This window comes from Phyllostomus hastatus, unplaced genomic scaffold, assembly GCF_019186645.2.
Source record: "Phyllostomus hastatus isolate PE091 unplaced genomic scaffold, TTU_PhHast_1.1 phas_contig_277, whole genome shotgun sequence".
In the NCBI taxonomy this organism is placed as follows: Eukaryota; Metazoa; Chordata; class Mammalia; order Chiroptera; family Phyllostomidae; genus Phyllostomus; species Phyllostomus hastatus.
This window is the reverse complement of record NW_025333832.1, coordinates 572993-642180: the sequence shown is the minus strand read 5'-3', so window position 1 is coordinate 642180 and position 69188 is coordinate 572993. Positions and strand designations below refer to the sequence as shown.

The window sequence follows — 69188 nt, the reverse complement described above, 5'->3', positions numbered from 1 at the left end:
CACATGCTGTTCAACACCTTCTGCTGAAAAGATGCAGTATCTCCATTCAGTGGTCTTGGCTCCTTTGCTGAAACCATTTGATCGTGTCTTTTGATGGAGAGAATTTGCATGCCTGTGCCACTCTATACTCTGAGCTCTGCAGTAACTTTTGAAATCAGGAAATTTGAGACCTCCAATGTTATTCTTTATCTTTAAGATCATTGCAGCCTTTTGGGATCCCTTGAAAGTCCTCATGAATTCTGGGGTGGATTTTTCTATTTCTGCAAAAAAGTCATTGGGATTTTGACAGGGGTTGTATCAAATATGTAGATAATTGGTGATTCCAATCCATGAGTTTGGATGTCTTTCCTTTTTTTTCTTTCTTCTTAACTTTCCTCAGGAAGCGTTTGCTAGTTTCCAGTGTACATGTCTTCTACTTTCTTGGTTAAGTTTATTTCATAGTATTTTAGTCTCTGTGATGCCATTGTAAATGGAACTGTTTTCCTAATTTCACTTTGGGTTTGTTTATTTTGCTGTAAAAAAATGGAAGTGATGCTGAGTGTTGGTTTTGTTTCCTGCAACTTCACTGACATCACTGGTCCTAACAGGTATTTTCCGTGTGGTGACAAGGGCAAAATCTTTGGTTTGCACATGTAAGATTATGTCATCTGTTCAAAGTCAACATTCTCCTCTCCAATTTGGATGCCTTTTATTTTATCTTCTTGTTCCAGCCAGAACTTCCAGTGTGATCATGAATAATTAGCAAACACAGCATCTGTGTCTTGTTCACAATCTTAGTAACATCCTTGTTACTTCTCCTCAAAGTACTGTGTTCGCTGTGGAATTTCCTGTATGGCCTTTGCCATATCAAAGAGTTTCCTTCTTATGCCTACAGTCCCGGTCCTTGGTAAAACAGAACCCCTTCTCGCTACAGCTGTCCTTCACAGTGATATTCAGTCCGCAGACCAGGAAACAATGTCCTGTTTGGACTGAGAAATCCAGTACATGGAACCCGAGCTCTGTCCCCACTCCAGGGGGACTCTGGTATGACAAAGGAAATGCAGGGAGGACCCACACGTGAGTGGTAACACTGAGACGAGAGGCTCTGGACACAGAGCAATCTCCCTGCATTGTCCTGCTCAGAGTGGGACAAGAAGGGACCTGAGAGCCCAGGTCTCAGGCCAAGACCCTCAGACAGGGTGCAGCCTGAGCGAAGGGGCTGTCTCCAAGCAGGTTCTACCCCATCTAGAGACCTCACTCCAGCACCACCCATCTGGCTGGTACCTCCTGCAGGTAACTGTGTGAACCAGGGACACGAACCTTCTGTAGGGACAGGGACCCCCTTGGCTGAGACTCAGTGACAGAGGGCCCCATGCAGGACAAGATCTCTCTCCACAGCAGACTCACCATTGATACGGGATACAGAGAGATGCTCCCAGACACCCGTCCAGGCAGACTCCTGCTAAGAGTGAACCCCATGTCCGGGGACACTGCACACCCTTCCTGCTGGCATCTGCCGCTCCGAGGTCTCAGACAAAGGAAGAGGCTGTGTATTCTACTGTGGGGAGGTAAGGGGTGACCCAATTCTCCAAGACCATGGACTCACTGTCACCTCCCCCAATGCCCACACACAGAGTGGGGCATCAGGGCCCTGAGTGTCCAGTCTACTCTCTCCATCCCTTCCCCCAGTGACTTGGGTCCTGGAGTTGCTTCTGGGTTCCACCCTGAACAAATCTAAACAGTATTTGAGGGTGGGGTTTGTGGCAGTAAAAACACTTGCATTTATTTTTTTCAGGGGATGGAAATGGTGCAGGATCTCAGCGCCCTCTAGTGAATGGCTCCTCCTAGAAGAGGAGTAAATGGGAGGGATTGTTGAGAGGTTAGGGCTGACGGACAAAGGGCACAGTCAGGGTCTGAAGGACTGGAATGAAGGTGCAAGAAGATAGGGACTGGACGGGGGCAGGATTGAGAGAGATGAGAACCACAGGGCCAAGGCGCCCTCATGGGAACGCTGGGGGCAGGACACTCAGCAGGGCTCTCTGTCTCCTCAACAGGGACCTTTGGGGCTGGTGCTTCTGGTTGGGGGCTGGGCTGGGTGCTGTGGGAAGATGAGCACCATCCCAAGGCCTCTGCCCACTACATGCCAGTGGAACTCTCCACCCCCCACCCCGAGTGTGAAGGGCATTTCCTCTGACATCACCGTGTGTCCTGGGGAAAGGGGAGAAAAGGTGGGACCATCACTCCTGGGTGAGAACCACTGACCTGCACTCACCTCCAACATCAACTGACCAAACGACACCCTGCACCTCCCTGTGAGTGAAGAAGGGAGACACAGACTTCTTCACAATGTAAGAAAAATTAACTTTGATCCACCAGAAGTCCATCTGTCAGTTGCAGGCATATTTAGAGGTGATAATTGACATCTGCCTGTGGCTCAGCAGCTGCAGGACTGGGGTGATCCCAGGTGTGACCTCAGGTGAGAGCGACAGCACTGGGCTGTGCTGCAGGCAGATGAGGGGGATTCTGCAGACACGGGGGAGAGGAGACACAGGGCAGATGCACACGCAGCGTCATCACACCATCTACTCTGATGTCCTTACCGTCTTAGCAGGAGTGAACGCAGTGAATGCAGGGCCCTACTGTCATTGGGAAGAAACATGTTATTAAAAAGAATATTTATCACCCTGGCTGGTGTGGCCCAGTGGGTTGAGCAGCAGCCTGTGAACCGAGGGGTCACTGGTTCGATTCCCCGTCAGGACACAGGCCTGGGTTACAGGCCAGGTCCCCAGGTGGGGGCGTGTGAGGGGCAGCCGATCAGTGATTTTCTCACACATTGATATTTTGCTCCCTCTCTTCTTCCCTAGTTTCCCCTCTATCTAAAAAATATATTAAATATTTTTTAAAAAAGGACTACTGCATCACAGAAGTTTCTCCATATTCTCACAATCATACACTGTGGCATCACACCTTACACAGGAACACCCCAAATGGGCTCAGTTGGTGACCAGACAGTGTCAGGTTCCGTTCCCACACCTGTGGGCTGACAGCACCCCTCCTCCACCCCCAGGTCCCTCTGAACCACAGGACCTTTGATGCCCCCTCATGGAGGGGACTGGGGGTGTCAGTGTCATGTCCTCACCAGTCATCTGTCCATTCTCGACTCTGGGCAGACCCTGTTGTCCACTCTTGGCTGTGACATTTAAGTTACCGACCTCCATTTCTGTCCTTCATCCATCCCACCATGTGACAGGTCCAGGAGGTGCCCTCTGCACGTGATTTTGAGGGGAAAGTTCTCAAAAACAGTTGCCTTCACCCACCTGGAACAGACCTGCACCTCGAGAGCCATCGTCATTACCAGCAGTGTTTGGACACCTGCCTTTTTCCACAGTAGTCAGTGCTTCCCAGCTCTGGGGGACACGTGACTCTGAGCACAGGGACAAGTGACAGAAACACACAGAGAGAAATCACATCAGTGTTCACAGAAGATGGTCTGTGTGAACCTAATAAAGATTAAATCATAAGAAAGTCCACGTAAAATCAACATCACTCTTCTGAGCACAGAGGGCCCCTCAGTATTGCTGGAGCAGGTGCCCAGGTCTGCAGGTCCCACCATCAGAGCAGCACCCACACCTCAGTGCCAGGGAAACCACGCTGAGCCCTCAGGCAATGAGATAGGAGCCCAAGGTTTGAGGAGGACCCCTCTGCTTCCAGAGTCCCAGAGTGAGAGCAGCAGGTGGGGTAGGGTGGAGGCCATTCATGTGAAGCCCCAAATAAGAAATGGGGCGTCCCTTCCTTGAGCCCAGGTGGCCTCTGAGCAGAAGCCTTGACTCCTGTGTGGGAGGAAGAGACACAACCTGACACCTGCCATCCTCGTCTCTGACACCTGCTGCCCAGATGTACATGCCCAGGGCCCAGACCCTCAGCTGGCTGAGGACTCCACTCCAGGGCCCACGCCTGACCTGAGTCTACAGCAGGGGACATGGGGGTCGGGGGCATTTTCCACCAAAGACATCCACCTGCTGGGTCCCCTCCAGGAACCTTTGGACACTCAGCTCCCAGCTGCTTTCACCCTGCTGGGCCCTCATCTCACTGCCCTGGGTCACAGGCCACCACAGGCCACCTTCACCAGCTCCCACTGACAGGGCTGCCAGGCTCCCAGACCCCAGTCCTTCCCTGTGGAGCCCACCAAGCAAAAGAGTTTGTTTGGAAGTATGACATCTCAGCTCCCCAGCATCTGGCTCTGCACTTCCTGCGGACACTCTGCCCCTCCCACATGGAATCCACTTGGGGCCCCTGAAAGAAGATTGGGGGCCTTTGTCATCCCATCCAGTCACAGCTGCAGCACCCCCAGCCCTGCCCTCCCACCCCTCTCAACACCTCAGTCCCCACCTTTGCCCACCCCAAGGGCACCACACCCAGAAGTGGCCTGTGTCCCTGTCACCCCCACCCCAGCTCAGACCTCAGCTGCCTCGGCCTTTCTCAGTCCTGGGACGTGAGCACTCCCAGGCTCCTGCCCCAGCCACCAGTGAGGTGGTGGTCGCCATGGGGGCTCCTGGCCCGTCTGCCTGGAAGCTGGATCCCTTTGCACATGAACTACCCTCCTGTGCACTCTGGGGAGATGTTGCTCCTATCACACCCTTGCCCTCCCCCTGCCTGCCCACTCCTCCCTGCCTTCTCCCTGGGGTGCAGACCTGCCAGGAAGGCTACCTTCCCCACCTGTCCCATTTGCCCAGGTTGAATATACAGATTTGTTCTCATCAACTGTTAAGAGGCTCCTGCTTTATTATCACAGAGATTGTCACATTGTTTCTTGTGTAAACTCACAGAGGAAGACTTTGGTCTGAAGAAGGATTTCCAGCTTTTGACCACATCCCTGGCCTCTGTCCAGGAGGCACCAACAGGTCACCCACAGTCCTGACAACCAAACACACCTGCGGACACTGCCCGACATCGTTGGTGGGGAGAATCCATACAGGTGAGAACCACTGAACTACATCCACATACTCTGTAAGTGTAAGGATAAATTGTGAAGAGGATGAACTAAAAAATTAGAGACAGACCTTATTTGCAGCAGAATGTCATTTAAATAAGGACAAAATAATAACTACAGATCAGAAACCAGGTGAGAGGTCCTGGAACACTCTCCTGTGCGGCCCTTTCCACCTGGAAACACTGTCCGAGCATCAGGCTCGTGGCTGCTCCTGGTGACGGAGACAGAGACCTCACCTGTGCACACAGCAGCCCCTGCTCTCATGGAGCCCCTTTCTGACAGGTGTGGGAGGAGAAGACAAGCAAGTAAACAAATACGTCCTTTGTCAGTTGAGGATATGAGACATAAAGAAAAATAATTGATTCACTTCTTCTGAGGAGCTGACATTGGCATTTAGTGGAAAATTTCTTGTTATGTCAACAGTCCTGAGCCTTCCCCACGTTCACTACCTCTCACCCTTCACCACGTTCTGGAAGGCCCACCAAGTCCCTGATGGAGCCAAAACACTCCCCAAGCACAGAGACATTTCCTAAAGGTCTCTGAGGGGAGGGGGTGAGAGCAGTGCCTTCCCCTATTGAGGAGACTTATAAATGTTAACATTTATGTCCAGATCTCGTGGCCTTCCCCTGAGGGAAGAGGGACTTCCAAGGAGAGTGGACACTCTGTGACCCTCCCATGGTCACCAGACAAGGATCTGCATAACGAGGACCCTTCCCTCATTGGCTCTTTTCCTGCTCATGGGAATTTGCTCTTTGCAGAAATTCACCTGAAACTCCAGGCCTGATCTTCCCCCGGGGCACACAGGGGAAGTCTTCGGTCTGAGTCAGCCTGACCCCCATCCCTGCTTCCTGGGGGAGAGGAGCTGTGGTGGGGACCCTACTGACAGGGAAGGATGAGAGTCCCAGGAGCCCCTGTCCAGCCAAGAAGGCGCTGGGCTGTCCTCACTCTGCCCCTGGAACTCAGGGACCTCGGACAGCTCCCAGCTTTTCTCCCTTTGCAAGTGCAGGCAGGGGCCCAGGAAACACAATGTGGGGCAGCTGCTGACCCCACAAGTATGAGCAAGGAAGGAGCAACCAAGGCGCTGGGCACCTGACAGGGTAATTTCTCAGCCCCTCCCCAGGGTGCTGAGCCCCCTGCCCCCTGCAGCCCAGGCTCTGGGGGAAAGACCCACAGAACAGGTCAGCTCTTCAGAAAAGCCACCATCTGGGTCACCTCACTGCCCCTCTGACCTCCTGCTCCTTAGCTCCTTGTCACCCCCAAGTCCATACACCCTGCACCCTCACACCTATTGGTCCATCACTACCTGCTCTTGGCACGGGTTTGCTCAGCTGGTTGGGCGTCACCCCACAAAGGGTAAAGTCGCCAGTTCGGTTCTCAGTTGGGGCTCACACCCAGGGTGCAGGGTCAGTCTCCGGTTGGGGTGTGTGCAAGAGACAACCGAGTAATGCTTCTCTCTCGTATCCATTTTTTGTTTCCTTGCTTTCTCCCCCCACTTTCCCTCTCTCTAAAAATAAATTAATTAAATTAAAATTTTTAAAGACTTGCTCTTGCCCCCCTGTGTAGGCACGCACAGTCCCCAACTCAAATGCCCTCTCCCCTTTCTCCATGAACCTGCTTTTCCTTCTACTTTGCAGCCCCCTCATTGGTCGTCCTGCCACAGGGTCCCCCAGCCCCCACAGGGGACACAGTGGGCCCCCTCTGAACTCCCACCTCTGACCCCTCCCCTTTGTGCTGTGACCCGTCCAGGAACACTTTCCTGTGCTCGTGTCATGCACCCTGTGGATCCCTGAGTCCCCGAGAGACAGGCAGGATGAGACTGCTGTGCTTCTGTGTGGCCCCATCGCTGCTCCACAGGCCCTGGCCCAGGAAAGCGTTGTGCATGTCAGAGAGTGACACGGGGAGGAGAGGGGGTAAATGGGGGACACGCTTCTGCTCCAGCAACTACTATGCATGGGCCAAGGGCGTGGAGAAATGCACATTTACATAAACTCCCACTGCATACTAGTACAAATTTTTACAAGGTAATGTGTGGGTTTCTCTCCTAAATGTTTGATTGTTTTAAAGTAAAATTCACATAACCTGAAATTCATTGTTTTTTTTTAGCCATTTTATGTCTGGGGCCAGAGGAATGTGGTCCATCTGGTTACCAGAGTTCCGGGCTGCGAGATAGACCCAGGGTGACAGGGTCCTGCACTGAGGGTCACTGCAGGTGAAAGGTCCCAGCCCACCCCTGCCCAGGGTTCCTTTCCACAGCACTAATCCCAACCCTGGTGAGGTGCCTGGTCCCAGGGCTACCTGAGGGTACAGGTCCCCTTGTGTCCACCAGAGGGCGATATGGGGGGAACACATGGTGTATGTGTCCCCTGTCCCCCCCCCCACACACACACACACATGACACTGCTAGACTCACTGGCCCACAAATGTCCTCCAATGACCTGATCGTGAAGTGACTTTAGGAGGAGACTGACCACCATCCTTGGACAAAACAATAGATGTGTCTTTGCCGGAACAGTGATCCTGCCCCAGGAGAAGTGACGTCTGTCTCCGTGTGCACCTCCTGGGAGAGCTGAGCTGAGGGACACGTGTCCTGTCTGCATGGGGTCGGGGGCAGTCTGCTCTACGTGCAGACACGGCAGAGCTCCTGCTCCTTGCTCTCTCCCCACAGGTGAACAGGCCCAGGGAGCCTCAGCACTTCCTCCCGGCTGGGCCCACCATGGGCACCGGGACTCAGGTCCAGGCTGGGCTCACTCTGACATGGACCCTTGGGTATTTCTGTTCCCAGAGCCTGTGGGCCCCTTTTCCTACCAGGATCCCCTCCGTCTGCCTCCTCCTTAGCTTGGGGGTACACAAGGGGGCTCTCCTCCTCTGCTAAGGGGTCTCCCTTCTTGTCCTCATCCCTCATCCCCAGGTCCATGATGCTCTCCCGCTCACATGTAAAGAGGGTGACTTTCCACTGGGCCCTGGACTGAGGCAACCCCAGCTGCCAGCACATCCCCAAACCTAGTTCAGCAAGCAGCTGACAGTGAGGGCCCCAAGGACACCCATGTCTTCCAGCCCCAGCCTCCATGCACTGTGACCCCTGTCACCTGGGTCTAGCTCCCTTCAGGTCCAGAGCTTCTGCACAAAGGCCCCACACTTCCTGAAAGGCACAGGACATTCCCAAGGGAAACAGACACACCCAGAAAGCGACCCTCCAGGCCGACCTTGCCAGGCTGACCAGAGAGCCATGTCCATGGGCAGCTCCTCACCTGGCCCACTCTCCTCAGACACCCCAGGAGCACCTAGGACTCTGGGATCTGTGGGCTGGGGTGCCTCAAGGACTTCTCAGAGAAAGGTACCTCCAAGTCCTCCCCCACACAGCTCACCAGGGCACTACTAAGCCTTCCGTCTGCACCTGTTTCTCTGACAGAACCAGGAGGCCTGTGCAGCAGAGAATAAACCACTGATTCAGGGAGGGAGGAAGGGATTCAGGGGCTCAGGAAGGTTGGCTTGATGGTGTGGGTTTATCATTTTAGACCTTCCCACCTGCCTGGGAGAGTCCGGAGGGCAGATCCTTCACCATGACCGGGAGGTGTGAGTGTGTGCGGGAGCCCAGCATCTGGAAGAGCTGAGTGACGGCTGTTCTCCGTCAGGTCAGAAACTACACTGGGAACTGTGGCCACTGACCGGGGAAACCTAAATTTGAGGGGACACCTGGGTCCTGAGGTAGCAGGACCGTGGTCACCATGAGAGACAGCAGGTCGGAGCAGTAACCAGAATGGTCTGACTCCCAGACACCAGGGCCTTTGGCTCGTTGAGCCTGGTGTTCCTGGAATGAGAGAGATCAGAAGTCTACTAAATTCTCTCTCAATCTGTATAAGCAGAAGAGTCCTAGGTCAGTGCACAGAAGTCTAACGTGAATGGTAGGAACAGAGTGTGGGGACCCCTCAATCAGTTCCCAGACGTGGGCTCGTTTTCAGACCCAGAGCCCTTGAATGAAGGGAAGACTGGCCCTGGCTTCTGTGGCTCAGAGATTGAGCGCCAGCCTGAGAACCAAAAGGTCCCCAGTTCAATTCCCAGTCAGGGCACATGCCTGGGTTGGGGGCCAGGTGGGGTTGGGGGAATGTGAGAGACAGCCAATCGATGTCTCTCTCACACATCAGTGTTTCCCTCCCTCTCTCTTCCCCCCTCTTTCTGCAAATAAATACATAAACCCTTTTTGAGAAAAGGAAGACTGGGTGGGTCCCCTGGAGGAAAGACCTCAGTACACTACCTGAAATTTATATTGTTATTCTTTCTTCCAGTCTTTCCCAAAGAGACTTTACCAGGGTGTCAGTGCACTGGGGAAAAGAAGCAATCTGGCCTTTAGGAACCACTGGACATTGGCTCTGAACTGACACTGACTGAAGGACACCTAAGGTGACACAGTGGCCCCCAGTCGGACTAGGAGCTCATGGAAGTCAGGCAAGCAATGGGATTTCAGCTCAGGCTCATCTCCCAGGAGGCCAAGCAGGTCCCCACAACCACCCTGTGGTGACTTCCCCAGGTCTGGAGTGGGTACCTGGAAAATGTGTCCCCCACAGCTGGCAGAATCCCTGCATTGGTCCCTGACCTGTGGGGTGAGGGCTGTTATGGTGGCAAAGGCCAGTGGAGACCACTAGAATGGCCTCTGCCAGGAAAAATATAAACCAAGTGCAACCCCCCATTCCTGGTGAGAGTGCCCAGAACGGGAGCTTTTTGCTCTTATTGGAAGAGACACCTACTCTAGGCAGAGACTTGCCTTCCCTGCACACGTGCTGCTGCAGAAGCTGCCGTCCACTGACCACAGGGCCTGTCCTGCACCTCAGTTCCCCCCAGGCACTGCTCTGACCAGGGCCTCACCTCACAGCACATGGAATGCAGCAGTGGGCTCCTGCCCATGGAGGCCACTGGCCTCACCGTCCTCAAACAGCTGGCTTCACAGGAAAGTGAAATGGCCTTTTGGAAACACAGTGATAGCACCAGCTAGGTGACTGTACCTTGCAGGGCTGGGGGAAGGTACTCCAGGAAGACACATATGCTCTGAATAGGTGATGCTGCTTCTCCCAGAACCAGGAATCCTAGGTCCAGGGATCAGGGGGAGGAATAGGAGAGACACCACTCATTCTTAACTCTAACAATCCACTAGCACATGCCCTGCCCCCTGTGCCTGAGACACCATGCTCTGCTGGCCCAGAGGGATCAGTTCTGGTAAATGAGAGAGGCTTCCACCAGAGACACAGCACTGACTCCATGGACACATCAGGGCCCCTCGCTCTTCAGCTCTCCAAACAGTGCAGCACCTCGGAGAGTGCCAGTCCCAGCTCCATCCTCCCTCCCTCACTGGGGCCAGGGCTCAGAGCAAATGACAGGCTGCTGAGCACAGAGATGGTGAGGGGGCAGCAACCACAAGGACAGCTGCCTGGAATGGGAACCGGGGAGGCACTGGCTGAGGCTGCCCACAGAGCCCAGGGAGAAGGAGTGCAGGACAGAACCCCCAGGAAGGGGGAGAGGAAGGGGAGGCACACAAGCATCAGGGGTTCTGCCTGGGCCCCGGGTGGGACTGTGTGTGGGAGGCAGGCTCAGCACCAGGACTTCACCCTCACAGCCCATGTGACAGAGAGCTCCAACCACAGCCCCGGATCAATGTGGACCTGACTCCTGACAGCTCAGCCATGGGCACAGGACGTGTGTGAGGCCCAGGTCACAGTTAACTGCACAGGAAGCAGCTCAGATCACCCAATCAGGACCACAGAGAAGTGTGTGGTGCTGTGTGTCCCCAGAACCAGGGTCCCTGTCCTGGGCCCCAGGCCCTGGAAGTGAGAAGGGACCATGACTCATCCATCCTGTCCCCCCTGCCCCCCTGACACAGTCCTCCCCCTCCTGACACCCCTGGTTCCTGCTCCTCCTTCTCCCCAAAGACCCACCACCCAGCACTCCAGCCACACACCACTGCACCCAGGGGCACCCTCAGTGTAGCCTGCTGGAGACAAACACAAATGGATACACATTCCTGGAACTGTGAGCCTGGTAACATCTCTCTGAGGGAAGAGGCAGGGCCAACGTACTTACAGGAACAGAGACTCGGACTCAGGGACCTGGAACATTAACATGATATATTTGACCCCTGTGAAATGTCTGAAATCATATCAAATAAACCTGGTGACTGCTACACTCCCAGCTCTGTCCACCAGAGGGCAGCAGAGATACTCCACAGCGGGGAGCCACCCCAGGTGGCTGCTGATGCCCTAGGCACCCCCAATCAGCAGCACCCACAGTCCTCCTCACTCTCCATTCTCCCCACACAGGACTCCATCAGCTCCTCTACCCTGTCAGGTGTCTGCCTAGCAAAGGCTGGCCCTCTGCAGGCAGCTGCTCTCAACACACCCTCCATGTCCTTACAGGGGTGAATACTCACCGATGCGTCAGTCACAGCCAAAAGGCCACTTTCTCACTGTGTTGGGCTCTCTGTGACCCCCAGACCACCTGAGACTCACGTGGGAGCTTCAGACGTACCAGACACTTCCCCTTCACAGTCTCTCAATAATTGACTCCTTCTTTCCATGATTTCAGTGAGTGACAGTCTCTCTGTTACAAAGTAACCTCCATGAGCACAGGGCCCCTATGTCCTCTTCTCTGTGCAGTTCCCAGGGCCCAACACAGAGCCTGATATGTCCCAGAAGCTCAGTAAATGCTCGTTAAATGGATGAGGAAACCACACAGCAGACACCTGTCACCCGTGTGACACCTGGGGTCAGAGCATGTTTCTTAGACACCAAGGCACTCGTGTCAGCATGAAAAGAAGCCACCAACTGCCCACGGCTGTCACAGGGACAGGCCTGCCCTCCTTGTAGAGTCATCACGAAGGACGGGGACCTCCTGACAGAGAGGGGCTGGAACCCCCTCATTCCCAGAAAACCACAGCCCTCCCCACCTCCACCCTGTGAGTGACATCTCCTGGGGAGGGGGCGGGGCAACAGCCTGAGTCCTTCTCTCCTCACAGACCTGACAGGGCCCAAACTCTGGGCTCTCCACCCTGGTGAGTCACCACCAGGGAAGGGGGGAGTCCATCCTGACCACAGAAGAACCAGGGGTGACTCCCCATCCACAGGGTCCCTGGTCCAGGGGAACACCCACCTGTGGTCCCCAGCAGACATCTCACCAGCCAGCCCATGGTGTCCTGGGGAACAAGGGGCACTCCCCATGCCTGATGGGACAGGAGGACCAGGATCTGGGGTGGCTCCATCTCAGAGGGGCTGAGGGTCCCACAGGGCCTCCCCACCCCCTGTCCGAGTCTCCACGTGGAGCTGCTACAGCTTCTGGGCCTGTAGGGATCCCAGAGCAGATGACAGACAGGGATACTGATGACTTGTGGTGGGGACACACAGGGCCATCCCACAGGCCTCAGCCCTCTCCTGAAACACTCAAGAGACCCCTCACCTGGCCCTTCCTTTGAAACCTGGGGGACAAAGAGCTCCTCCTGAGACAACACATCCCCCTGGGGGACAGTTCTCCTGACACAGGATCAAGACCCCTCTGAACAATGCCTGTCCTCTCTCTGGGCTCAGTCAGCCCTGGGATGGACTCAGAAGGCCTGGGGGTCACAGTGACAAGGACTTGGAGTGACTGGCCACTCAGCCTAGTGGTGAGAGTCCACCTCTGCCCAGGGCTCAGTGTCAGCTCCCACCCTCTGGAGCCTGGTCAGCAATCCTGGTACAGCTCTGACATGGGCAGCATCTCCATGTCCTCCAGGGGGCGACACTGAGACACACAGAAAACACACAGGAACCTCACACAAGAACCTTGTTTTGGCTAAGGAAGTAAACAAAGAGCTTGATTTCCATACCACAGACCTGTCTGGGCCCCTCCCACACACCTGCTCTGTCCCACCCCCTCCTTCTGGGGGTCTGGGAGCACCTGCTCTGCCAGGGGTCCCTGTGCTGCCACCCACTCCCTGCCTGGCACCACCCATGGGCAAGGTTGGATGACCACAGGGAAGTCCCCAGGCAGAAGACACAGGCTGTCCCCATGGTCAGGGAGCACATGGACAGGCTCAGTCAAGAGACACAGAGAGAGACAGGTCTCCCTGAAATTGTCCCTGAGGACCAGGGAGCCCTCAGCCACCAGACCGCCCACCACCATCTTTATTGCCAGGACACGCAGGACACCTCTCCCTTCACACCTGGGAACTGCAGGTCCTTCTGAGACACCCAGTCCTGGGTCTCTGTCCTTAGAAGTAGAAGCCATGCTGGGGACACCTGAAGACAGAGGGTGGGTCCCCTCACCAGTCATCACTCTGCTTGTCCCTTTCTCACCCCAGAGACACCTCCGTGACCTTCCTGCTGGGAGGACACCCACCTCCCCAGAGTATCTGAGAACCTGGGGAGACCCGGTGCCCAGCTGGGCTTAGTGTCACAGACAGAAACAATCCCCAGGTTTGGGAGCACAGGGGCTCTCTGAGTGGTGCTGACAGACCCCAAACCAGGACACAGCAGAGACCAGCACTGGAGAGAGAGGGTTGTCCTCGGGGAAAGGTTAGGGTGAGCTATTGGAGTGTGCTCCCTCGCTCCTGTGATATTTTTAATGAACAAGTTTAGGTGTTTACAAGAAATGTCAAATGAAACCTTCCGATGGATTTATTAACAAGCACTGGATTCTCACTTCTGTGTTTTGTTCACTATGTCCAGTTTCTTAAAAGGGCTCAAGAGAGCAGAATAAGTTCATTAAATATTTGGTAAATGAAAGAAGGAAAGTGAGCTCCACAGGCCAGCAAGATCAGCCTCCCCTGAGAGCTTGTCAGATGCAGAGTCTCTGGCCCACGGCACCCCTGCAGAGCCAGAGTCTGCATTTGTAAAGGGACCTGCGGACCCTCCCAGCACACAGGAGAGGAGGAGGGGCTGCCAGACCCCCACATCCTGGGGTCTCAGTCAGGCTGGGCTTCCATGTTAGGAGGGAAGCTGGAAAGCAGGGAGACAGCATTTCTATGGAGCCACCTGGCAACACAATCTTTACCAAGCTCCACAGATAAATCTATGAACAGCGGGGTGACATTCTGTGACGAGAGTTCCTGATGTGGCCCCAGGGCTCCTGCTCTAAAAGAAAAAAAAAAGTTAGGAATAAGAAGCCTAAGGTGACGCTACTGTGCACCCAACGTGCAGCCATGGAAGCGTCCCTCCCCGCTGTCCCAGGCTTGTGCAGGTCCACACAGTTCTCGCCTGTGCGCGGACGAAGGTTGCGGGTGGAGGGGTGGAGAAACACTCAGAAAAAGGCAGGAGGCTTCAGCAGGTCCCAGTGTCTAAAATCTAGACGGGGCAAGAAGGGAAGAAAGAGAACAGGGGAGGCGAGAATGGGCGGAGGGGCGAGGGGGAGGGAGGTCCCGGGCAGAGACTCCACCCCAACCACGTGACTGGAGAGCACCGCGGAACCCGAGCGTGCTCGTCACTGCTGGAGACACAGGGCAGATCGCACACTTCAGGACAGCGGAGCCCGTGAGATTTTGCACTTCTGGAATCCAAGCTGCTGTCACAGAGGGAGAAACAGAGCAGACAGAAGTTGCCATGGAGTCTCCGTCAGCCCCTGCCCGAAGAGGGCGTGTCCCCCAGCAGGGGCTCCTGCTGGCCAGTAAGGAAGGGCAGTCCCTGGGGTAGACGGGAGGATGGGGACAGAGACTGGCTGGGTCCCCTGGGGAGAACAGGGGCCTGAGAGGGGGCAGAGGGATTCTGCCTGGACCTGGGGGGAGAGGAGAGGGGAGCAGAGTAGGATGGGGGAGGGGCTCAGCAACAGGGAAATCTCATGATCTGAAGATGGTGAGAGGCAGGAAAACTTCAAATACATTTTAAAAGTTATTCATCACTGAGAAGTAATTTCTGAAAACTTCTGATAATAATGACAATTTATGTCAGGGTGACACAAGAACAACTCAACCAAGGCACAACAGTTCTTTTAACCATAAGCCTCATAAATGGGTAAATACACCCCAAGAGGGGCAGGACCCTGGGACCACTCCCTCATTGCCCCACAGGTACCTGCAGCCTGTCCCAGGCACTGGGGGTGCAACAGGGTCAGACAAGCCCCTGCCCCCGTGGAGCTCACACTCTATGGGGAGGAGACAGACAAGGAAAGATCTAGGTGTGAGGTCAGGTACCCCTAAGTGCCACAAAAGGAAAAGAATCAGGGCAGGTCAGAAAGTGAAGACAGAGGGTCATTAAAGGAGGTGGTCAGTGAAGGTGTCCCCTTGGATGCCCCTGAGTGTCAGCAGGGGTCTGAGGGCAGTGAGGGGGTGAGCTGGGCAGTATCTGGAGAAAAGCATTTGAAACAGAGGAAACAACAAGTTCAGAGGTGCTGAAGTAATGGCGGCCATGCTGCTGACCTTGACCGTGGGAGACACACACACACACACTAAAGCTGAGATGAAGACATCTGCCCAGGACCCTGGGCCTCGTCTTTCCCTCCCAACACATAGACCCAAATGCTGATGGATTTCTCTCTTCCCTCCTAGTCTCACTGTTAACCTTCAGGAGCCCACCCAGCACTGCCCAACTCACTGTTGCGTCGACCAGTGCTACTGAAGGGAAGGATGTGCTTCTCCTTGTCCTCAACCTGCCTGAGAATACTGCAGGCTATTCCTGGTTCAGAGGGGCAAGTACGGACAGCAAACATGGAATTGGAGCATTTTCAATAGAGACTCAAAAACTTCACCCCAGGCCTGCACACAGCAGAGAGACAATATACCCCAATGGATCCCTGCTGTTCCAGAAGGTCACCCTGAATGACACAGGATACTACACCATAGTTGTCACAAAAAAGGATTTTCTGACTGAAAAAGCAACTGGCCAGCTCACTATATATCGTAAGTGATTCCTCTCTGCCCTCTAGGTGTCAGGTGGGGTGAATTCTCCTCACACACAGGACTGACAGCCCTGGACTCTGCCTCCATCCCCCTCTGCTTCACGTCCTGGGGGATGGTTGGACATTTAGTACAGGACACACACAGTGGAAATAACTTCCTAAGATCAGAGTCCCCTCCCAGATTCCAGCCTTGCACACATTCACCACAGACTGAGTACCAGTCTGATGGGAGTAACTCATCAGAAAAAGACCAGTCTCAGTCCAGTTTCCTGGACCTCTCCCCATGACCATGACCCTGAGAAAGACCCTGCAGAGCTCAGACAGGGCCTGACCTGAGGGAGCATTCTGGGAATCTCACAGTCCCTCCACAGACCCTATCCTAGGGACCCTGGGGAGCCTGGGTCAGGCTGGGTTTGGTCTGTGGGCAGGGCTGACTGGGAGCCACAATTTTCCAGAGGCCTCAGTCACAAGGACCTTAACCTGGCCACCAGCCAGGGCTCAGATTCCACAGCAACCTCTGGTTACAAGTGGAGCCTGGTCCTTCTCCTGAGATTATGAATGGAGAGCACATGTGGACAAGGTCCCCAGGCCATTAGCTACCTGCCCTGGGGGACATAGGAGACTCCAGAAGAAGGTCAGGGTCCCCAGGGAGAAACAGAGAAGATGCTGCTCGCAGCCCCTTGTCCACCAGGGGTCAGAACAGGGCGTCTTCTGTCAGGGACACAAACAGTAACAGAGGCTGTTAGCTGGGGCACCTCCTCTGTTCCAAGTGTTAGGTCAGGAAATTGGGAAACAACAAAGGTTCATCCACAGACAACCTGGCAAGCCTGAGACCACTCACCATCTACCCTGTTTTATTCAGGGGAACTGAGTTACAGGGGAGCATTCACACAGAGTCACACACACCACGACTGTCCAGTCTGAGTCACACCAAGACCTGTCTGCAGTCCCAGCCCATCCTCCCCTCCCCTCCAAGGGCCTATCACACATATAGACCCCAACACCAACTGCTGGTTCAGATATGTTCTTCTTAGGCACCCTCAGCTCAGAGGGAGAGATTCTGGCCTGAGGAGTGAAAGGAAATGGAGGATTAATCCGTTTTCACTCCAGAACCAAAGTACCTGCAGTGACAATCAGAGTCAGAGCTGGGAACACCCAGGGCTCCCCCTCAGGCAGCCGATCCACACCTCCCTGCCCTGTACTGAAATCATTTATTGCTTCCTGATGTGTTGATGTCACTCCTGCTGGATATGAAGGGAAGGACTTTGCCTTCTCACGCCTCACTCCACACCTGCAACCAGCTCAGACACCAACATGTAACAAACACCCAGTTGATTCTGATGAAGAAGGAATTATGGTGAATGAGTAAATGAATGAATGAATGATAATCTCTATAGAGAATGGAACCTGGATGCAGAATTGTAAGAGATTTTCGTCACACATTTTCCCTGTCCCTCCAGAGGCTGAGACCCATGTTCCATCCCTCTGACCACCTTCCCCAAAAGCCCCCACCCCCAGGAGCCAAGTCTCACAGTGACTGTGGGGCTGCCCAGCTGCAGGAGGGACTTTCCGGACTGCACTGGTCCAGCCCTGGGGCAGCCCTGGGCTCTTGGTCCCTGGGGTCCTTGAAGTCACCTGTAACCCCCACTGCTCATCAAAAACATTTCTGGCTCTCTCTGCTCCTTCCATGTTTCTCACCTGCCTCTTCCTTCACTCCAGCCCCACTGCCCTCCTCTGCTCTGCCTCCTCCACCCTGCAGGCTCCCTGGATTCTCCCACTAGCACCTGTGTCCAGGCCCTCCCCCCTGGGCAACAAGAAAGGACAAAGAACTCAGTCTGAGCAGCAGCCCATGGCTCCATCAGGAGCCAGGTTCCCAGGTCACCAGGAGAAAGAGCCTCTGCTATGCCCCCATCCAGGGCTCCCTCCCTCCCTCATGCCAAGAACAGGAACAGGCCACCTGACAGGGACATGAAACCCATTGATCTACTCTCTACGTGACTCAGCCAGGGAGTCAAAGTCAGAAGGACAGGCCTCAGTCCCCAAAAGCTCACAGGATCACTTCACCCCTGACTCGTGACTCACATCCATGTGGTGTGAAGCTCCCATTCCTCCCAGGGACCTGGAGATATTCCCAAGGTGGGCTGGTGACCCTGTGCCATCTGACTGGTTCACTGCCTGTGTCACACCTGTGTCCTCATGATGGCACCTTTGCCATGGGGTGGGACCCTCTCAGACACTGTCCTTTCTCTTAGGTGCAGCCCATTTTGAATGAATTTGCTCAAACTCTAGTTTGGTTCCTAAGTTAGAGAGAAAAGGAAGAGCACATGCCACAGCCTGTGTGAGGGTGCCTCCCCATTGGCCTGACTGCCCACGGAAACTGGTAACCAAGTCCTTCTTCCTACATGTACCAGCATAACATGTATCTTTTCCACCAATTTTGTGTCATCCCTCCCTTTCTGCAACAGACACGCCTACACGTGCCCTCTGGTCACTTCTGTCCTCTTAGCAGGACTCACAGTCTCGCTCCAGAGAGTCACTGATTTTTTTAATAAATATTTTATTGTTGTTCCATTACAGATGTCCCAATTTTTCCTGCTTTGCTCTCCTCCACCCAGCCCACCACGTGCTCCCACAGACAAGCCCCACCCTGATGTCTGTGTCTGTAGGTCATTCATACATGTCCCCTGACTAGTCCCTTCCCCTTCTTCCTACCCTTCTGTCTCTCCTCCCTCCTCTCTGGTCACTGTCTGTTCCTTGTTTCCATGCTTCTGGTTCTGTGTTGCTCATTTGTTTGTTTTGTTCATTAGGTTCCAATCATAGGAGAGATCATATGGTATTTGTCTGTCACTTCCTGACTTATTTCACTTAGCATAATGCTCTCCAGTTCCATCCATGCTGTCGTGAATGTTAGGGGCTCCTTCTTTCTACTGTGTAGTATTCCATTGTTTGAATGTACCACCGTTTTTGGATCCACTCATTTGCTGATGGGCACTTAGGCTGTTTCCAGCACTCAGCTGTTGTAAATAATGCTGCTATGAACATAAGGGTGCATAGGTTCTTTTGAATTGGTGTTTCAGGATGCTTAGGGTATAATCCTAGCAGTGGAATCACTGGGTCAAAAGGCAGTTCTATCTTTTAGTTTCCTGAGGAAATTCCATACTGTTTTCCACAGTGGCTGGACCAATCTGCATTCTCACCAATAGTGCACTAGGGTTACCTTTTCTCCACAACCTCACCAGCGCTTGCTGTTTGTTGATTTCTTAATCATGGCCATTCTGACCGGTGTGAAGTAGTACCTCACTGTAGTTTTAATTTGCATCTCTCTGATGACTAGTGATGTTGAGCCTCCTTTCATATGTCTCTAGGCCCTCTGTATGTTCTCCCTGGAGCAGTGTTTGTTCAGGTCATTTGCCCATTATTTAATTGGATTGTTTGCCTTCCTAGTGTGGAGTCATATGAGTTCTTATATATTTTAGAGGTTAAACACTTGCACAAACCCTTGTGCAAGATATCATTTGCAAATATATTTTCCCATATGGTTGGGTTCCTTTTCATTTTGATGGTGGTTTCTTTAGCCATGCAGAAGCTTTTTAATTTGATATAGTTCCATTTGTCTATTTTTTCCTTTATTCCCCTTGCCCTAGGAGATACATTGATGAAAATATTGCTACTTGGAATATCTGAAATTTACTGCCTGTGTTTTCCTCTAGGACATTTATGGTTTCACCACTTATATTTAAGTCTTTTATCCATCTTGAGTTTATTCTGCTGTATGGTGTAAGTTAGTGGTCTAGTTTCACTTTTTTGCATGTAGCTGTCCAGATCTTCCAACACCACTTGTTGAAGAGGCTATTTTTACTCCATTTTATGTTGCTGCCCTCTTTATCAAATATTAATTGACCGTAGAGACTTGGGTTTATTTCTGGGCTCTATATTCTAGTCCATTGATCTATGTGCCTGTTCTTGTGTCAGTACCAGGCTGTTTTGATTACAGTGGTCTTGTAATACAGTTTGATATCAGGTATTGTGATCCCTCCTACTTTGTTCTTCTCAAGATTGCTAAGGCTATTTGGGGTCATTTTGGGTTCCATATAAATTTTTGAAATATTTGTTCTATATCTGTGAAATATGCCATTGGTATTTTAATAGGGATTGCATTAACTGTATAGATTGCTTCAGGTGGTATGGACATTCTAATATGTTAATTCTTCCAATCCATGAACATGGATTATGCTTCTATTTATGTATACAGATCTTCCTTAATTCCTTTCTTCAGGGTTCTGCCATTCTCTGAGTACCTGTCTTTTACTTCCTTGGTTAAGTTTATTCCCGGATACTTCATTGTCCTTGTTGCTATGGGGCAGTCACTGATCTCAGACCCACTGTACCTTCTTCCTTTGGTCACAGTGTGACCCTGGTGGAATGCAGACTTGGTCTCTGACCTTCAATGATCTCTTGAAAAAGAGATTCCACCAGAGACTGGACTTACATCTTTGGGACACAAATAATAATTTTCACTTACTCTTCACAATTTAACTCAAAGTCCCATCCCGTAATGCCAAAAAACAGAATGGTCCATGAGGGCCATATTTCAGCAAGTTCAAGCTGCCCCACTTCCCACAAATCACCCCTTCTGTAGTTGCTGTCGTCTGAATGTCTGAGGAAGAGTCCCTGCCCACTGCAGTGGGAGACAGGACAGTAAAGACTGAGGGCAGAGAGCCTGGTTCTGCTGCCAAAGCCAGCCAGCTCCTGTGTCCCTCACCCTGTCTCAATCATTCCTGGACTCTGCTGTACCCTTTCTGGGGTCACTGTCTCATGTCAGTCACCAATGAACTCCTGGGCACACTGTCCACCTCATAGTCCTGGGGGGGGCTCCACCCACAGGGTCCCCCCCCCAACCCAGCCACCACGGATGAGAATAAGTCTACCAAGATATGATCTGCTTGAGGAGGCAAGGTGGCCGATCTCTGAAAGGTGAAGGGCCAGGAGCCTGTTCCTCAATGGGCTTTTATTGGGTTTGTTTACACAGGAATTCACGTAAAGCTCATTAATCATTGTCAGGCAGTAAGTATCAAACAACAGATAACAAAGAACTCTGAGGGCCTACTTTGAGTCTGGATCAGATAGCTAAAGAGCTATAAAACTTTGAGGAACAAACTTACTTCTTGCTTGGACCCTTATCATTTAACTGAGAGCATTCTAAACAAAGCAGGTTTCACAGGATTTTACATATTCTTTCTTAGGCATGATCTCCTGGGGAATCTGCCCTTTCCAGCACAGGCCTGCACCACCCTCTGTCATTGTTTCAGGCTTAGGTAGAGCAAGGGAAGTAAGGCAGCCAAGAAATTAGGAGATTTCTCGCAGACAATGAGAACTCAGGCTTTGTCAAAGCTAAGGGGCGAGGGTCCATCACCCCCTTTTGCTGTAGCCCCCAAAGTCCTTCCTTGGGGGCTTCCCATGTGATCATGCCTGTCTTAGATCATTCCCCCTTGGGGAATCTTACCCATCATTGGCTAACCGACCAAGCATTGGAGGCCAATTATAGATGAAGTAAAAGGAGCAGAAGCAGCCCTCCTGCCAGGGAGATAAGCTTTTGTCTCCTTGGTGGCTTACAGGTCCAAGGTCCTTCAGCCTTAGCTTTGGTGGGAGTTACAGCTTCTGAAACCAGGCAGGGCAGTTCCCAACAGTCCTGCAGCCTCAGTTCTGAACTGACCACCAGACTTACTTCTGGTCTCCCCATGTATGGGTTCTGCTCAAATACTCAGTCCCAGGCCACACTGCCCAGCCTTCTCAGGGTTTAAGGACAATGGGATGACCCATCATGAAACATCTCTAGTATAACCCTAGAATATGAGGCTTCCATGAAAACACATCTCAACCCAGCAATAGATCTGTGCAGCTTGAAAAGACTCAGCACCCGCACATTCCAGGTGAGGCCTCAAGGTTGGTCAGGCAGTGAGTTGATCAGTGAAGAACCAGGACAGGTGTCCTATGGTCTTTGACTCCCAGGCCTATGTCCTTCCATGATCACATCCTGATACTTAACTGACTCCTGAGAATGTCTGTGCTTTCCCCCAGACACAGAGCTGGAGGTCTTACATTCTCTTGAGCGCTCAGGTCCTCATGTTGTTGTGTGATAGACACACCTGCCTTGTTCTTTTAAGGATTCAAGTTAGCTGAAAGGTGAGAGGTGCCAACTCTGATTGAAGATACCCTTGAAAAAGTCAAAGGTACCACCCTGGGCAATGTTCTCTCTGTTACCTGCACAGCACCATTACCCTAACCCAGCATCACAACCAACAACTCCAACCCCGAGGAGCACAAGGACCCTGTCCTGTTAATGTGTGAACCTCACACTCAGGACACCACCTACATGTGGTTGATCAACAGTCAAAGCCTCCAGGACAGTGCCAGGCTGGAGCTGTCCAAGGACAACAGGACTCTCACTTTGCTCCATGTCATGAGAACTGACACAGGACCCTATGAGTGTGAAACTCAGAACCCAGTGAGTGCCGGCCACAGTGACCCCTTCAGCCTGAATGTTTTCTGTGAATAAATTCTGCCCTGTGCGGTCCAGGCTGCCACCCGAATCCACACACCAGTGGCCACGCCACATCCCTCTCAGTCCAAGGACATAGACCCTCATCCTGGACACTCATGTTAACTGTGAATCCGCATTCACAGGAAAATCCAGGCAGGCCTCAGGGTTGGGACAAACTGGTTGTCTCAGACTCAGCTCAGTAAACAGGAGGTTGTGGATGGAAATTTTTTTTAAAGGCTGGGGTCCAGCTCAGAGGGACACTGGGGCCCTTACACAGACCAGGAGCTTCCCCTTCCCTCTGATGACATTATGTATGGCTTTGCTCTGTTTGCTCCAGATGGCCCAGACACCCCCTCCATTTCCCCCTCAGACTCCCATTACCCACCAGGGGCAAACCTCAGACTCTCCTGCCAGGCAGCCTCTAACCCACCTGCACAGTATTCTTGGCTTATCAATGGGAGACCCCAGCCACCCACACAGGAGCTCTTTATCCCCAGCATCACTGCAAGTGACAGTGGATCCTACACCCGCCTCACCCATAACTCTGTCACTGGCCTCAATAGGACCACAGTCAAGGCCATCACAGTGTCTGGCAAGTGCCTCCTGGACCATTGACACCAAGATCTGGGGTGGAGGTTGGTTTGGTTTTGAGAAAAGAGCTTGGATGTTGTCTCCATCATGTAGTAAATCACAAATTCTTCCCCTGAACCCTCCCCCACATCTCTGTCGTCTCTCTCCTCCCCTTGCTCTTCTGATTTCTCATGGCAGAGCTGGGGTCCAGCCTTGGAAATGAGGAAGGGGATTCTCTCAGCCCCAGAAAAGTACCATGTAGTGGAAGGGGCTCCACAGAGGGGGAAACACAAGGGGACTCATCGTCAACTCTCTTCTTCTGTCACTAACTCCTTCCTTCTCTCACCTCCTTCTTTTCTGTGGCCTACTCCGTGGGCTCCAGGAACCATACAAGGCTTTGGGTGAAGCTGACCTTTTTCTCCTCAAACAGAAGAGTGAAACTCCCTCCAAGGAGGATGAGCAGGACAATCCCCTGCCCCTGCTCTGCTCCAGGCTCACCTAGTGGCTGACTCTGCTGCCCTCTATGCAGGGCAGGGGCCCTGGAGGAGTTGCACAGGCGGCCTGTCCTCAGCCTGTCCAAACTGAGCTACCCACCAACACCAGAACCTCCCTCTGGCCAGGCTGCATGGAAACAGCCACAGTGTAACTACCTCTGAGCTGTATGCTGGCTCTGAGGTCACCAGCTGTGTAACGCTGCCTGACACCAGCTTGTGAGCTGTTCTAGAGGAGGGCAGTGAGCGATGGGGCTTACCTGACAGATAGGTAGATTCCTCCATGAAGTCCCTTCACTGGGCAGAAGGAGCAGTGCCACAAAGTGTGTAGTTTACAGAGAAGGTTGAGAGTCTCAGCCCTTGTTAAACTGTAACTGCTTCTCTCTAGAGGTTTCTCTTCTCTGTAATATTCACTCCACAGGCCAGGAAGTGAGAGTCCTCTTCACACTGAGAAATCCATTGGGTTAGAATTATTGAGGTCCTAAGGTCATGTAGACTAGCTGGTCTGCTCTCATTGTCTTATAAATTATTTAACAAACAGGAAAAACCTTCCCTTCTGAGCCTCAGTTTCCTCCTCTGGAAACTGGAACAAAATAGCTGGACCTTATAAATGTTGTGAGGATGTTTATTATGACATTTATGACTTTAGAGTCCTTAACGGTAACTCATATTTAGGGCTCAGTCAAGCTGTCAGATAGTGTTATTTGTATGAACATTGTTGTTATCAGCTTTCAGTCCAGCAGAACTGGGTGAAAATGCTGTTTATCAGTCACCACTTCTGTGACCTCCAGTAGTTTTTAAGCACCTTGTATCCCAGATTCTGTCTGTGCTCCATGGGGGTGACACCCACCCCTCATGGGGGTGGAAGGACCAGATGATGGACAGTGTTTCCCACCCTTCCTGGGCCACTGAACACAGTCGGTGTATCCTTACCATGAATCAGCACTGAGTGGACAGGTCAGGGCCTGCCCTCTGAGACTGTCATCAGGGCTGGAGAAGAGAAAACAGAGGGGACACAAGGGGAGAGGGGAGAGGAGTCAGGAGGACAGTGAACCGGATGAGGGAGTGTCAGTGTGAGAGCACGTGCACAGTTAGAGCCGATGGAAGGTTCCAGTGTGTGAAATGACAGGATGCAACCATAGGCAGGGGATCAAGTGAGACCTTTACCTTCACACGAAGTCAGACCATCGGGGAGGTTCCTGTCCTGGGTCCTCAGTCCCTTCCCTAGTCACTGCCTCTCCACCCCCATCTGCCTGTGGGTCCTTCCCCTGTGGACCCAGGTCCACCATGGTTTCTTAAAGCCTTTTCTCACAAAGACTGTAAGATGACAACACTCAGAAACCACACACAGATGGGGACAGTTCCTTCCTCCCTAACCAGGCCTCCCACCTGCAAGGCCCCTTGTGGTTTCCCCTGAGTGGACTTGGGCCTCAACCCTCCCTTCTTCCCTTCTCCTTTCAGCAGAAAATGACTATTCAGGCTACTCAGTGGGGACTGTCGCTGGCATCGTGATTGGGGTTCTCATCCTGGTGGCTCTGGGGACCTCCCTGGGGTGTTTCCTGTACCACAGGAGGACTGGGAGATATGATGGCATTTCCTTCACCAGAATCCTGCCCCCACCAGAGGCTGACCCCATCACACCCCAGGCCAGGAGGATGGAGGCCCCTCCCTGAATCCACCCACCATGTGAGGGGGATCTGCTGGCCCAGGATCTGAAGGGCATCCTGGCCAAAGTCACGCAGCTGAGGGTAGCAGAGCCTGCACAGGCTGGGTGGGCGCAGGCGCCCCCACATGGCCAGTTTGGGAACCACAACCCCTGATGTGTGAGACAGGAGACCTGGTCCTGGACAGGACAGCAGACCCTGTGCTGTTGTTTTGGCCTCCAGTGCAGGCAGATGGAGACGGAGGACAGGCCCCTGTCACAGTTCAGTCCTGGGCCTGAGGGGTGGGTCTGTCCCCAGCAGGCACCACATCCATCCAGAGGCAGCAGGCACAGTTCCCCCAGTGTCCTGCACAAGCTGCTGGCCCTGCTTCCCTCTGAGTCCTTGACTTTCCTACAAAGTCAGACCCCCGGGATGGTTCCTATCCTGGGTCCTCAGTCCCTTCCTCATTAACTGCCTGTCGAACCTGACCTGCCTGTGGGTCCTTCCCCTGTGGGCCCAGCTCAGCCATGAGTTCTAAGGCCTTGTCTCAGTTTCCCTCTCCTGGGCTCCTCCCCCTCCTAAAGAGTAGAGAGAAGTCTGCACCCTAAGAGGAAAGGAAACCTTCCTAGTCCCAAGTTTGACACCAAAGTGACATCAAACAGCTTTGTGACACCACAGCTCCCCCTGCTCCCCTCACAAATATGTCTGACCTCTCCTAGGGCCAGTGACCTACAAGGCCTCACAGAGCACCGACCCCCAGCACCCACCCCTGGTGAGTGTCTGCTCAGCCTGGGAGATGCTGGGCCCCTGACCTGCCCACAGTGTCCACTCCTGTTGTGCCCCTGGGGCTCTGACCCTTCCCTGGGCTTCAAGGCAGAGCTCTCAATAACCTATCAGCACAGGGGACCCCAATCACCCGTCACCCCTGACCTGTAGGGCTGTGTCATGTGTCACCACCTCCCTCACTGAACCTGAAAAATGGCCAGAGGGTCTGTGTCTGGGAGATGCTCTGTCACCCCTGGCTGTCTGGAGCTAAAGGACCCAGCCTCTTCCAAAGACAGGTGAAGCTTCCTCACCCCTAGGTGCTAACTCTTGTGTCTGCCACCAGGCCAGGGTCCCTCTGGAGCCTCCATCTCCCTGGTGAGTCTGTCCCCTCCCCGTCTGTCTACCCAGGGTCCCAGCTGTGCAGGCTCAGGGCAGGGACACCGTCCAAAATCGCCACACAGCACAGACCCCATCCCCAAAGCAACCAGCAAAAAGACCACCCTACCCTGGCCAGGAGAGGGCACCCACATCAGGGACAGACCTCCACCCTGTCCTGAGTCTGCCCTGGTCCCCTGGGGCAGCCTGAGGGGAACCCTGGGGTCCAGCATGGGGCAGAGCAGGCACTGAGAGCACCAGCCAGGGTTCCCAGGCTAACAAGGGCAAGGGGGGTGCAGTGTGGACTGAAACTGGGGTGCAGGGTGACAGGTAGGTGTGGGGACAGCTGCTCAGGAGGCAGAGCTGTCACTCCTGTGCAAAAATGGCCTCCCACCCTGTCCCCTGATGCCCTTTCTCTGCCCCCTGCACAGGGCCCCCTCCCCGGCCCCAGGACAGCCAGCCCCATCTATGAGGTGAGTGTGGGTGATGAATGTTCGGTCCTGCAGGTCAGAGGGGCCCAGGACCTGCCCCCAGCCCAAGCCTGGCTGTGCTCCATGTTCGGGAAACGGCAGCATAACGTGCAAACAGAGGGTGGGGAGAGGGAGGTGCCCAGGGACAGGCATCCCTGGCACAAGCAGGCCCCAGCGTGCCTGGGAAACGCTGCACTTGTTCTGAGGGGGCTGCAGGGCTCAGGGGCCTCTCCTTCCCTCACAGGACTTGCTGCACCCGAGCTCAGACGTGTACTGCCGCATCAGCCCCAGAGCCGACGGGGCCTCCTAGTTCCTCCGGGTCCTGCTCCTCCAGGGCTGTGGGAGGGACAGCCTGAGGCCCAGACCCTGGGGGGCCGGGAACTGCATCCTGAGCCAGAGAACCAGCCCTGAGCCCAGAGGATATTCAGGGACCTTGGCCTGAGGTCAGGGTCCCTCTTGATTACTGATGACCCAGACTGGACACGCTGACCCTGATGGACCATGGTAAAGACTCCCACCTTCGAGAAAGTGACTGGGTTTGTGAGGCACCAAGGACCACCTGTGTGATCTGAATAAAGGGGGCCTGCCCCTCTTTTGCTCTTTTTCTATAATGGGTACTTTTTAAAAAATATATTATGTATTTTTTTCATGGGGTGGGAGGAAGAAGGGAGTAAGAGAGAGAGAGAAACAGATACGAGAGGGAAGTGTGGATCTGTTGCCTCTCGCACACCCTCAAACTGGGACCTGGCCCACAACCCAGGCCTGTGCCTTGAACGGGAATCGAACCAGTGATGTTTTGGTTTGCAAGATGACACCCATCCTATTGAGCCTCATCAGTCAGGGCTCAAAGGGAACTTTTTTTAGCAAAAAATCACCTGAAACACTGGGTCCTTTCTCTCCAGTGTCACACAGGAAAAGCAGCTCTAAGTTACCCCAGCCCCTTGTCTCTGTTTCCTGGAGAGAGGACAGGGCCTGTGTGTGGAGATGGATCCATGCTAGAGGAAAGGCAGAGCCCTGCCCAGGGTGCCCTTTTTGTTGTAGCATCGTCTTCATGTGCCAGGGTTTTGAGTTCAGTCTGCAGTCAGGGCACTTGTGAGAATGAAACCAATGAATTCAAGAATGGGTGAAACAACAAACCAATCTACCTCTCTCTCTCTCTCTCTCTTCCTCTCTCTCTCTCTCTCTCTCTCTCTCTCTCTCTCTCTCTCTCCCCCCCCTTCCGCTCTCTCTCTCAAATCAGTAAATAAAGAATAAAAATAAATAGAAAATTAAAATAAAGGAAATGCAGAGATGAGAGGAGCTTCACCAACCAGGAGAGCCCTGCTCTGTCTCACAGGGCCCCAGAGACCAGGCCACGGACCACACCCCAGGGTTTGCCCCTTGGCACATGTACACACTGTCTTGGGAGCAGAGAATAGGGGTCACCTCGTGTTCTCACAAAGATGAGCAAGGATGCTTCTGTGGGGTCATTGCCTGCACCCATGGGTAGGGCACATATTCTGGATGGGACCTCGTCTGAGTCTCCCAGCATCCTATACCCTTCTTTCTGCCTCACCAAGGCTTCCATGGAGACAGGACAAAGTGTCTCCTCCTCCACCTGACCCAGGTCCTCCCACACTCACCTCACCTGCAGCCCCCTCTGCACACTGGGCCTGCTGTTCTCAGTCCTTCCCTGAGGGCCCAGGATGGGTGCTGTTCCCAGGTAGGTCCACTCGGGTCAGGGTGCCCATGTTCAAACAACAAAGCTGGTCCAACACCAAGATGTAGAATCACATTCAGGGGGACGTTCCTCGTTGCCCGGGCATTGTCTGTCACGAGATAACACATATAGTAACAAACCATTGAAGGTTCGTATCATGAAGCAAGTCTCAGAAATGACATACAACATTTTTACATAGGTCAAAAGCAAACAAATGGAAACAATATATATTGTTCAAACATATTACACAAATGTGATTGAAGCATGTAAAAATCCAGGCAAGTAAAATGGTGGTTACCACCTGGAAGGAGGCAAAGAGATGGGATGGGAACACACGTATAGGTAAAATGCAGCTAAAAAGAAATATCCTATTTCTTTTTGGTGTTAAGTTGTATGAATTCTGTGGGGGATACCGTCCAGCAGTATCCATCTGGGCTGCAAATACTCATCGAAACATGCTAAAAACATACACAGAGACAACCAGGTCCTGTTGGAGAATAGGAACAGAAGGGCCACTCCTCACGTGGGGAACGCCTTGGCCACCCTCTCTCCTGGAGGGCACCACTTGGCCACCCTCTGTCCTGGAGGGCGCCACTTGGCCACCCTCTGTCCTGGAGGGCGCCACTTGGCCACCCTCTGTCCTGGAGGGCGCCATGGCCACCCCCTCCAGTAGGGAGCACCTCGTGTCCATACCCAAGCAGATTTTTATTGAGAAAACAGACTTAGTTTATGGATTCACAATCTGGCAGAAGAGATCAAAAGATGTAAACAACTTACAAAGGTGGGGACAGAATTCCAGGCAAGGTTTGGGGTTTTAACATATGGCTCAAAGGGCAGTTTTGGTTTCCTGTCTGTGCTTTTAAATTCCAAGATAATAACATCCTCCAGCAAACAGATCTCACAGGATCTTGCATATTCTATGTCCCAGGCCTGATTACCCCCCCCCCCCCGGAGCCACCGTTTCCAGTCTGGGCTGTTTCGCCCCTGCAAGCCTGAGAAGACAAAGGCAGCCAGGAGACTTGGATTTCTCACATCCAAGAACAAAGACTCAGGCTTTGACAAAGCCAAGGGGGCAGGGGTTGATGTCAATCACCCCTTCATTTCCACAGCCCCTTCTCTCAGGGCATTCCCACGTGATCATGTCTGTCTTAGATTCATTCTCTTTCTTAGAGAATTGTTACCCATCATTGACTGCCAATCATGCCAGGGAAATAAGTTTTGTCTCCTTCAGTGGCTCCTGGTCTGGAGGTCTTTCACTCAGCCTAAGTCACAGGGGGTTACAGCTTCCTGAGACCAGGCAGGGCGGTCCTCAACAGGATTCCTTATATATTTTGGATATTAACCCCTTATCAGATGTATCATTTTTTTCTTTTCCTCCCAGCTTCATTAATTGACAATTAAAATTATGTGTCTTTAAGGTATACAACTTGATTATTTGGTATACATTGATAAATAATCATCACACTCAACATAATTAACATATCCATCACCTCACACAGTTACCTTTTTGTTGTGTGTTTATGTTTATTTTTTTACTTTTCCCACTCAGTGGGTTGTCACTTTTGCTATGCTGTGCTTTACATCCCCATGACTATTCTGTAACTACCAATTTGCAGCTGTTAATCCCTTCACATTTTTTACCCAGCCCCCAGCCCCTTTCTCATATAGCAACCATCAGTTTGTTCTTTATCTGTGGCTCTATATTTATTTTGTTTGTTCATTAGATTCCACATGTAAATGAAATCATATGGTAATTGTCTCTGTTTGACTTATTTCACTTAGCATAACAATGTCTAGGTCCATTAATGGTTTTTGCAAATGGTAAGGTTTCATTTTTTATGGTCAAGTAACATTCCATTGTATAGATATACCACCTCTTCTTTATCCAATCATCCACGTTGGACACTTAGGCTAGTTCAATGTATTGGCTATTATGAATAATGTTGCAATGAACATAGGAATGCATATACCTTTTCAAATTAGTGTTTCGGATTTCTTAGGACAAATACCCAGACGTGGGATTGCTGGGCCATATGGTAGCTCTACTTAAAATTTTTTGAGGAACGAACCTCCATACAGTTTTCCACAGGGGCTGCACCAATTTGCAATTCCCCCAACAGTGTATAAGGGTTCCCTTCCTTCCCACATCGTTACCAACACCTGTTATTTGTTGATTTATTAATGAAAACCATTCTGATGGGTGTGAGGTGACCATCTCACTGTGGTTTTAATTTGCATTTCTCTGATGATTAGTGACATTGAACATTTTTTCATATGTCTATTAGCCATTTGTATGTACCCTTTGTAAAATAAGCTTGAAGGCCTTCCTTTCTTTTGAACTCTTTGGAATAGTTTGAGAATAGGTGTTAATTCTTTGCTGAATGTTTGGTAAAATTCACCAATGAACCAAACTGGTCCAGGGCTTTTGTTTGTTGGGAGGGTTCTTTTTTATTATTATTATTACTGATGCAATTTCATTGGTAGCAATCAATCTGTTCAGATGTTTTATTTCTTTTTAATTCATTCTTGGAAGATTGTATGTTTCTAGACATTTATCTATTTCTTCCACATTGTCCAATTTATCATATAACTTCACAGTATTTTCTTATCATCTTTTGTATTTCTGTGGTGTCAGGTGTCACTTCTCCTCTCTCATTTTTTTCAGCTTTAACATTTATTTCTTTTTAATATATTTTATTGATTATGCTATTATAGGTGTTCCATTTTCCCCCTTTTATTACCCTCTGCCCTGCACCTCCTCCCAACTGCACCTCCCCCCCTTAGTTCATGTTCATGGGTTGTACATATAAGTTATTTGACTTCTCCATTTCCTATACTATTCTTAACCTTCCCTGTCTATTTTCTACCTACCAATTATGCTACTTATTTTCTGTACCTGTCCCCCATTCTCCTCCATCCCCCTCTCCGCTGATAACCCTCCATGTGATCTCTATTTCTGTGATTCTGTTCCTGTTCTAGTTGTTTGCTTAGTTTGTTTTTGGGCGGGGTTTTTTTTTATTTTTTTAGGTTTGGTTATTGATAGTTGTGGTTTGTTGTCATTTTACTGTTCGTATCTTTTATCTTCTTTTTCTTAGATAAGTCCCTTTAACAGTTCATGTAATAAGGGCTTGGTGGTGATGAACTGCTTTAACTTGATCTTATCTGGGAAGCACTTTATCTGTCCTTCCATTCTAAATGAAAGCTTTGCTGGATAGAGCAATATTGGATGTAGGTCCTTGCCTTTTATGACTTTCAATACTTCTTTCCAACCCCTTCTTGCCTGTAAGATTTCTTTTGATAAATCAGCTGGTAGTCTTATGGGAACTCCTTTGTAGGTAACTGTCTCTTTTTCTCTTGCTGCTTTGAAGATTGTCGTCTCCTTATCTTTAATCTTGGCTAATGTAATTATGGTGTGTGCTTCCTTGGGTCCAACTTCTTTGGGGCTCTCTGAGCTTCCTGGACTTTCTGGAAGTCTATTTCCTTTGCCAGATTGGGGAAGTTCTCCTTCATTATGTTTTCAAATAAGTTTTCAATTTCTTGCTCTTCCTCTTCTGGCACCCCTATATTCAGATGTTGGAATGTTTAAAGATGTCCCAGAGGTTCCAATGCCTCTCCTCTTTTTTTTTTTTTTTTTAATTCTTCTGTCTTCATTCTGTTCTGGTTGCATGCTTATTTCTTCCTTCTGGTGCAAACTGTTGATTTGAGTCCTGGTTTTCTTCCCTTCACTGTTGGTTCCCTGTACATTTTCCTTTATTTCGATATTCATAGCCTTCAGTTCTTCCTCTATTTTTCGACTATACTCCACCATTTCTGTGAGCATCCCGATTACCAGTGTTTTGAACTCTGCATCTGATAGGTTGGCTACCTCTTCATCACTTAGTTTTATCTCTGGAGCTTTGATCTGTTCTTTCATTTGAGCCATATTTTTTTTGTCTCAGCATGCCTGTTATGTAGTAAGGGGCAGAGCCTTAGGTATTCTCCAGGGTGGGGCAACCCATGTCTCTGTTGTGGTGCTGTGTGTGTGGGAGGGGTCTGAGAGGGGTCAACGTTGCTTGCTGAGCTCTCGGTGGGCTTTCAGTCACGTCCTCCACTACCCACAAGCAAATTAGGTCCTTCTAGTGCCAATTCCCAGGTGGGTGGGTTTGTGTACATTCTAGGACCCTGTGGCTCTCTCCAACAAAGTCTCCTGTGAGGCTGGGTGTTTCCTCCACTGCCTCAACCCCCACAGGTTTTATCAGTCAAAGGTCTTGAGGCTTTATTTTCCTGCACTGGAAGCCTGGGTTGTGCAGTCTGTCTCTCTCCCCTATTGTTCCTCCTGGTTTATCCACACACAAATGTGGGACCTCCAGCTCTACCAGCTGCTGCCTCGCCCAATCCACCAGCCACTACTTCACCTGCCCTAGGCCTCCAGCCACAGCCTTGCTGTGAGTCCTCTCCACCCCAGCTTTGCCCCTCCTACCCATCTAGAAAAATGTTTCTTCTTTAACTCCTTGGTTGTCAGACTTCCATACAGTTCTATTCTCTGTCAGTTTAAAGGCACAGGGCACCCCAAGGCCTGCCACCACCTGCCCCATAAGGCTCAGCTGCTGAAAAAGGCTCAGAAAGGTTGTCTTTTGTTTTTAATTTGTTGTTGTCCTTCTTTTGGTTGTGGGAGGAAACAAAGTGTACCTACCTGCACCTCCATCTTGGCAGGACCAGCTCTTTCATTTTTTTTATTTATTTGAATTCTCTCTCTTTTTTCTTGAGGAGTCTGATTGAAGGCTTAACAATCTTGTTTAATTTTTCAAAGAGCCAGCTCTTGGTTTCATTGACCTTTGGGGTTTTCTTAGGTTCTATGTTTCTTATTTCCACTCTGATCGTTATCATTTCCTTCCTTCTACTTACTTTGGGCTTTGTTGTCCTTTTCCTAGTTTCTTTAGGCACGGAGTTAGATTGTTCATTTGAGATTTTTCTTGTTTATTGACTTAGGCCTGTATGGCAGTGAATTTCCCTCTTAGGACTGCTTTTGCTGTGTCCCATGGATTTGGGATTGTTGTGTTTTCATTTTCATTTGTCTCAAGGTATCTTTTAATTTCTTCTTTGATCTCATTGTTAACCTCTTTGCTGTTTAGAAGCATGTTATTTGCCTCAATGTGTTTGCGTGTTTTTCAGTTTTCATCTTGTAATTTGTTTCTAGTTCATACTCTTGTGGTTGTAGAAGATGCTTGGTATGATTTCAATCTTCTTAAATCTACTGAGACTTTTTCTGTGGCCTACCCTGGAAAATATTCCATGTGCACTTGAAAAGAATGTTTATGTTCTGCTTCTTTGGGGTGAAATGCTCTAAAAATATCAATTCAGTTCATCTGGTCTTGTGTATCATATAAGGCTGCTGTTTCCTTGTTGACTTTCCATCTGGAAGATCTAACCATTGATGTCAATGGGGTGTCAAGTCCTCTACTATGACTATATTACTGCTGATCTCTCCCTTTATGCACATCAAAATTTACTTTATACATTTAGGTGCTCCTATGTTAGGGGCATAAATGTTAACAAGGGTTACATTCTCTTTTTGGATTGATCCCTTTATCATTATGAAATGTCCTTCATCTCTTATTATAGCCTTTGTTTTAAAGTCTATTCATCTGATATGATTATTGCTACCCCAGCTTTTTTTCTATTTGTATGAAATAACATTTTCCATTTTTTTAATTTTTATGTTTTTTATTATTGATGTTCAAACACAGTTGTCTCCATTTTCCCACCACCACTTTCTCCTGCCCTACCCACCCCCACCTCCCACCCTCAATCCCACCCCCCTTTGGCTTTGTCTGTGGGTCCTTTATACGTGTTCATTTAAGACCCTTTCCCTTCTTTCCCACGTTATTTCCCTCTCCCCTCCCATCTGCTTACTGTCAGTTTATTCTTAATTTCAATGTCTCCAGTTATATTTTGCTTGCTTGTTTGTTTTGTTAATTAGGTTCCACTTACAAGTGAGATCATATAGTATCTGTCTTTCACCACCTGGCTTATTTCACTTAGCATAATGCTCTCCAGTTCCATCCATGCTGTCACAAAGTGTAGCAGCTCCTTCTTTCTGCTGTGTGGAATTTCATCTGTGGAATTTCATTCCACAGATTTTTGATTCACTCATTCACTGATGGACACCTAGGCTGCTTCCAGCATTTGGCTATTGTAAATTGTGCTGCTATGAGCATTGGGGTGCATAGGTTCTTTTGAATTGGTGTTGCTTTTGATCACTTTGAATATTTCCTACCAATTCCTCCTGGCCTACAAAGTTTCTGTTGAGAAGTCAGCTGACAGTCTGCCTTTTCTTCCTGCTTTTAAGATCCTCTTTTTGTCTTTAAGTTTTGGCCTTTTAACTATGATGTGTTTTTTAACTATGTGTGGGCCTCTTTGGATTCATCTTGTTTGGGACTCCCTGTGCTTCAAGGACTTGAATGTCTATTTCCTTTGCCAGGTTGAGGGAGTTGTCAATCATTACTTCTTTTTATTTTATTTTTGTTTTTGTGTTCGAGTGGGTGTTTTCTGCTATCTTGTCTTCCAAACCACTGAGTCAATCCTGTTTCATCTAATCTACTGCAGATTCCTTCTAGCATACCCTCCATTTCAGATATTGTATTCTTTGTTTCTGACTAAGCATCCCTATAACCATTATTTTGAACTCTGTCTATGGTAGCTTGCTTGCCTCCATTTTGTTTACCTTTTTTTCTGGAAGGTCCTCCTGTTTTCTTCATTTGAGACATGTTTTTTGTCACCTAATTTTGACTGCCTCTCTGTGTTTGTTTCTATGTATTAGGTAGATCTGCTATGTCTCCCAGTCTTTTCTTTTTTTTAAGATTTTCTCTATTTATTTTTAGAGAAAAGGGAAGGAAGAGAGAAAGAAACATTGATGTGTGAGAGAAACATCAACCACTGCCTTTCACATGCCCCCTTCCCAACTGGCAGGTGCCCTGACTGGGAATTGAACCAGCAATCTTTCAGTGCACAGGCTGGTGTTCAATTCACAGACCCATACCAGCTAAGCTCTCCCAGTCTTGACAAGATTTCCTTATGTAGTAGGTGACCAGTGGGGCCCAGTGGCAACCTCCTTAATCACCTAAAAGGAGTGCTCCAGAGTATCACTTGTGTGTGTTATGTGTGCCTGCCTATTGTAATTAAGCCTTGACTGCTGTTGGCCCATCAGACAGTGGGACTGACCTTCAGGTTGACTGGCTGTGGGGATTATCCATGACCACCACATATAAATTGCTGTGTGGGGGCTGTCTCCCTGAAGTAGGATTTGCCCCTGCAGGCTCTGCTGCCTACAGAGAGCAGCTTTTAGGTGTGCTGCTTGTGGTCTGAAGCTGGCCACTGGGTGTGTCAATTTTGGAGCCTTTAAGGAGGTACTCTACTGCAAGCTAAGGTTAGCAGCTGTCTTTGACTGGCCCAAGATACCTGGTAGGAACTACAAAGTGGTCAGCAGTTGGCAGCTGCCTGAGCTGAGCCTGGAGGAGCATGGGAGAGGCTACATTGTGGTTTGAGGGCAACTGCCACCAGTACTGGGTCTACGGCAGCTCAGGAAAAGGCATAGGGCACCCAAGGCCTGCCTCCACCTGCCCCATAAGACTCAGCTGCTGAAAAAGGATCAGGCAGTTATGCAAATTGGGTGAGGCAGAGTCTCAGGGAGTCACCAAGGTGGAGCAAGTTGTCTTCACCAAGTTAATGTAGATTTAGATATGGCACCAGTGCTGAGCCTGGGGTCACTCAGCAAAAGTCACAGTGTACACCAAGGTCAGCTGCCACCCACCTGGGGCCTGTGGGCCTCTGTGACTTTTTTTTAATCCTCACCTGAGGACATTTTTCTTAACTGATTTTAGATAGAGAGACAGGGAGAGAAAAAAAAGAGAAAGGAACATCAACATGAGAGAGAAATATTGATCAGTTGCCTCCCATAAACATTGTGTCCTGACTGGGGATCAAACCCACAACCTAGGTATGTGCCCTGACTAGGAATAGAACCTGAACCTTTTGGTGTAGGGGATGAAACTCCAACTAACTGAGCCACCAGCCAGGGTTCTCTGAGACTTTTTAAAGAAAGACTGCAGCATGGCCAAGGCCAGATGCCTATTGCCAAAAGAGCCTCTGGCAGTGTGCAACTTGGGTAGGGCAAGATCTCAGGGAATCACCAGAGTGAAACAAGCAGAGTTCACCAGGTTAATGCAGATTCAGATTTGGCCACGGGAAAGATGGCACTCGCTTGCTGTGTGGTGGAAGGGCTCAACACAAGGGCAATGGCGGTTGTCCCTCCAGCCCTCTCCCTGAAGCCACAGAACTCAGTTTCTCCCTATATGTCTCTGGCACCTCCCACCCCAGCCACTGACCCTTCATGCATGACCGAGTCTGTGCACAGGCTCTTTAAGAGGATGCCTGAGTTTCCAGCAGCCCTCCATCTCACCCAGACACAGAATCCCTGCTGATTTTCACAGCCAGATGCTGTGGGGCTCCTCTCTGCATCACTGGGTTGGGGAGCCCAGGGTGGAGCTCAGACCCCTCAACTCTTCAGGGAGGGACCTCTGCAGCTGAAATGCCCCTCCCAATTCTTGACCACCACACATGAGTATGGAGCCAGCATATTTTGTGTCTCCCTCCACCTTCTACCAATCTCAACATGGCTTCTTTATATCCTTACTTATAGGACTTCTTTTCAGCTAGGCTTCAGGTGGTCCTCCAGGCTGATTGTTCTATAATGTAGTTGTAATTTTGATGTGGACTTGGAAGGAGGCAAGCACAGTGTTGACCTACTCTGCCATCTTGATCAGAACCCCTCCATGTCTGATATCCTATCTCTTAGGTGAAATGATAAGTTTGTGGGGTTCATTAAGTCACACTCCATATCCAATATTTTTGTTCCATATATCTTTTGTACATAGTAAATTTGTCCATTCTCTAGTGTTATGATTGGGGTTACCCATTTGGGACACCTAAGGATACCACCACCTTTGACTTTCCAATTCCTTTTGACGGTTATTGATGTCCTCAGCACCTTGCCTAGTAGGATTAAATGAAATATACCATGGCCCAACAAAGCCTCAGCTCAGTCCTTTAAAATTATCTACTAGCACTCCTACTTGTAACGAGTACAGGATGAGTGAAGCTCACTGATAAAACTTGCCCAAAAAACTGTCCCTCTGTGACCTAACAGCCTCTTGCCACAGGCTTCCAGTCTCCGCTCAGACCTAGTCCGCTTACCATGACCTTCGTTGGCTTCCCAACCACCCTTCCAAAACCTGTCCAGGGTAATCAAAGTTTTCAAGCCAGTCCCTCTTCTGAGGTCAACTGCACGCACCTGTGCTTCAGATCTCAGTTGCCCAATCTGTTAACAAAGGTGGGCTCTGAGGCCTCAGGTAGTTAAGCCTGTTTCTTCATTTGTAAAGTGGAAATACAGAAGTGACCACATCTATTTAATAAGATTGTGATAAGAAAGAATGAGGTAATGCACAGAAAATATTTAACCTGTAGTAAAAGAACCCTTAGTGTCTCCTTTCCTACTTCATAAGACAGTGGAGAGAATTAAACTGAGTTTATACGTATAAAGTGCAGAGACTCTTCCTTTCATATTCCCCATGACAACCGGCCCACACATCCCTACCTTGAAGGCGCCAAATTGCAAGATGAATGTATCTGCTGCCCCCTTATGGCCAGAAAGGAGTTACACTGTCCTCTCTCAGGAGCTTAGAACCTGAAGTTTGGGTTTTGATAGAAATGAACCACGAGCAGCAGTGGTACTTCCTCTTTCCTCTGAATTTGCCAACTTACACAAAGAAACAACTACTGGACAGAGGAAAGCAGCTCAGGACTCCAAATTTCTCAAAATTTCCTCAGCAGGGAGAGAGATCTGCAGGGGAGGCAAGAGGGATTCTACTCTGGGCAAATAATTTAACCCCCAAGAACAAGTTTCTTCCTGGCAAGATAGGGATAAAAGCTATATCTCACTGAGATCTTGAGAGGATATAATGTTTTATGCTCTTTTTTTTTCTATTTTGTATTGTTGTTCCAGTACGGTTGTCTCCATTTTCCCCTCACCACTCCTCCCTGCCCCACCCATCCCCACCTCCCACCCTCGATCTTGAAAGGATCTAAATGAGATCCTAATACTAGCACAGTAATGGACACAAATAAGTAATCATATTTTTAAATCATATTTTTAAACCTGATGAGAAACAGCTATAATTGACAAGGTGATCTATTTTACAGGGGAGGAAACTGAGGCCCCCAAAAGGGGAGACATCTGGCCAGGATTTATAAGTCAGTGGCTGAACCCAGGCTAGCGCTGGGGTCCCCAGAGAGAGTGGGAGGAAAAAAGGAGTACTTGGGTTCCTCCTCATTGCTGAGCGTGACACTGTCACTTTGCCAGCGATACTCCTCCTTCCCCTAGGCCCTGCTTTTGCTCACTTCACACTAACACTGCTCACTGCCTGCCCCTCCCCTCCACCTCTCTGGACATGTGGTTGGTCCTCCTCCCACCTTCCATGCCTCCATAACCTTCATGGACCACAGGACAGAGCAGAAAGGCAACTCTGAGTTTATTCGATTATGTGAAAGGATCTGGATGTTTGTCCAGTCCACTACATCGTCAGTCCCTAAAGGCAAGCAGGAGGCCTGCGAGGATGCCCCAAGCAGGACCCCGACTGGAGGGCTCTGCACCAGCAATCTTGGCCTTCTCTAAGATGTTGAGAGCCTCAGTCACCCTGATGGTCCCAATATGGTGAAAATCTGCAAAAATCTTGTGTTGTTCACGAGCACAGCCCATGAGGAGGAAGGTGGTATTAAGAAACCCTGTAAGGAAGAGAGGGAGGAGTCAGGGACACTTTCAAGACTCAATTGTCCCATCCCTCCTTCCAGAGACCCCTCACAAACCAGGACACCTGCTCTCCCACCAAAGACTTGGGCACCAGGCACCCTCCACCTTGGAACTCATGTGCCTGGTGCCTACAACCCTAATCCCCTCTGCAGATCCCACCAGCCTCCCTCAGAGATGGGAAGATATCAGACAGCAACTGGCATAGAGTAGGCATTTGATAAAGTTTCTCTCCTCTCACCTGCCTGAAATTTTAAGGTGGAACTGTAACACTTAGAGGCAGTGATGGGACAAGAATCAGTGGTGACAAAATTTGGGAGACAGTCCTTAGAGTGCTCGCCCACACAGGTTGGGCAACTAAGGGAAGAAAATGCTGTAGGCTTAGGAGTGTTCTTGAGTTTCACAAAAGGATCCAAGCTGGTGAGATTATTGCAGAGATATGACCGGCAGACGCGGCTATAGGAGGCAATGGACAATCCAGGTGGTGAAACAAGGTAGGAGACTCGTTGGGGGTAAGATGGGGCTGGGCTGCAGCCTTTAAAACCCACAACTCCCCTTCTGGTCCCTGAGGAGCAGAGATTAGAGAGCTCTGATCAGTGCTGTTGGCCACACCCAGAATCCACCCTCCCACCCTCCACCCTGCTCAGTCTGCCCCATTACTAACTTTGCCTCTCCCCTACTGTCCACTCACAGCAGCTGCACAGGGCTCAGATATTGGAGTCTCCATCTGTTTCTCCTCACTCCTCTCCCCTCTGCTCCTCTCTCCTTGTGTTCCACCTTTTCTTCACTTCCAGATTGCCTCACTCCCCCTGGGATCTGCCCACCTCTTATCCAGCCCACACCACAACCAGCTGGATGTTGTCCCTCTCCTGCCAGTGTCTTAACATTATTTCCCAAAATATAATAGGATAAATATCTAGAACTTGAGTTCAGAGTCCCTGGGTGCCAGGGATGGAGCTAGGTGTCAGAAGAACAAGCAAAAAAAAAAAGTATCAAAGTCACTTCCCTTCACTTGTCTCGATGAGCACCAGCGTCTCCTCACAGCCCTCCTTCAGCTTACACACCATGCTCCTCAAAAGAAGCCATCTCCAGTTGTGGAAATTAACAGCTCTGAAGAGTGAGGATGTCGCTTCATAGCACAAAAGAGCCCCAGCCCCTAAACAGAAAATTATCTTCCAGTTATTTGTCCCTCACTATACCCATACCATCCCTGAACTGCCAACCAAGTGCTCAGCCCCCAAGATCCTGTCCGTTGAGCAACACAGATATCCAGCCCCCTCCCTTGGGGGTCCCAAAGCATCCAGCAGCACAGGACATACAAGGCAGAGTGGAGATGGCCCCTAGGAGGCACAGCAGCTGCACAGGTTTCAAATGCTGAGGTCCCATGGTCCTGTGTCAGGGTTCTGGGTGCTAGAGGTCAGTCCAGAACCAATTTCAGCCTAGATCTCAAGCTTGCTTCTTGTCAGCCCCTGGATTCTCTGTCCACCTGCCTCTGGGTCACTGTTTCTAAAGCAGAAAGTTGATGATCATTTTCCATGACACAGGCTCCCAGAGACCTTGAGTGACCTAGGGCTTCTAATCTCCATAGTCTCCCCTCCAACATAACCTGCCCCACCCCCCACATTAGATTCTCAAATCACGACTCTCATTCTCCTGCTTAGGTCCTTCCCATTAGGATGCTGACAGAGGATACTGGCCTATTCAAGGGATCACTATTTTCCAGAGACAATGAGATCAGAAAAACAAATGTGTGTGTGGAAGTTAACTGATGTTAATATGTCAGTTAATAAATAATAAATAATCCTTGGTTCTAAAAGGAAATTTATAAGTGTTTCAAACTGGCTAGGTGGTTCAGTTCGTTGGAGCTTCGTCCTGTATACCAAAAGGTTGTGGGTTTGATTCCCAGTCAGGGCGTAGATGGGAGGCAACCAATCAATGTTTCTCTCTCACATGAATGTTTCTCCCACCCTCTCCCTTCCTCTCTAAAGTCAACAAACATACTCTGGTGAGGATTTTTTAAGTAGTTAAAACTGGATAATATTGAACATACTACATGTCACACAAACACATACACAAGTGCATGTAAAATCTGGTGAATACTGAATTAAGGTCTGTAGTCTAGTTAAGTGCATTGTACCAATGTCAATGTCCTGCTTAAATATTACAGCCATATAAGATGTCTCTATGGAGAAGAGGGAGGAAGGGTTTAAGGGACTCTATCTATAATTTTTGCAACTTCCTGTGAGATAGCAATAATCCTAAAATCAAAAGTTTTTAAACTAATCAAAATTTTGGACAAATCTAAAACAGTATTTAGAAGTAATTTATACTGTAAGTACCTTTGTCAAGAAGCAACAAGCGTTAAATACATGTTTATGAATTAACTCAAGAAGTTACATAACAAGCAACAAAGCACCATGGTATCCCCCCTCCCAAAAAAAAGATAGAAATAAAGATGACGGTTAAAAAAATCAATAAAATAAAAAACAACAAATCATTGCAGAAAATTAATATTTGTTCTTTGACAAATTAATAAGGTAATTCCAATTAAGAAAAAAAGAGAAGATGCAAAAAATGCAGAATGAAAAGTAGGAAGTAACAGACATCAAGTGTTTTAAAAAATAATAAAAGTATCACTAACAACTTTACATTTATAAATTTGAAAACCCAGATGAAGTAGATACATTTCTAAAATAATACAAAATGCCAGAATTGGCATAGAAGAGTATATGCAATGTCTCAAATCAATGAGAATGAGCAAGTAACTCTGCAGTAGGCCAACCATATCAAGAAACAATTCTCAGAAGAGCAAACCAAAAGGCTAACAAACGTGGAGACACTCAGATTCAACAATAATGAGAGAAATGAAATCTATCAAACTGTACATCCATCAGACTGGCAAAGGATCAGAGAGCTAGAAATGGAGGAGTGCTGGCAGAAATGTGGGGATATAGAGTCCTTTGTGTGTGGCTGCTCTTGATTGGTTGAGGGAGGAGTGAAATAGGGCTCCCTTCTGGATCCTGAGGAGGAGAGGAGAGTTCTGATCAGTGTCTCAGGACTCTGGCAATAATTAGTTAAACTAGGTTTACAAATACCCATTTCTGGTATATCTTGGATACACATAACAGATATCCACCTTCACCTACAATGGGACACATATGACGATACAGCATTATTGTGGTGACAGAAAGTTGAAGGCAATGAGGGCATCCCTCCCTAAGACCTAGTGAACACTCAGTGCACAGGGCATGCACACCATGGAATATCATGCAGCAGTTAGAAGAAACAAATTAGATGTACACATAACATGTACATGAATGGATGGTAAAAGCACAGTACTAATTATTTTAAACAGTAAAGAACACAGCATCACTTGCATGAATCAAAACCTCATGCACATAAAATGCAACACATCTGGCAAGAACATGCACAAACCAAAAGATATGCATTAGCCACCTAAAGGGAGTGTATATATGGAAGGGTTAGGGAATGAGAGTGGGGAATGGGAATTACTGGAAATAACTAACACAACGTAGGTGGTACAAAGTTCACAGACTTTGGACTCAAAGGTAGACCAAGGATGAAATCTTCACCTTCACTTACTAGCTGTGCAACCTCATGCAACTGATGAACACATTTATAAAGTAGATTAATAATGCATCTCATAGGGTCATTGTTGAAAAAAATAAATTAACATAAATACCAGACAAGTGCTAAGCTCTCCATAAATGGTTTCTTTTCCTTTCCCTTTCTCTTTTTCTTTCTCTTTCCCTTTCTCTCCTTTCTTCCCTCCCTCACCCCCTTTCTCCCCTCTATCTAAAGAATCAAGGTAGCCCTAGCCAGTGTGGCTCAGTTGGTTGGAGTGTCCTCCCATACACAGAAAGGTTGCCTGTTAGATTCCGGGTCAGGACACATGCCTAGGTTGCAGGTTTGATCCCCAGTCATGAGGGAGGCGACCAATCAATCTCTCCCTCTCTCTCTCTCTCTCTCTCTCTCTCTCTCTCTCTCTCTCTCTCCCCTCCCCCCCACCCCACCCCCTCTCTTGAATGAGGATAAAATAAATCTTTAAAAAATAAATCAATAAATAAAACTTTTAGAAAAGAATCAAGGTCAACCTCTTCAGCTGGCATTCAAGCCTCCCACCCAACCGCCCCCAGAGTGGCCCCAAGCAACCTTTCCAACTGTGTCTAGTACAGCTCCCCTGCACAGCAGTCTGGGTACGGTTACCCACAGCTACCGTTTTCAGTCCAGAATGCCTAACACACACGGCCTGTGTCCCAGGAATCTTTGGCAAACACAAGGACTAAGACCAACTGAACGGGGACAAGAAATGAAGACTGACAAAGGATCGCACAAAGAGAGTGAGCCAATCAGAGAAGACAGCACACACCAGCCTGGAATGCAAAACGAAAGGAGCCAACAACCCGAACACAAGCGGGACACAACCACAAAAAACTGGAATGAAATCCTCAAAGGAAAACAGATCGAGTGGGGGTTGGAGGAGATGCTACCCTTATGGAAGAGAAACTGTACAGAGGAGCAAACGGGTGGAATGGAGCCACGCAGGGGTTCAGGGGAAGACCAGTAGAGGGCGCACCCACAGCTGCAGGAAAATGAAGAAGGGGCGCAAAGATGGGGTCTCAAGGGGAAGGGGAGACCCTCTCTGAGGGTGAGAGGGAGAAAAGGAGACAGGGCAGAACACAAAGGGGACAACAGAGAGAGGACTGGGAAGGAAAACGTGAGATGGGTCAAAGAGAGATACACAGAGAAAGCAACCTCTCGGAGTACCAAGAGGTGGGTGAAATCTGGGAGGGAGATGCGCACAAAGGGTGGAAAGGGGCTGACAAGACAAAATACTAGAGACACGGTTAGGAAAGCGAAGAAAGTGGGGAAGGGGACCAGGCTGTCACGGAAGCAGACACGGGGAGAAAGGTAGTCCGGGAGTCAGCACGATGGACGGGCAGAGAGACTAGGAGAGAACGGAAAACCAGATTAGGAAAATCAGCTCCAATGCAGATAAGAAGAGACGAAGGAGACTGAGAAATCACAGGGTGGGGCACTCGAGCACCGGGAGAGAAGTAAGAGAAAACTCGGGCATCTGTGCAGCGAAGCAGAGCCACAGAGTGGAGGCCAAGAGAACCAGGAGCGCGGCAACCCAGTGCAGGCCAGAGAGCGAGACCACGCCTGCGCAACCCGGTTCAGGTCAACGCCCCCTGGGTGCGGCAGCGCTGGCTGTGCCTGGGGGGCAGGGCCAGCCTCGTTCTGGAAGTTACAGTCGATGCCCCATTGGCCACCTACACCAAAAGGGGAAGAACAATCTGGAATGGCAAACCACAGGGAGAGGGCAATGCGGCACAAGACTCAACTCGAGGCGCCATTGGCTGGCCTACTAGCTCCCTGCGTGCAGAAGCGGCCTGGAGGTAAGGGGTGAGCCCTCAGTGAAGGATCTTGAAGCTCATTGGTTGCTTGCCTGGGCGGCAAGAGACGGAGCTTGAAGTTCATTGGCCCTTCTGAGAAGGGGCAGGAAAGCCAGCGCGAGCGCAGCCGTTCCTTAGGTCTCTTCCTCACCGCGGCCTGTCGCCTCCTCCTGACTGAGTCAGACTCAGCTCGAGGCTGTGGTAACCGCGGGCCTAGGACGCGAACACGACCCCGCCCCTCCCTGTTCCACCTCCTCCTTTCTTGCACAGGACCACCCTCCCCCCTCCCCCGCATCCCCTCGCCTCCCCTCCCCCACACTGTGGGCTCTGAAGCACGCTCCGGGCCGGCCTCCTTCCTGGGACCCTGGAATGGGCCACAGTCTAGCTTCTGGAGGGACAGGGGTGACAACGGGGTGCATCTAGTTGCAGCTGCTTGAAGGGGTGCACTGCGGGAGGTGGGATGGACCTGACATCAATTGTTGGGCGTGGGCAATGGCACAGGCTGTGGGGCGCCACGACACGCGGATTTGCATCAGAGTTCGGGGACCGTGTTGGGTGCGAGAGCGAGATTCCTCCAGGGAAGAGAGAGCTAGATGAGGGCCTGGCACGTGGCAGGGGCTCCAAATGCATTTGTTGAGCGAATGAAAATAATTATCAGAAGAGAGGCAAGGAATCCGTGAGAATAGTGGCGTTCCTGTGGGCGCAAGAGAGTGATCTAATCAAAGGGGTGGCGAAGGGGAAATTGAATTGCAGGGCATACGTGAGGCTTTGAGTTGGAAGGGGAGAGCATGAAATATTTGTGGGAATTGGATAAATGCAAGAAGGAAGGATGATCATTGTTGAAGAGGATGCCAGAAAAAAACTGTTGGGCCAGGGTGATTGTGGAAAGGGGAGGTAGGAGTCCTTGCAGGGGTCAGTGAGAGTGTGTGAGTATGCCTAAAACTGGTATTTGTGCCTGGGAAGGTACAGAGGAGCGGAAGAGAATAAGGCTTGGATTGAAAGAATAGGTAAGAAATGAAAGAGGAGAAGCGTTCTTGGGAAGGAGAGTGCCTGAGGAAGGTAGTGGGGTGAGGAAGGGAGAAGCGAGGGTGACAGCGGAGCCCAGAGTGGGCGGCAAGAAGGACACTGCAGGTGTGGCCTCCCAGGGCAGCAGGGCTGGTCAGGAGAGGGCTCGCATGGCCGCCTGACGCTCCGCTCCTGCCCCAGATCCATGGAACGTGAGGAAATGCTTGCCGTCCACCGCTGCCCCTCAGACTCCGCCCCAGGGGGTGCGACCAGAGTCCCCCAGGGCACCGAGCTTATCCCGAAGAGAGCCGTCGGTCGCTCTCCCACTTGCGCCCGCTGCCGCAGCCACGGCGTCACCGCCCACCTCAAGGGCCACAAGCGCCTCTGCCTCTTTCAGGCTTGCGAGTGTCACAAATGCATCCTCATCTTGTGAGTATGCGATGCAGGGAAGGGAGGATAATGGCTTCCACCTCAAGGGTGGCTGACTTCTGACTCACGACCCCCCTTTTAGGGAGCGCCGAAGGGTCATGGCTGCCCAGGTGGCTTTGCGTAGGCAACAGGAGTCACAGCTAAAGAGGCACCTGGCTCACAGACTGATGAGGGACGTGGCTTCTCCCAAAGCTCACAGCCGCATCAAGAAGGGAGCCAGGCGACCAGGGGTCTTCCGTGAGTGTCTCTGCACAGAGATGGGTCCAGGATTCTGATGGAGAAAGCATGAGTAGAGAAAAGAGTCCAAGACATGCCATCAAATTGGCGTGTGACCTTGGGCAAGGTGCTTTTATTCTCTGGGCCTCAGCCTCCCCACCTTTAAAATGTGATCGAGTGTTGGGAGAGTGCATTGAGATTTGTGAGTAGAAAAGAGACCATAGGAAGGTGAGAACTCAGTTTTCAGTTGGAGTGGGATGTGGGTCCGGAGAAAGGGCTCACCATAGCTCTCCCTGGTCCCTCACAGCTGGAAAGGAGAACTTAGTGCCCCAGCCTCAGACCTTCTGTGGGGCACTCCCACTGGCCCTGACACCCCCTGGGAAGGTAAGGAGAACCCGGGCCCTGAGGGAGTCGCCCCTCTCCTAGTCCTGCCAAGGCCCCTTCCTCTCTGCCCTTGACATGTGGGTTCCAGGTCCAAGCCTGACTTGCTACATCATCTTGGCAAATCTCGTCCCTCCATGGGCAAAATGAGAGGGTGGGATTTTCCAGCCCTCCAAGCTCTGAAATTTGGGGGTCCTACCCACATCCTAGAATATATATACCCATTCTTTCTCCAGCCTTGTATCTGAATCCAACCTGTATCCTCTGCTCTTGCAGGAGAATTCCCAGGGGCCTCTGCTGCTCAGCCATCCCCCAGAAGCCTTGCCTTTGCCCTGCACTCCAGTGCCCCCAGGTGCTTGGACCCACAGACACTGGCTGCCTCCAGGCCTTCCCATGCCACCCCCAGTGGTGTGCTGCTTGCTATGCCAAAAACCTGCTGTCCCTCTGCATCCCTTTCCTGGTAAGATAAATTCAACAGGAATTCAAATGCCTGTGTACCACTTTCAGAATAAGAAGAAGAGAATACAGGGTAGGAAGAGGAAGGACAGAAGCCATGACTTCTGACCCTCATATACTCTGCATTTTCTTCCCCTCCTTAGGCTTTGACCCTGTCACCTCCCTCTGGCTGCCCACTTATGGGCCCCTCCCAACCTGCCCAGGATCTCACCCAATACTGATGGCTCCCCTTTCTGGAGAATCTGAAGGGCCCTCTGCCCTGCCCCGAACGTGAGTAGGGAGAGAAGATAATGTGTTTACCATGTGCCTAAACCTGGGCTCGATATTGCAGTAAATGATGAGGAAGAATAAAAGGTCTCAGCCTAGTGGGTGAAGCAGATATCTCCTAGCTCTGCCATTGCCTGGCTGTGAACCTTTGTACAAATATTTTTATTTTTACCACTCTGAGCCTATTTTTCTTAGTCAATCAGAGCCACTATTACTTACTTCTCGGGTTGTCATGAGATTTAGCAATAACAATAACTAATACATCTAGCACAGGCCCTGGCCTTGAACAAATAGTAGCTATTAAAATCTCCTAAACAGACAAGATGAGATCGAATTGCCTGTTGAAACTCGGAGTGTGTGTGGGGGGGGGGAGTGTGATGACAGTGTCAGAGGCCATTGGAGAAAGCTTCCTAAAGGTGGGGCAAGCTGCTCCTCAAATTCCTTGAGGATTAGGGAACTAGGGGGAGGGAAACAAGACTCTGGTAGGGCAGGAACAGTCATCCTGTTTCCTCTAGATGTTTTGTCAGTTTTCTAAAAATTGATACCAGTGATTCCCATAATCCTCACGGTAACCTCGGGAAAAAGAAGCTGGCAGGCATTGTCATTTTAGAGAAAAAAAAGCAGGCTAACAGAGGGGAAGGGACTTACCCAAGACCACAAAGTCTAATGACCCAGTAGTCACTCAGATTCCCAGGTTAGAATACAGTCATGAGCCACTTAATGACAGGGATATGTTCTGGGTAATTTCGTCGTTGTGTGGACATTGTAGAATGCCTGTACACAACCTAGATGGTACAGCCTACTACACACCGAGGCTGTGTGGTACAGGCAATTGCTACTAGGCTGCAAACCTGTACATCATGTTACTGTACTGAATACTGTAGGCAGTTGTAACACAACAGTGAATATTTGTATGTCCAAACATAGAAAAGGCACAGTAAAAAAACATGGTAGAAAAGCTTTAAAAAAAACATTACACCTGTATAGGACACTTACCATGAATGGAGCTTGTGGATTGGAGGTTGCTCTGGGTGAGTCAGTCAGTGAGTGGTGAGTGAATGTGAAGGCCTAGGACATTACTGTGCACTACTATAGACTTCACAAAGACTGCACACTTAGGTTGTACTAAATTTATTGAACAAAATTAGATTAAATCAAGCCCAAGAGAAAGTGATGCTATCAGGAGTCAGGGTAAACACCAGATGTATGAGGCTGCTAACACAAGCATACAGTTTTACAACAAGCTTTGTTTTTATGAGTAGAAAAGTACACTCTAAAAAATATAGTATAGTAAATACATAAAATAGTAACATAGTGATTTGTTATCACTATCAAGTAGTATGTACTATACATAGTTGTATACTTTCACATGACTGTCAGCACAGCAGGTTTGTTTACACCAGCATCACCACATAATGCATTGCACTATGAGGTTACAATGACTACGACATCAGGAGGCAATAGGAATTTTTCTGCCCCATTATAATCTTATGAGCTCAAGGTTGTATATATATGTGGTTCATCATTCACCTAAACATTGTTATACAGTACATGGTGATATAACAGAATCCTTTATTCTTTCCATGTGGACATCTCTGCCCATGTGTTTAATGTTCCTGGCATCTTCTCTCCTTGTTTTTAGATGCTCAACTTTGATACTTCAGCCCTGTGGCACCCCAGACCCTCTTCTGCTACCACCACAGGTCCTGGGAGAGCAGTGGGATCCAGGACCCTAGGAGGAAGTTGACCTGGGGGAGGGAGGAGTAGGGGACAGTTAAGTAACTGGGGGCTGAGGAAGCACTTGGAGGGTGGGTAGAACTGGGGGTTCCCAGTCTGCTTCTCTCCCTTTCCTTTGCAGACCTCCAGAGCCTCTCGCCTGGCCTGGACCTCTGTCCCCTCAGAGCAGCAGCTACAGCAGGAAGCAGCCGAGGCTCTTGTGGGGCTGAAAGATTCATCCCAGGCTCCCCGCCTGACCCCTTCAGTCCCTCCCAGCTCTGCTTGGATCTCGCTGCTCCATCCCTGTGGCCCACCAGGTAAACTGTTCCCTGAAAAGAGAGGATGGGGTAGGGGTGGTTGAGAAATGGAGGTACTGGAGTATGCAGGGACTAGCCAAGGTTATCAGGAGGTCAGCAGTGTGAATGTGCTCAGGACCAGGCCCCAAACTTCTCAACTTAGCTTCTGGGATTGCAGTTGAAAGTTATTCAGTGGATCACTTTTGTGCTCAAAAGCAAATGTCCAGTGCCCTGATGGCAAGGAAAGTGAGGCCCTGGGAGAGGCAAGGACTTGCTTAAGGACTCAAAGCAAGGTAGCGGCAGAGGTCTCCTGGCTCTAGGCCAAGGCTTTCTCTGGACACAGCTGCCTGCTGAAGTCTGGAGAGGAGCTGAAGAGGAAACAAGGGTTTGGCTTGAAAGGAGATCTGATAACTACCTTTGAGCAGCTTCCATTCTACTTGGAGAAACTGGATGCCTTCACAGAGCTCAGTGACAACTCCAGAGAGAACTACAGGAATCTTGAGGAATGAGAAACTCCTATGGGGACAGAAAGGGAAGGCTGAGAATTCTGTCCAAAAATGGTGGGTTGGGCATGGTGTGTAAGTGAGGAAACTGTTCTGGAGGAACCGTCCTGGAGGATAGAACAGGAGGAGATAAGCTGGAAAGGCTTTTCTGGTCATGGAGGTCTGCATGCCAGTCTTAGGAGTGTAGACAAGCAACTGTGCATGAAGGGGAGCCAGAGAATGTTTCTGAGCTAGGCAGGGGCATAGTCAGAGGACCTGAGCTTTAGAAAGACAGGTGTGGTTAATATAATGGAGAGATTAGAGGAGGCAAGACTGGAGTGAGGAAAATCAGTGGGGAGGAAAGGCTTGCTGTAATCCAGGTGAGCAAGTACAAGGCCTGGATTGGACAGAGTAAACAGAGGGGGTTGCCGGGATAAGAAATGGGTGTGACCTGATCCTGCCTCCTTTCTTCCTGCCTATAGGTCCTACTGGAGGAAGAGGATTCCAGCCTGTTGGCCCCTCTCTCCGACCCAGCCCAGCCCCCTCTGTGGCTCTGCATATTGGGCATCTGGGTTCCATCTCCCTCCTAAGCTAGAAGCCAAGAGGTGGGGGCCTCACTGGGGCAGGGTGCAACAACTTGCAGGCACTGCATATTTGGTATTTTGTTTATGAATTTATGCATGAAACTTAATGTACTACAAGCTGAAGGCTTTTTTCAAGCCTTCAGGTGCTTTGTTAGCTTTTGGTTCTTTTTGTAGCATACACATTTCCTTGGCCCACGACGGATAGTCTCTAACCCCCTTGGGTCTTGGGACCTTTTTAATATCCCAACAAAGAATGAGTTGTGCAATTTAAACTTCTAAGTAGGTTTTTGCGTGAATTCATATTTCAGGATATTTATTTGACATGTGGTTCTGTACATACCTGTGCACTTATGTCTGTCTCCATGCATGCGAAAATGGGAGATTATTTTCATTTTGTGTCTAAATTTGTATGATTAAGGAAGAAATAAAGCTTTGTTGTGTTAAGCCACTGAGATTTGGGGATTGCTAGTTACCACAGCCTAACCTAGCCTGTCCTGATGGACAAAAAGGACTTACTCATTTCACTTTTCAAAGTGAAAATTGGTTATTCAGTAATTACCACAGATAAATACAAACATGGATTTCTTTTTTTTTTAGATTTTATTTATTTTTTTAAAGACTTTATTTATTTATTTTTAGAGAGGGAAGGGAGGGAGAAAGAGAGAGAGAAACATCAATGTGTGGTTGCTGGGGGTCATGGCCTGCAACCCAGGCATGTACGCTGACTGGGAATTGAACTGCGACACTTTGGTTCGCAGCCCGAGCTCAATCCACTGAGCTATGCCAGTCGGGGCTAGATTTTATTTATTTTTAGTGAGAGGGGAAAGGAAGGAGAAAGACAGGCAGAAAAATATCAATATTTGGTTGCCTCTTGTATGCCCCCTACTGGGGACCTGGCCTACAACCCAGACAGGTGCCCTGACTGGGAATTGAACCAGCAACCCCTTGGTTTGCAGCCCTGTGCTCAATCCACTGAGCTACACCAGCCGGAGCCAAACATGGATTTCTTACGGTCAGACAAGGAGTGGTACAGAGGGCACAGTGGGAGATTTACTGATTCAATAAAGTGCCTGCTCTGTGTCAGGCATAGACAGTTTCCAGCTGTTCAGAGGGCTACAAACTGAAGTGCCTACAGGGCCAACCAGATCATATAAGTGAGGAAAGAAGGCCAGGGGAGCCCTAGAAAACTGAGAAGACATGTATTACCTAATAGGACAGCCTCCTTTTGACCCTAGCAGATTATTGCCAGGCAGGAATGCATGCTCAGTATTTCCACATCTGACTTTTCAATAGGATCTGGAAAACTAGATTTCTATGTAAAACATCTTAATTTTCAAATGTTGACTCAGTTTTCTCCTTAAATCTTTTTTGAGCCAAACAAAACATGTCTTCAGGCGAGCTTTAAGCAATGAATGACAAGTTAATGCTATTTCAACATTTTTCGAAGGGAAAGCTGAGGCCAAGAAGGACAGGAAGAATCAAATTAGTCATTATTAAGGGTTTTCCTGAACTAGGGAGGTTCATGTGTCTAAGTTTTGAAGGACCTCTAAAAGGTTAGAGGCAATTATTACCCTTTACTGATTACACACTGTATGTGGTTCACATATACCCTTGCAGCAACTCTGTACACTGTGCATGATTACTCCCATTTCACAAATGAAGGAACAAGCTTAGAGAGGTAAAGTGAGTTGCCCGTGTATTTTACAGAAAATGTCTAGGCAGATATTGGAGGACGTTTCCTTCTCCTTGCCAGGCCTGAAATCAATTAGTAGGTAATTTTTATAAAACATAAAGTGAAAGATTCAGGTCTCCTGGAGACAGACATGAGTCCCAAAGCTTTTTCAAAAAGTTTTTAATTTTCTACTCAATATATCATTAAGCAATATTAAGACCTTACCTACATTTGTTTCTTGGTTGTCTGCTGTCAAGTCCTTCTCCTTGAACCATTCCAAATATATGAAAACTTGTTGAGCTATTCCAAAGATATTTAGTCCTGGAGACCCTCCTTCCCATGCCTGCCCTTAGAAAAGACAAACAGAAAGCTCAAGGGATGTGCCTGATCACTGATTCTTTTTCCTGATGTTACCTACACCTCTCTTTTATTCAAGATGACTGATGGTAATGGCATCCAATTATAAATTGGTCTCCCTTGTTTGGGGCCTTGGGAAGGTGGACTACTCCCTAACAAATTAGAGAGTAACAAATCTGCAACACTTAGTGAGAGATGATCAAAGTGGGAAGCTTCACCTCACAGCTTCCTTCCCTCCCCTTGCTATAACTTAGATATAGGACTGCCCCTTAATAGACCCACCTAAGCCTTGCTGTGCCATGCTCTCCAGTGACCAAGTCCACATAATCACAGAGGAGGGAAGAATTGCAACTTGCAACCCGGCTAAGACCCTGCTACTCAGGCCTGACCAAAGGTCCCCAGTACACCAAGCTCTCACAACTGGGAGGAGTAAAAGAGAAAGTATAATTTGGGGTTGAAGGATGACATTAGAGCCCTGGCTGGTGTGGCTAAGTGGATTGAGTGCCAGCTTGCAAACCAAAGGGTCACTGGTTCAATTCCTACTCAGGACACATGCCTGGGTTGCGGGCCAGGTCCCCATGGGGGGTTCATGAGAGGCAACCACACATTGATGTTTCTCTCCCTCTCCTACTCCCCACCTTCCACTCTCTCTAAAGATAAACAAATAAAAGGATGACATTGGAAAGGAGCAAAAAGAGAGTGATGGAGACAGGGGGGAGGAGCTAGGGGCAGGCCCTTCCCTGCATCCCACCTCCCATTACTGCCAGACTTGGCCAGGCTTTTCATGCCCTGCCTAGGCCTGTTTGGGACCACTCTGTGTGGTCAGAGACTATAGCCCCACACGAGCAGGCCTTGAATGAGGCCAGTAAGTCTCACCTGGAAAGCCAGGAATGAAGGTGGCAGGCACTACCTGACTCTAACAGTGAGGGTTCCCTGAGGGTTCCTATGGGAAATTGGGCCTGATAAATACATTGTATCCTTTGAGGCTTGCTTTGCTTTGTATAGCCCTGTTGATATAAGCCAGACACTTAAGTTCAAAGCAAGGGAGTGAACTCCTTGCTTCATGAAATATGCCTTTACAACCACCCGGCGCCAGCATGTCTCACAGATCCTGACCTGAGACAATCTTTGTGCTTCTTCAATTGTCATCTATAGATAATGTCAGTTTTTTATGGCTATAGCCTTTTGGACATTGATTGATAAGCTATGCATGTATGCTGTATTCCTCTACACATTCCAATTCTAATAAAAGCTGTTTCAGAGAAGGACTCAGGGCACTCTCCATCAGAGGGAATTGCCACCCCCTTTCCCACCAGAACAACAGTTTGTGTCTAGGATGACTTATTCTCATCCACAGTGGCTGAGAGAGCTCCGTGGGACCAGGCATCCCACATAAGCCTATGTGTCTATCAAATTGTTAGGCCTTCCCCATTAATGCCTGAGAGAGTGGGCATAGGCCAGCTTGGGAGAAAAGGGCAGATTTAAGAATTGCTCATGCCTTATGTCCCTGCCCCTTTGGCTACAGAGGCTTCACCTGCAGGCCAGTGGGCTCCTGGCCTCTGACCATCCCTTAGAGATTACAGCCAATGGACTGTGAGCACTGTTTCATATTTTCCACCTCTTTTCCATTTCCCATCATAAGGTAAGGAAAGGTGTTCTGGTTCATCCAATAGGGCATATCTCCTCTAAGCTTCCTCCATACACCATCCTGACATTCCACAAAAATAACCAATGAGATCCTAAAGTTGTAGTACCATCCCTGCCCCTATCTCTCCAAACAAGACTTCTACCTCACAGCACCCAGGTTTTACGTCAGGAACTCATTTCACATTTTGTCCTTTGGGAATCCATGCTCCTTTTACTTCAGCCCTTTGTGAAGCTGGTCTAGTCCTGACTGCTCTCCTAGTCCAGTGCAGAACTGACATCAAAACAGACATCTCCATCCTGTTTCTACTCAGATGCCAATCGCCTAGTCCACATAGTCCTTATTTTGCACCCCTTGTCCTATTGTGTAGCTGGGTCTGCAGCCCCCAGCATGTTTGCATAGACATGCCCTGCATAGACCCTCATGAGACCCTGAGCTCTTCCCAAAAGCAAGATTCATCCTTTTCACCCAACTTAGTATCTCCGATAAGCCCCTCAGGGAGAGTTCTCTACACTCCTTAGGAGCCCTTGCCCGTTTTCCCACAGGCCTGATCACCTTGAACTGTGCCTATCTCTGTCCAACTCTATCTCCCTATCCAAGAATAAGTGCTCGCACACAGCAGGATCTACATCCGTTTCCTCTCTGGGGGCTTAGAATAAATGACTTAAGAATACACGTCCTGTCTGATTCCTTAGGAATAGGGTTTTTCCTGCATCGTTAGTGCACTCCTATGCCACTCCTTTCCTTCATCACAACATGAACAGCTTCTTGCCCTCGAACCATTTTCTAAATATTTTAATCTTTAGAGCAGTTTTTGTTTCACAGTAAAAGTGAGAGGACAGTACAGCGATTTCCTATATCCCCTGCCCCACACATGCACAGCCTCCCCAGTTAACAACAGTCCACACCAGAGGAGTACATTTGTTCCAACTGATAAATCTACATTGACGTCATTATCACCCAAAGTCCACGGTTTACGTTAGGGTTCACTCTTCGTGTTGTCCATTTTATGGGTTTGGACACATGTATGAGTATAATGACATGTATGCATCATTATAGCATCACATGCAGAGTTTTTCCACTGTCCCAAAGTTTTCTGTGCTCCACCTATTCATTCCTCCCTCCTCCACCTCCACTCTTAGCAACCACTGATCTTTTTCTGTTTTCATAGTTTAGCTTTCTTTCAGAATGTCATATAGTTGGAATCATACAATATACTTTTAAGATTGTCTTCAGTCATTCTGGTTAAGTAGCTCAGTTGGTTAGAGTGTCATCCTGATACACCAAGGTTGTGGGTTCGATCCCCGGTCAGGGCACACACAAGAATCAACCAATGAATGTATAAATAAGTGGAACAACAAACTGATCTCTCCTCTTTCTTTCTCTCTCTCTCTCTCTCTCTCTCTCTCTCTCTCTCTCTCAAATCAATTTTTTTAAATTGGCTTCTGTCACTCAACAATATGTATCTAAGCTTCCTTCATGTCTTTTTATGGCCCAATATCTCCTTTTTTTTTTTTTTAATACTGAATAGTATCCCATTGTCAGGATGTACCACAGCCTCAAACCATTTTTAAAGTCTCTGTTGATAGAGTCACTCAAGGAGAGAGAACAGTCATCAGTTGTAGATTCAATCCCAGATCAGGCTCTAGCCTTGCCCTTGGACAAGTGACTTGACTCTCTAAGCCTGGTAGCCTGGTCTGTAACAACCTACAAAGTTGTTGAGATTATGAACCTGTAAAAACTAACACCTACACAAAATCACACCAAGGACACAGTGCTGAAAAATCATGTTATCTAAAATCATAGACTGTCAGAAAGTTTGCTTCTTGAAATCACAACAATTGTGAGAATGGGACATCTCACTTTTGCCTGGAGGGTCTATGTCACTTTGACACACAGATGCAGTCACAACTTATAACCCAGGTGCACAGTTTCAAAGGCGGCTTTCAAGAGATAACATTGCACATTTATCTTAACCTTGTAATTTCCAAGGAAACAGGACCCTGTGTCTTCTTCTCAACCTAGGTATAATGTTGACTCAACTGCATAAAATCTGTTTTGCCTTGGGTCCATCAGAAAACTGCTTAATATAAATTTTACCTAAGCTTCACCTTTCCCCAAATCCTATATTAACCCTGTATCTTCCTTTGATGAGGCACTACACAGTTCTTCTGAAGAGCTCTTTTTTTTTCTTTTTAAAGAAATGTTTAGTGAATTGACTCAAGGGAATTAAGGTTAAGTGATTCAGCATTGATATTAGAAAATGTACATCAGAAATGTATAAAAATTGAATATAAATACCCAAGTATAAGCAAATAAAAACAAAAAATGCTCTAGTATATGGACATTTATAGTTACACATGGATACAACTACAAATTCAACACACGTGTTGATTCTGGAGGAGAAATCTGAAATACTAAAACTATCCTCAAGCTTTATAAACAATGCAAAATAGGTTTCGACAACATTCTACAGTGTAAAGGCCCTAATTCAAATACATGCTATCATCATGCTAGAAGCATGGTTGGTGTTACAAACTGAATGTTTATGCCCCCCCCCCAAATTAGTATGTTGAAACCTAATCCCCAATGTAGTGGTATTTGGAGGTGGTGCCTTTGGGAGGTGACTAGGGTGATTAAGGAGGAGGACTCCTCCTCAGAGGGTGGAGTCCTCCTAGTGCCCTCATAAAGGAGGCCTCGGAAAGCTGACTTCCCCCCATTCTGCCATGACCACATGCAAAAAAAATGGTTGTCTATGAACAAGGGATCAGGTCCTCACTAGACACCACATCTGCTGGCACCTTGATTTCAGACTTCTGAGCCTCCAGAACTGTGAAAAACAAATTCCTGTTGTTCATAAGCCACCCAGGCTGGGCTGTTACAGCTGGGTTGTTACAGCTGCCTAAACCAACCAAGACAGTTGGTTTTAATTATAACTGATATTGGTATAATATATTGGCTTAATAATTAAGGCATTGTGCATACACAGTATCTCACTGTGGAAAAAAAATTACTATTCGCTCTGATGGTTTAAACTCTCAGTCTTCTAAACTTAAGAAAACAGCTACACACGTTTAAATGTTTCCACTTTTGCAACAAGCTAAGTTTCATCAGACCATTGGTGTGTCTTTCTTGTTCTTGAACTGTATAAGGATTAAACTCGAGTGTGCATGGACTAATACTACATAATGTTTACTGTGGCTGGCACACACACACACACACACACACACACACACAAAATGTTGCTAGAATTCGTACGTGATGTACCATGTACAGAAGCAGTCACTTAAAAGAGACAATCAATTGGGATCTCAGGGTTTGCATTTAAATACTTTCACTTGTTTTAATGGAGAGACTTAAGACTTGACAGGGGAAATGGACAGCCTAAAGCTGCACAGGTCAGTAAGGCAGATAAATATAAATAAGCAAGTAAGGGTAAGGACTAAGCGGAAAGATTCAGACACTAGGAAGCGGAGCTCAACTAACTTCTCTTAAGGTCCCGCCTCCGTCTGTTGGTCCCTGCCCTTATGTCCTCCCTGCCTCCAGCCAGGGCTGAAGTGAAGCAATTTCCGCCCTAAGGAAGGTGGGGCTTCCGTCGGCTGCTCTCGCGAGTACTAGTGGTCGAAACCGGAAAGGTGGTGCACATACTTGTTTCCACCACTTCCTTTAGGTTCCCCATCATAGTTCCGCCCTCACTATCCCCACTTCCGGCCAGTAAAGCCACTTCCACTCAGAAAAGGGGAGGTCGTCGCCCCTGGAGACAACGGAAGTAACTAGGTTTTTCTGCCTCCCGAACTTCTCCATAACTTCCGCCATCACAGTGTCCTCCGCTACTTTGATCAACGCAAACGAAATCAGATCTCCCCAGCTGAAAACAACAACGCCCTCTCGTCTCTATTACCCTCCGGGAGAAGGCGGGACGGAGAAGAAACGTGTCTTCAGGACCGACCCCCAAGCCTTTTCCTTTGCCTTCTCACTCCCTCGTACACACCCTCCCACCTTGGCGGAAGAGACGCCCCATTCGCCCTGAGATAGGCGGAGCCGTCTTTTCTAACCCAGTTCTCGCGAGCTCTCAGACTTCTCGCGAGACCCGACGCCCGACTTGTGCGCCCGGGAAACCCCGTTGCTCCCTTTCCCCTGGCTGGCAGCGCGGAGGCCGCACGGTAAGGAAGGCGCTCTGGCTGGGCTGTAGGCGAATGGCTCGGATCCGACACTCCGACCCGAAACACATGCCTGGGAGCTGCGGGGTGTCAGCGCGACGTCGCCCCGCCCCCAGAAGCTGCAGCCACGTGCGAGCAGCAGGCCCGGACACGCCGGCTCGGCGCGGTCCGGGAATCGAAACTGGGCCTGGTGGGCAGCCGAGAGTGCGGGGAGCCCTAGAGTCAGAGACTGGACTCTACAAACGCGGGCGGAAGCCAGGGGAGCGCTTCGGTTTAGGTCGCGTTAGGCCCCTGTCGATCTTCTCCACCAGGTCAGTTCCTGTGTTCACGTGCTTGGTTCTTCTCGCAGATGCCCGGAGTTACTGTAAAAGACGTGAACCAGCAGGAGTTCGTCAGAGCTCTGGCAGCCTTCCTCAAAAAGTGAGTGTGGGGCAGGGATTCCAAGTGAATGGAGGCTGTGGTCTTTACCTGACCCCTGGGTCCGCAGTGCCCCCTTCTGGTAGGGAAAACTTGTTGGAGGTCTCAGTTGGAGCCCACCCTTTCTGCATGAGGCCTGGGTTGTGTTTGCGTTTCAGCCTCTTTATTTATATTCTGGGACACCTCTAGTTCCTATTAACCTGCAGTCCTGTTGAGAGAAGGGGTTTGTGGAGACTCCTGAATTGTGCCCTTTTTGCTGTCTTGGTCCCAGGTCCGGGAAGCTGAAAGTCCCTGAATGGGTGGACACTGTCAAGCTGGCCAAGCATAAAGAGCTTGCTCCCTACGATGAGAACTGGTTCTACACGCGAGCTGGTGAGGAACTGGGGCCTTTGGTTGGACAACCGTGGCACAGGCCATGCTTCTGTCCCCTCTCTGAGCTCTTACTTGCCCCCCACCCCCAGGCTGCAAGAGCTGAAACCTTTGATTGTCACTGCGTGTTTTGTGTGATGTTCAGTACCTTAATGCTCTGTATCTTCATTTGTAAGAGGATTGTGTGAGGACCTGTGGCTTCCTCTGATCCTCAAGGGAAACCCAGAAACAAATGAGTGTCCGTATTTTGCTTAGAGGTGATTTGTTCTGTAGACAGGCATTATTCATTTTCTGTCCATGGGTCCCAGCTTCTTGAGTTCAGATCCTTCTCTACACTTAATTTGTGGCTTCCATCTGCCTGTATCTCATTTCCTCATCTCTGAAATGGGGTTAGTGAATGTCAATGCAGGTTATTGTTGGATCAGATGAGTTTAATGCAGATACACTGCTTTAAAGTATGCTTGTCTTTTACGGAGTGATCATTGAAGAGAAGTCAGCTGTCTTATTTTGATTGCTCAGAGCACCACACTAGCTGTCTCCCAGTCTCTAGCAAGTTACTTCTACGTGGTTGGGGATTTGGCAGGTCTGAAATGCTCAGAAGAAAATTTTACAGTCAGCCTGTGACCATCTGCCAGCTCTCTATCTTACTGATCTTCTAGTAATAACAACTTGGGAGGATTGCAGTGTAGCCCCTGACTTCACAGTGCTAGCTAGTTTTACCTGTTCGTGACATTTCAAGTTTCTCTGAACTGCCACTCCTAACCTCCCTCCTCTGTGAAGTGTGGGGGCTCTATCTTGGCCAAAGCTTGTCTTCAGATGGGAAATTGGTGGAAAGCAGTCTTGAAATTGACCAAGACTTCAGAATGGCAAAAAGGAGTTGCCTTGGATACAAGCTATCCGGCACTTTAGAGCATGTGTTTTGCAGATTGCTGGTGTGCTGGGCATTGTCAGATGTCCATGGGGACTGCTCTGTTTCAGGCCCTAGACTAGGCACAGGTGTCAGTATGACTGAGCCACAGCCTCTGGCCCCTGAAGACTAAAAGGTCAACTTCGTGAGGTGGGAACGATAGGTGGCATATATACCCATCCACTGCTGCGCTTTTACAAAGAAAATGGAGTTGGTGAGGGGAAGCTGACTTCTCTGGGCTCGCAACAGTGATGGGACCTGGACAAACCACCATCCCATTACCCATCTCACGAAGCAAGGCTCCCTGGTCCTGAACGTTCTTTGGCAGTACCCCAAGAGTCGGAAGGTCAGGGCAGTTTTGGATCTAAGATTTGGAGGAAGAATCTGATAGCTTTTCCCATTTGGTCAGGTGAATATACATGCATATTTTAATCTGTACCTATCAAACACTTCCCAAACAGGACCGATGCTTGCTTGCTTGCTTGCTTGCTTGCTTGCTTGCTTGCTTGCTTTTTTTTAAATACTTGATGTCAGACAGTTTAAGTAACATGTTCGGGGTCTGCCAGCTAGTGATTGCCACAGTTCTCCCCACCCTGTCATCAATGGAGGGGAGTGGGGGCTCCAGCACTTTCCTGGCAACATTTCATATTTGTGTTTCTCAGTGGGGAGAGATTAGCGGGGAATTGGGTCGATGCCCTGTGTGATTCTCATTTGCTATGACCCCTTTCTGCCCACCACGCACCTTCCCCAGCGTCTCATACTGGGCTACATCCTCTGCCTACCCCCCTGGTAACCCTTCCTTAGGGTTTCCAAAGTTGCCGTTTTGACCTCACTTTGTCCTCACTTATGCTGCTCTGTCGGTATAGAGTGGCGGTCCTATACCACGGTCTGTTGTGGACATTTTCATTGGGGGTACAGCCACGTCCATCTGTTTGCACCCAGGCAGAGGCCAAGTTACAGTCTCAACAGACTACATAGCCTGTGAAGCGTTGGGTATTGACTATCTGACCCTTCACAAGAGAAGTTTGTTGATCTCTTTTACAGTCTGGAGTGCTTCCACCTAGTTCGGTGGTCGACCTACACTATGGACAAGGTGGAGTCGCAGAAGATTCTTGTTTACCAAAGAGAAAACGGGCAGGCAGGTGAAGTGGCCGTCAGAGGGCAGAGCAGGGTCTGTGCTGTTTGCCTTTTCTTTTGGATCAATGGGGTATGCAGGGCCCTTTGAGGGTGGGCTAGAAGAGGGGCAGGGCTGCAGGAATACGGAGTCCCCAGCAGTGGTGTGTGGGGTGGGATGAGGTGTGGCTAGAAAGAACCTGCATCAGGAGAGGGGGGACCTGCCGGAATGGCAGGAACCGTGGCAAGGAAAAACTTTGGTCTTTCCTCATGCGGTGTGGCCCCAGGCAAGCCTCCTTGATCTCCACTCCCAAAATGGCCCACCTGAGAGCAGGGTGAGAATCCAGTGTCAAGGTTTTAATGCATCTAGGAGGCTTCCTTCCCTCACTTTGACTAAATAGGTCAGGCTGGGGCCACTAATCTGAACTTAAAACCACCTGCCTGAATTTCACCTGCCTGCCCGTTTTCTCTTTGGTGAACAAGAATCTTCTGCAACTCCACTGTGTCTTATTGGGCATTTGGCAGTGGGCAGCCGCTCAGTTGGGACATTCAATGCGCTTTATTGTAGAGTGCAGGTTGAGCGGTCCACTCTGCATGGGACTGGGGCCTACCTCCTGTTGTGTTAGTGGAAAGAACGAGGCCTGGAGGACAATACAGGAGCAAGTCAAGGGCTGAGTTATTGTCAGGGAACTGATTTTTCCCCTTATAAATTTAGCAGAGGAGGGTCAAGGGCAAAATGCATCTAGGAGGCTTCCTTCCCTCACTTTGACTAAATAGGTCAGGCTGGGGCCACTAATCTGAACTTAAAACCAGCAATCGAGATGCTGAGCTGTGAAGACACCTGGCATAGCATTGCTTGGGTGCCCGGTGTCCCAACCTAGTGGCCTAGCAGGACGTGCAGCTGCTCTACCTTGACTGGACTTAGGGTGGGCGAGGGCCCTATATGCTCCCTCCTTAACAGTTGAGGGGCAGGTTGCCACCCCAAGGAACAGAAGGCCATTAGAGGGACCAAAGAAGCAGCCATTCGTGACAGCCCCTCGCTCACTCTCTCCCTTGCAACACCAGCAGGGACGGCCTGCATCTGTGTGGTTACAAAGCCACTTCAAAGGTGGAGCTAGGGCCTGGGTCTCGAGGGCTAAAGCAAGGAGAGTGAAAAAGACGTCACTCTTTTGTGGAACTCCGTATTTCCACTGTTAAAGCTTCCAAATTTTGACGACAATAACCTTCCTCTTCCTCCTAATAGGCTAGGAAGATAATTATCACAAACTGGGGTGACAGGGGAGGGCCTTGTAACATCTTACATCACACCAGGTCGTTTTAGAAAGTTTAAATCCAACCTACCCTCTTGAAGAAATAACAGGCCTTCCAGGAGGGTGTTCTCTGCCAGTCGCTACTCATGTGAGCACAAACCTGAGAAAGGTATTCAGGCTGACACAGCTGATGAGGAGCAGGGTTGAAATTCCACCTGTCTGCTGGGCAGCTCAGGGCTGGGCCACCTTTCCCATATCAGGCCCAGGCTGGGACTGGTCAGGGTGCTGGTCCCAGCCTGGTGAGACCAGGTTTCAGCATCTCGTTTCTGGTAGGCATCCTCTTCTGGGCATCTTAAGAGTGTTCGCCTTACCCCGTTCCTTGGGCTGTCCTCTGCCCATCTCAAGTGGGGAAGCTGATCTCCCCACAGAGCTGGGGCCTGGCCAGGGGTGGCGGTAGGTGTTTGGGCACCTGTGCTAGCCTTAAAGGGTCAAGTTTTCCTATGGTGTCACTCCCGGTAGAAAGATTGTGAGTGATGGCTTATACCAAGTGAGTTTCTTCATCCTGCCGGGGGGGGGGGCAGCTTGATGCCTACAGGGCAGGGGAGTAGAGGGTAGGGTGAGGGAAGTTTGGGATAAGAAGGACCAAGGAGAGGTTTGTTTTTAGTGAGGAGAGGCTGCACTGTTGACCCCCCAAAGCCCATGGCTGTATCCTGTCAATCAGAGGTCAGGGAATGGAGTGAGAAAAGTGCTGTTGGAGCAGCAGCCAGAGGGAAGGCAGGCCCCGCTCAGTCTCAGCCCATCCCCACCTCACAACACTGGAGGGTCACCTGGCTCTCAGCAGTAAGTAGTTGCAGCACTAGCCTCTGGGGTGGCCTGGGGTCCCTGCCCTTTGTGTCCCGGCCAGGGAGGGCCCTGTTGTGACTGAAGTCTGGGTACTTTGTGCACCTCGGCAGTGGCCCCCTGAGGCAGAAAACCAGAACAGCCTGGAGGAGCTGTACCTCCAGAGTTGTGTGACAAGAGGCCAGTGAGTGCCCTCTGGTGCCTGTTTTCCTTTTCTGTAAAGGACAACAGTGCTTGACACATTCACATGGAATCCTCACAGTTACCCTCATCCACGAGAGGGTTACCCCCTGGTTCTTGGATGGGGGTAGGTGCCTTGCCAACGCGGAGTGAGAACATTTCCAAGGAGGCTGGCAGAGTGGACCAGGGGCTTACCCAGGCCAGTGTAGGGACAACAGCCTCCAAGTCCACGGAGGGGCTGATGCATGGTGCAAGTTGGGAACACCCACTACATGGGGTCTTAGCCCTGTCCCCCTATTCCACCCCCACCGAGGTTTTTCTAGGGATTGAGGGCTCAGAATTGCCCTCAAGTGGCGGCAGGTCCCTTCTCCATTCTCCTGCCCCTCTCTGGCATACGGAGATGGACAGTTGTGGCTTAAACATTTGCTAGGCTCTCCCCACAGACCCTCAGGTTCAGCCTCAGCAGGATGGCTCTGTCACTCCCTCCACTGCTTGGGTGTCCTGGGCTGGGCTCGGGGTGCAGTGTGGCTGGGCCATGGTGAGGGTGGAGGTCAGATGCTGGGTCTTAGTGTGTGTGCTCAGCTCCCCTGGCTGTGAAACAGAGCACTGGCTGCCACACACACAGAACTGTTCGTGTGTTGGGGCCCTTCCCTCAACTCTCCCTTGCACCCTCCCAGCTTCCACAGCGCGGCACCTATATCTCCGGGGCGGCGCTGGGGTTGGCTCCATGACCAAGATCTACGGGGGACGACAGAGAAATGGTGTCATGCCCAGCCACTTTAGCAGAGGTTCCAAGAGCGTGGCCCGCCGGGTCCTCCAAGCCCTGGAGGGGCTGAAAATGGTGGAGAAGGACCAGGATGGGTAAGCAAGGAAGGGAAAGCTGGGAAAGGGGGGTGGTGGAAGAGCCTTGGGGCCAAGTCGCCTATAATGAACTTAGTGAGGGCCATCCCACTCCCCCCACGCAGAGGTGCCAGCTCTGTCTTCGCACAGTCTGGACCTGCCCCTCGGGTGGACGGGATTCTGCAGAAAAGGGAGCAGCCAAGGGTCTCACCCCGACCTCTCTGGCTGACTGCCCTGGGCTCCAGGAAGGTAATTTAGCGACTGTCTGCTTTCATTAGCCTGCTCGTTAACTTTGCCCAATTGATTTTTCGGGGCTTTTGATCTAATGCTTGCACAAACGACGCCCTGTCAGCTCCCAAGGGGCCCCCCTCTCTTCCCCAAGTTCCTTGGAATGCAGCCCACTGGGGCCATCAGTGGGACTTGGCTGGCAGCACGTGGTTCCATGACCAGGTGCCTTTTCGGGGAAGCCCAGTTCACATCCAGCCTGGCAGGGAAGGTGGTTGAAAACCCTTCCCTCACTGGGGGCTGCATAACCCTTCTCTCCCCACCTCTCTCCCAGGGGCCGCAAACTGACGCCTCAGGGACAGAGAGATCTGGACAGAATCGCCGGACAGGTGAGGCCTGAGTGCAGGCTGAGGCCGAGTCCCTCGGTCACTATCTGGGCATTTCCCCCAGCCTGGGCTTTGTCAGACAAGAGTTTCCTCCCCCTGAGCTTGGCTGGCGTGGCTCAGTGGATTGCGTGCCAGCCTGGGAGCCAAAAGTGAACGAAAGGGTCGCTGGTTGAATTCCCAGTCAGGGCAATAATTTAAAAGAAAAAAGAATTTCCTCCCCTGGAAGGCTCAGCCTGGGCTGACGGCGGGGGGCGGGGGGGTCTTCCCTAGGAGCAGGCGGGAGAAAGCATTTTTGACTCACTTTTTTGCTAGAACTGGAGTGAAGAGAACCCAAGGGTTCAGATGGGCTGCTTTTCATGCAGGGCATCAGCTTTGCACAGATTCTATCTTCAGTGTTTCCTCCTCACTCTTCCTGCTTCTGGGCATCAGATGGAGTGGCTTAGAACTCAGGTCTCCATCCTGATGGCTGGCTGGCTGGCTGGACACCCTGGGGCAGAGTTGGTTCAGCTGGAACCAGTCTCCCTGGTGGAAGAGGGATCTACTTTTGCTTGCTTCAAGGTGGTTAGGATTAGGATTCAGTGAGCTGCAAACAGCAGGAACCCTGTATCCCCCAGCACAAACCAGCGACCTTGTTGGTGTCTGGAGAAAGAGGGAGGGAAACATCGACTGATTGCATCTCAAATGCCCCCATCTGGGGATCGGGCCCATAACCCAGGCTTGTGCCCTGACGGGGAATCAGACCTGCGACCTTCCAGTTCACAGGCCAGCACTCAGGCCTCCCAAGAGCCTTGAAGTGTTTTAGTCACTTTAGTCAAGTGTCAGAGGGATAGATGGTGTTGCCCTCTGAAAGCCAAGTGGCCTGGGAGAGGGGGAGCTCTTCCAGAGCAGGGCCTGGCACAGACATCGGTGTGAGTGACAGGGCATTTGGCAGTGTGGGGATCCCACTCCAGTGCTCTTCCTGGAGTCCCAGTTGATGATTCTGTAAAAAGGTGAAAGGTTGTGAGGATTCTCGCAATATGAATACATGTGAGACCATACACATCACGAGGCCTGGAGTCCTCTGGGCACCGGTGGCTGTCACTGCCGGAATACAGACCCCACGAATGTCCTCAATGAACTTCTTCCATCTTTCCCACAGGTGGCAGCTGCCAACAAGAAGCATTAGAACAAATGATGCTGGGTTAATAAATTGCCTCATTCGTAATCCTGGTCTGTGTCTCTTGACTGGCTGCTCCTCTTCCATGTGGGGGCATGAGGAAGGAGGAGCCAGGGGTCCCTGGGGGACTGTGGCTGCCAAAGCCTAAGGCTCAGCCTTCCCAATTCAAACAATTCTGCCCCAGGTGGGCAAGATGCCTGGGTTGGGTGGGTGGTGGGCTAGGACCCAGAAGCCCTTGTACCTCCCTCACATACTGCCTTTGCAATTCTCAGGAAATGAGAAACAAAGGAGAGGCTATTCAGGCAGTGGCCCCAACTGAAACCTGGGCTGCTGGAGTGACCCAGGCCCCTGCTGGACCAAAGCGGGCTCTCCTGGGGCTGCAGTGTTTCTTTGGAAGGAGGTGGACAGGGACAGAGTGCAGACTCCCATCTCAGGTCGAACTGTGCCTGCTGTGCGCCTTTCTGTTGTCTGCGTGGGCAGGTCGGTCCTGCCTCAGCCCTCACAATCTGTGACCTTGGGCCCTGCTGTGAACTCCAGCTGGGTGTACCTGCTCCAGAATTAGGATGGGATGATTAAGAGGCAGTACAGAGCAGGCTAGGACCTGCCTGTCACACCCTGGGTGGGAGGTGGGGAAGCTGACTTCCTGTTCCCGTCCCTTGGGGTGCCCCGCCCATCTACAGTCCTGCATGGCAGTGGTTCTTGGCGCCAATGGGGCGGATGCTCTGCCTGTGATTGGACATCTGGTGTGGGCGGCAGAACTAAAGGGAGCCTGTTGACAAGCGCTGACCCACAGGGACGGTCCTGGAAAGGTCCCCTTCCATATGTGACCAGATGCATCTCCTGACGGGAGAACTATGATGCTGATCCTGAGCTGGCTTGGCCAAGGTCTCCAGTCCAAGTTGCCCTCAGATCAGACCCATTTCCTGGCCTCTGGATCCCAAACAACTAGGATTCAAATACCAGCTCTGCCCCTAATTGTGCAACCTGCAGTAACTTACTGCCCCTCTGAGCCTTTCAATCTTTATCTGTAGTGCTGCTTACTCCTGAGGCGTCCCAGAGATACAGCATTGAGAGGGTGCTTTGGCTCAGAGCAGTGCACCTGGCAGGCAGTCAATTGGTGTCACCCAATTTAAGACCATGGTGTTCAAAGTTGAATATCAAACCAGAATCCTACACCCGGTGAGGAATGAAGCTGTCATCCCTCCCAGCTCAAAAGTTGTCAATACTGGAAACTTCCTACAGGAAGAACACAACCTGCCACATGCAAGGCACTTTATAAATATTCTGTATGATTTACACTCTGCAACCTTGTGGAGTGACAAAAGGCACCTGCAATTTGGAGGTGGGAAAAGTCACAGGCTAGGTAGTTTGTGATGTCTCATGCACTGTTCCTCAGAAGTGAGGGAAATGATTAAGTGAGGCCCAAAGTCACCCCTCGTTCTAGCCCCAGTTTTCTCTTTTGCTGAGATTTAAGACATCTCCAAGAGTTCCCGTGACAACGCAATGCCAGTCAACTGGTTCCCAGGCACAGCGCCAGACCCCAGAGGCACCAGGTGAGTGGGAGGTGGAGTCGCCCAGACAGGCCAGCCAGCCCTGAGAGGGCCCGCAATCCTGCAGCCGCGCCTCTCCGCCGCTGGGCGGCAGTCGAGGGCCTAGAAACCGGCTCAGCCACTGGCGGATGAAGAAAGGTGAATTTCTAGGGCCGCAGCCTCCATTCCAGGCTTCTTCCTTAGAAGGGGATCGTAAGGAAGAACTGAAGCGCAGAGGGGCTAGTGACCTGATATATATATATATATATATATATATATATATATATATATATATATATATATATATATATATATATATATATATACACATCGAGGGTCTCCACAGAACACTGGGGGCCCTGGAGGAAAAGGGAGAGGGCCTCTGGGCCAAAGAAGAGGAACTTCTAGGAACTATGCTAAGCACCCTCACAGCCTCACAAGGTGGGGCGTTGTGCCCAGATTACAGGAGAAGAAACTGAGGCTCAGACGACTGACCAGTCAGTTGGCAGAGTTGAGATTCAGACCCAGGGATGGCGATTTGAAGGCCATGCTCTTTTGTGAGGGTTGCTTTTCTAAAAATTATGAAATACTTCAAGCAAGCAAAATTGCATGTGGTAGTGTAACAAAGACTCATGGACCCACCACACAATTTAAGAAACAAAACAAGGCATAAAGTGGAGATGGTCCAAGCCCTCTGCACACCCTTCCCAGTCACAACCTCCTGGCTCCCGCCAGAGGGGACGCCTCTCAGGAACTGCTGTTGCTGCCCCACAGGGGTCTACACCTTCACTACAGACACAGTGCCCCTATTGGCACACAGTGTTGTTTTGCCTTCTAAAAACAAGTCAACTGTGTCATGCTGCCCGGCCTTCTCATTTTCATGGGGTTGTTTTCCTCAGTGCAGCCCCGTCGACATGGAGGCTCTGCCTTTCCTCCTGCTGTGCACTTCTTTGTCGGAGGAGGGTGTACATCCATTCTCCTATACATGGGCTTTCGCTTGTTTCCTGGTTTTTGCTACCAAAAATTACCCAGCAGTACTTTTTTCCTTTGTGTATCTTTCTATGAGCAGATGTGTGATGGTCCCCTCACTGCTTGGAAACATCTCGACAACCTTGTATCGTTCCACACCCCTCAGACCTCATTTCACTCCCATGTGACCTAAAATGATGCTCAGAGGAACCTGGGCACACACAGCAACTTTGAATCCCTGCTCCACCACCAGCCTATATAACACCAGGCATGTGACAGGGACAGCATCCCCTCTCTGGGCCTCAGCTTCTCCTCTGTAAATGGGCTTGACCACTTGTGGGGAGGCTGACTGAAGAATGCCCACCATGGCTATTCACTGTTTGGGTACAGGGAACATCATCTCATGCCAACACTAGGGAGATACTCTTACCCTAATCTCCCAGATTAAAAATGCCAAGTCTCAGGACTTCCACTCAAGATGGCGGCATACGTAGACATGGTTCATCTCTTCGCACAACCACATAAAAATCACAACAAAAATATAGAGCAACCATCACTCAGAACCATCAGAAATCAAGTTGAATGGAAGTCTGACAACTACAGAATTAAAGAAACCACATCTACCCAGACTGGTAGGAGCGCAGATGTGGAACAAGCTGGTCCCTCACCCACACGTGAAAATGGATAAAAATGGATAAAAATTTGGGAGGGCTATT

At 49.8% G+C, this 69188-nt stretch overlaps 4 protein-coding genes across 6 annotated transcripts; 3 read left to right on the top strand and 1 right to left on the bottom strand.

Moving 5' to 3' along the window:
* The first annotated feature begins 14422 nt into the window (after positions 1-14422).
* Positions 14423-27150, top strand: LOC123818245 (carcinoembryonic antigen-related cell adhesion molecule 6-like). The gene is made up of 6 exons (XM_045838246.1): positions 14423-14587; positions 15465-15815; positions 25779-25831; positions 26168-26199; positions 26631-26672; positions 26914-27150. Exons 1-6 carry the CDS (start codon positions 14524-14526, stop codon positions 27023-27025), a joined length of 654 nt encoding a protein of 217 aa, XP_045694202.1. The 5' UTR covers positions 14423-14523; the 3' UTR covers positions 27026-27150.
* Positions 27151-38983: 11833 nt separating this feature from the next.
* Positions 38984-40594, bottom strand: LYPD4 (LY6/PLAUR domain containing 4). Of its 2 annotated transcripts, XM_045838309.1 has the most exons (4): positions 40528-40594; positions 40221-40364; positions 39450-39773; positions 38984-39186 (listed from the first exon to the last, which is right to left on the bottom strand). In XM_045838309.1, the coding sequence occupies exons 1-4, from the start codon at positions 40592-40594 to the stop codon at positions 38984-38986; spliced, it is 738 nt and encodes a 245-aa protein (XP_045694265.1). The 2 variants fall into 2 exon arrangements, with proteins under 2 accessions (XP_045694265.1, XP_045694266.1); XM_045838310.1 differs by lacking the exon at positions 40221-40364 and having other exon boundaries at positions 39450-39766; positions 40470-40594.
* A 5241-nt stretch (positions 40595-45835) lies between these two features.
* Positions 45836-50652, top strand: DMRTC2 (DMRT like family C2). The gene is made up of 8 exons (XM_045838293.1): positions 45836-46059; positions 46142-46296; positions 46583-46659; positions 46936-47116; positions 47256-47382; positions 49022-49082; positions 49238-49412; positions 50356-50652. The coding sequence occupies exons 1-8, from the start codon at positions 45836-45838 to the stop codon at positions 50466-50468; spliced, it is 1113 nt and encodes a 370-aa protein (XP_045694249.1). The 3' UTR covers positions 50469-50652.
* A 7500-nt stretch (positions 50653-58152) lies between these two features.
* Positions 58153-66022, top strand: RPS19 (ribosomal protein S19). Of its 2 annotated transcripts, XM_045838307.1 has the most exons (7): positions 58153-58294; positions 58641-58711; positions 58980-59080; positions 64045-64228; positions 64333-64456; positions 64767-64821; positions 65957-66022. In XM_045838307.1, exons 2-7 carry the CDS (start codon positions 58641-58643, stop codon positions 66001-66003), a joined length of 582 nt encoding a protein of 193 aa, XP_045694263.1. In that variant the 5' UTR covers positions 58153-58294; the 3' UTR covers positions 66004-66022. The 2 variants fall into 2 exon arrangements, with proteins under 2 accessions (XP_045694263.1, XP_045694264.1); XM_045838308.1 differs by lacking the exon at positions 64333-64456 and having other exon boundaries at positions 58162-58294.
* The last annotated feature ends 3166 nt before the right edge of the window (positions 66023-69188 follow it).

Excerpts from the sequence above, each read along its gene's own strand:
- LOC123818245 (XM_045838246.1), top strand. The coding sequence starts at position 14,524 with ATGGAGTCTCCGTCAGCCCCTGCCCGAAGAGGGCGTGTCCCCCAGCAG. Across the intron at positions 25,832-26,167 it reads ACCCCCAGCACCCACCCCTG|GCCAGGGTCCCTCTGGAGCC; the intron begins GTGAGTGTCTGC and ends GTCTGCCACCAG. Across the intron at positions 26,673-26,913 it reads CAGCCAGCCCCATCTATGAG|GACTTGCTGCACCCGAGCTC; the intron begins GTGAGTGTGGGT and ends CTTCCCTCACAG.
- LYPD4 (XM_045838309.1), bottom strand. The coding sequence starts at position 40,594 with ATGGGACCTCAGCATTTGAAACCTGTGCAGCTGCTGTGCCTCCTAGGG. Across the intron at positions 39,774-40,220 it reads GCTGGTGCTCATCGAGACAA|GGACCAGAAGGGGAGTTGTG; the intron begins GTGAAGGGAAGT and ends TCTGCTCCTCAG. Across the intron at positions 39,187-39,449 it reads CACCTTAAAATTTCAGGCAG|GGTTTCTTAATACCACCTTC; the intron begins GTGAGAGGAGAG and ends TCTTCCTTACAG.
- DMRTC2 (XM_045838293.1), top strand. The coding sequence starts at position 45,836 with ATGGAACGTGAGGAAATGCTTGCCGTCCACCGCTGCCCCTCAGACTCC. Across the intron at positions 46,660-46,935 it reads CCCTGACACCCCCTGGGAAG|AATTCCCAGGGGCCTCTGCT; the intron begins GTAAGGAGAACC and ends CTCTTGCAGGAG. Across the intron at positions 49,083-49,237 it reads CTCTTCTGCTACCACCACAG|ACCTCCAGAGCCTCTCGCCT; the intron begins GTCCTGGGAGAG and ends TTTCCTTTGCAG.
- RPS19 (XM_045838307.1), top strand. The coding sequence starts at position 58,641 with ATGCCCGGAGTTACTGTAAAAGACGTGAACCAGCAGGAGTTCGTCAGA. Across the intron at positions 59,081-64,044 it reads CTGGTTCTACACGCGAGCTG|CTTCCACAGCGCGGCACCTA; the intron begins GTGAGGAACTGG and ends GCACCCTCCCAG. Across the intron at positions 64,457-64,766 it reads CTGCCCTGGGCTCCAGGAAG|GGGCCGCAAACTGACGCCTC; the intron begins GTAATTTAGCGA and ends CCTCTCTCCCAG.